General features: G+C 36.6%; 1 protein-coding gene and 2 pseudogenes across 1 annotated transcript; all 3 read right to left on the bottom strand.

Moving 5' to 3' along the window:
* Window positions 1-18,409: 18,409 nt before the first annotated feature.
* LOC143622280 (uncharacterized) lies at window positions 18,410-43,487 on the bottom strand. Its single transcript, XM_077093471.1, has 2 exons — window positions 43,219-43,487; window positions 18,410-19,769 (listed from the first exon to the last, which is right to left on the bottom strand). Exon 2 carries the CDS (start codon window positions 19,745-19,747, stop codon window positions 18,656-18,658), a length of 1,092 nt encoding a protein of 363 aa, XP_076949586.1. The 5' UTR covers window positions 19,748-19,769; window positions 43,219-43,487; the 3' UTR covers window positions 18,410-18,655.
* Window positions 43,488-45,566: 2,079 nt separating this feature from the next.
* On the bottom strand, window positions 45,567-49,864 carry LOC143622240 (UDP-glycosyltransferase 71E1 pseudogene; annotated as a pseudogene).
* A 3,084-nt stretch (window positions 49,865-52,948) lies between these two features.
* Window positions 52,949-57,601, bottom strand: LOC143622239 (UDP-glycosyltransferase 71E1 pseudogene; annotated as a pseudogene).
* Window positions 57,602-72,089: the final 14,488 nt, after the last annotated feature.

Here is a 72,089-nt window from a genome sequence, read left to right as displayed (position 1 = left end):
GAGTTGGCCACTTTATGGAACAAGATTTCTATTTACTCGTTTTCGGCAGTGAATGTGGCGTCAGATATTAGAGATCCCGTGCTTCGGTTTATCCATCGGGTTTTGGTTAACACTTTGATTGGTCGCGGTTCGGGCGACAATAAGGTGAATTGGTTGGACATTTTTTGTTTGATGGCTATGGTTGATAAGGTTCCGATAAACTACGCGAGTCTGTTGGCGTGGTCGTTTCATCGGACGAGACGTGGGGGAACAAAGAATAGGCCAAGGTTGGATATGGGCCCGTACGTTACACGGATTGTTGGATATTTGGGCGTGTTTGATAGGTTTAAACCGGAAATTTTGACAGAGGGACCCGGTAGAGAGTTTTTGGAGGTTAAGGATTTGAGGAATGCTGGGATTTTGAAAGGTACCGATCCGGTAGAATGGGAGGATGTCAAGACGGGCTCACAGATTCAAGCACCGGCGAGGACCGCGGCTGCTGCTGCTACGCGAGCCGATTTACCATCTCGTAACTAGAGGCCGCTTCATAGATCAGAGAGACCGGGTGGTCAGTTACCAGTTAGAGAGCCTCGCCCCGAAGATATTAGTATGGATTCGTTATTTGACCGGATGGAGTCCAGTTTTGATCAGATCAGGGGTTATGTGACCGAGAGCCGGGATAGTTTGATGCAGGTTATTCAAGAATAGCAGAGATTGATTGAGGCGAAACAGAGGAGACAGGATGAGCACATGAGGCATATGATGCGTGCACTGAGTATTGATTTGCCTGCTTCTCTTCGACAGCCAGACGATGCGGGTCTGAGCGGGTCAGGTGCTCCGGGTGGTTCGGGTTATGGTCATGGAGGACGTTTTTATAGGACGGGTGATCCAGAGTTGGATAATGCTGAGCCATATCGTATTCTTGAGTCGGAGTCAGAGGTGGAAGAAGACGAGGATTGATTTGACGAGCTGACATGGGAGTTTTTGTTTTGTCTTTGATTTTATTTTTTATTTTCATGATGTTTTTGCTTTTATTTGGTCTGTACTGGATTATTATTTTAGACTTTTTGGTTGGGTTCGGGTTGGACGTTGGTGGACATTTGGAACTTATAAGTAACCTTTTTTTTAGATTTTATTTTTGATGTTACTTAGGTTTATTGAGAGGAGAGGCCGTGTCCGTTCAGAAAGAGAGCATGAGTTACCATTTTATGTTGAGCGGTCGGTAAGGAGAGCACCCATGGAAATAAACTGGCACATTGATAGTCTCGCATATTACCAGCTAAGTCTTTTCCATTGTACATTTTTTTTATGTTTTCATTTTTATGTTTTTGTTTTTATCTTTTTAGGTTTTTGCCTTTTATTTTTATAATTTTTAGCTTTTGTTTTTAAGTTTTTCGAGTCGTGTTTCCCGTGCCCACATTGAGGACAATGCAAAATTTAAGTGTGGGGATGGGACACAAGTGTTTCAACTAATTTGAGTTTTTTTTCGTTTTCGTATTTATAATAAAAAAATAAATAAAAATAAAAATAAAAATGGAAATAATAAAAAAATGAGAAAAAAATTGAAAAATGTTTAAAAAAATGTCCCTTGAAGTATAGTTTTTGCGTTAAAGTGGGAGATGATGATTTTATCGGAAATTGGTTTTTCAAACTACTAATAATATGAGATAAATAAAAGAAAGCGCACTTAACTTGGGATGTGCCGGTAGGCTCAGCCTTGAAAATGAAAGGGCAAATTGATAAAATGGGTCGGAAATCTCTTGCGGGTAAAGCGTTTTGTCCGTAGAAAATAAGCAATGAAAGGTCAGCCATACTCAAGCCTCAATTCTTGGTATGAAAAATGGAAAAATCACAAAGTTTGAAAAGTTTTTAAAAAATTGAATACGTTATCGTATGATGCTTGGGTAGGTTTAACGTTAGAGTATGCCGTGTAGCCTGTGATATAAATCTTAAACTGCTAGCTTTAGTGTTTTACACCTCATTGGCGTATGGTTTTATAACCTTAAATCTTGTATTGATGGGATGCCCCGGGTCCGGAGACAATGGGTCTGTATGCCGACTATTCATCTGGGTATTCACAATTCCAAATGGGGTTGTGAATATTTAAAATAAAGCCAAAAAGAGCAAACTCGCAGTTTTCTGCCACATAAGTCTTTAAACATGATCACAAAAAGTACAAAAGTACAAATGCATTACAGACTTGATCATCCACGCTGTTAGCCATGTGGGGTCCCCTTGCTCGCGTCTCATTACCATTAAGAAACGAACCATAAGGGACACGCTACATGTAAGCCCTACAGATGAAATTTTGCATACTCACCTATGGTAATGGTTCGGTGTATTGCTTGATAATGGGGGTATGTCATGTTGTGGGGAACACTAGCTATAAAATAATTGTACCTTAAATAATATCTAATGGCTGCTTGGTAGACTTTGAGCTTAAGCTTAGGTGGATAAACAATACCCTTGATCGTCTTAACTATTCATTAAAAAATAGAGCAATAAAAAGTTTTAAATCTGCTAATTTTGAGGTTTAAGTCAAGTTGGGGTGGTTTGGTCTGGTAAAAGCTGAAAATAAGCGGGTCTTAACAGTGTAAACCACTGAGTAAAAAAATTGTCGGATCATATTTGTCCCGGTAAAGATTAAGGCATGGGTTTAGGTGGACAACAATATCGGTGATCGCGGTTTTTGCATTTTTCTGAGCTTTAAAATTAACCTATATGTTTGTTAAACTTTATTTTCCGATTCTGATCCAACTGCATCAAACTTTTTTAGGGACGAAAAAAGAATAAGTGTGGGGATATTTGATATAATGCTAAATATATATGTTTCCCTTGTATATTTTATTTAATATTTTAATCGTTTTTGTTCGTTTTTACTCGAGATTTGTATACTACTAATTTTTTTATGTTTTGTAGGTTCCGGGATTTGATCGTGATGAAAAAGGGCAAAAAACGAGCTAAAACGAGCCGAAACGGAGATCCGGAACGCATCAGGAAGGAACCGGACAGAGAACCGGTCAGATCGGGACGGTCTGACCGGCCCCATGAAGGAGCACGCCGCGCCGCGCCTAGGCAGAAGGCCAAAAGCCCTTGGCGCGGCGCCTAGGCACATCTGGGCTAGATTATTTTCGTTTTTGCTTCTTGTCGGGCCTTGTTTTGGGTATTTAAACACTTTTAACTTAATCCTGACAAAAACCTTAAGCCACCAGCCGATTTTGGGAGTTCTTGGAGCATATTTTCGAGTCTCGTGGTGATTTTGAAGGCAAGAGGACAGCCAGTGAAGACTTATACATTCACGTTTGGAGATTACGGGTTTTATCGCCTTTAATCCTTCGTTCTTTAAATTTTCACCATGTTTTCTTATTTACTTGTTTCATTTGATTTAGACTTTATGATGCTAGGCTAAACTTTATAAACTACCTAGGTCGTAATGAACCTTAGTTCGGTTTAATTTTATTTGGAGTTTCGTTTCGTTATGGATTTTATGTTCTAAGTAAACGGTTGAGTTTGATTTAATTAATGCGTATGATTGCTTGGTTTTGTTTACTTGAATTTATTGTTTCACATTGCCCTTGTTGATTGTTTCATAGGATAGGGTTTTGTTAGGTCATTTACTGTGTGTTCTTGACTAGTTTGTGATTAATATCGATTAAAATCATAGAAACAATAAAATCAAGTAAACAAATAAAAGTGAGCTGCTAGTCTAAAAAGCTGTAAAGTGATAGGCTATTAATAGATCTTTGCTTGTTGGGATTGCTAGATTTAGTTCTTCGTAAGGAGTCCGTCTAGATTTGATTGTCAGCTTAGTCTATTAAATTAATTGGGTTTGCTTTGCTATCTTTTGAATTACGCGCTGTAAGGTAGGTTTTCGTCATAAAAGATACTTAGACATAAGCGATTAAATAACCGTAAGGAAGTTTAATATAAAACTGGTGAGTCTTAAAACTTGTTAGAAATCCATAGGCGTCTTCTTGAAGTTCAAGGGTCCTGTTCGGGTTTTCTGTCAAGGGTTTATTTTATGATCCCGGTTCCATAACTTGCGTTTTTTCCATTTAAATTAATAACCGTAACTTTGGGGACTCTGACCTGGGTAATTATTTTTATCATCTGAATTAATCCAAGTTTTCTAAATTGTTTATTAGTTAATTTAAATTAGGTTTAAGTTTTATTAATTAATTAATTAATAAGTAATGATTATGTTTTATTATTATTTAAATAATTAGGGTTTGTTTTATTATTTTATTAATTAGTTTATTTATAGTTTAATTAAAGTAATCATTAGTTAATTATTATTAGCGTTTTAATTAATTAGTTTTAAAATCCCCCTCAAATATTATTAATAAATAGTCGTGTCTTGTAGCTGAGTCTAATTTGCTAGTTTCGTAATTTAAAGAGTCTCGTGGGTTCGATATCCGGACTTACTTAGCTGTACTAGAGTCGATCGGTTCACTTGTCGGTTAGTAGTTTAAGGGTCTAGAGTATTACTTAGTGTTTAGATTAGTATAATTTTAGTTATTTATTTTATAACTACTTTTAGCACATCAATGGCATACACTTGTTGGAATCTAACCAAGACCCCCACCGAGGTTCCCGCAAAATTCTTGCCACATACGTGATTAAAACCCCGGTACATGTTGATCAGTTCTTCATGTAAGCAATAGAAAACATGATAAATATTAAACCTATGAACCTGTTACATCATGGGGAGTAGTAATCGCAGCAGAGTATGATGTAGTCGACATGTTTGCCATCTTGATCGAGTTCCCCTTTAGGATGTATACTTAAGGATGGTTAGGGTTCTTGAGAGGAACCCGGTTTAGAAGAGAGAGGAGACACACGATTTACTTATATGTGTGAGATTAGGTTATGATGTTAATTCATTCTCTCTATATATATACTCAAGGGGAAACCCTTTATTAGCTATTAAGAGTAATATGGTCCATCAACAATTACCAAGCTAATATATAATAAGGTATAATTAATTATTTTGATCTATTGTTATATAAATGATAATGATGGCCATATAAATAAATATATAAAATATATTTATTCTTACATTCTCCCACTTGGCCGAGTAATCATTTATTATGAGTATCAGATAAGACTGATCAGGAGTTAACACTCGTTTTAATTTTAAACTCAAACTGGAGCAGAGAAATACAGTCATTAAATTGAACATCAGCTCAAGACCCCCATTAATCATACTGCAATCCTTATTTAAAACCTAAGTAGGTATGATCAAAATTTTCAAGTAAGCCCTTCAAACGTTTGATTTGTATAATAATTTGTCTACATGTCATTATGCATGCAGAATATATTAAGAGACATACAAATTCAAAACTGATGAGGAAAATTAATAGCTAATCATTCATAGTACGATATGCACTTGTAAGTGGTCATTAATAAACCTCTCATGATTATAAGCGCTTTGATAATACTTATGGGTAATAAACCTTTAGTTATAGAATCCTTAAGCATATCATGAATGTATCCGATATGAAAATTTAGATTCCTCAATTCGTTCATAAACGAATAATTGATTTCATATCAAAATTTAATGCAGCACCTCTCGAACTGTTACTGTTTGAGAAAACATGGTAGCTGACTTTATCACAATTAGTCTTCAATTATAACTTATCTGGAGTTTAATAAAACTTATGAGTCCCCTGATAAATTTTCAACAACATTTATTGCTGATTGCGTCGTGATTTAATCAACATATTATGTCAATATAACTTAGGTTGTTGTTATCAGTTCATTATGACTCTTCCATGAGATAGATTTATCTATTGGTATAAGAATATATCCCAATATTACATTTTGTTATATTTGAATATAACAAAGTTAAAGTAATCTACCGGTTTGAATTCTCACTTCTTCTTTTAAATTAGGTATTTCGTTTCTTTTAAAGATATCTTAGTACTCTTTTAGATGCTTCACATTAATCTAGGCATATCTAGTGTGTTGCAATTTTGAGTAATATCTGAACGAGTATAGACTTTAACTTATATAAGGCTTCTACTTAATGAAGCATAAGGAAATAATCTATGTGTTCCTATTATCCTCTAAAGTAGAGAAGTATTATTTGTTACATGTATAAGGAATATCTCTGAGATATTTCATATCAAAGTATGTGTTAACAATGCTTTGACTTATGTAACATATATTGTCAAAAGAATGTCATCCATATAAGGACAAATATGTTTTTAGTTGCTCCCACTCATCTTGAGGTAGGTACATTAATCCAATTGGTTTTTGATGATAATAATTGTATAAAGATTTTATCACATTTTGATGTTTGCATTAACCCATATATGGATTTTATTGACTTATAGACTAAATGTTCTTTGACTTTCAGTTTATAACTTTTAGGTTGTTTTATGAACATATAAATATGTAAGCCGATTGTTAGGGAAAGTTGTTTTAATGTTCATCTAATGTAGCTCTTAACTATTATAAGCTACTAGAAAAATATGATCCTTAAAGAAATCTTTTGTAATATATGTAAGAAGATTCTTTAATAATTGGTTTGTCCTTGAATATAACCTTTAACAATCAATCGTGCTTCTTAATGTCTTAACGTTTCGTATTGGAATTTAGTTTAGTTATGAACACTCTTAGGTGATTCAACCAAATCTCAAAACGTTATCCTGACTTATGGAGTCAATTATGATTGATGCTAATGGTTTAATCATAAGGGGTAGGATCATTAAACTTTTCAACATCCATTTCAACTTTAGTTTGGGAGGGTACATAATCATCAGTGTTAGTAGGTTTTAAAACCTAGATGGCCTCCTGAGTTGATTATTGGGTAATTTTAAAAGTCTCGGTTTTATGGTTTAGCTCTTGGTTAGGTTACTATCAGTTTTAGAATTCTAAGTATATAAGAGTTGGTGCAGTATGGTGTACAAGAGGTGTAATTGGAGTTTAAATATGGAGTAAAATTTAATGACTCTCTTCCCCCTCCTCTTGTACTTCTTACAAGTCATTATAAAGACTTTTACTTCTCCCACTGACCTTAAAACCTTTAGGAAATTTGCATGCTTAGGGTTAATATTTAAATACCAATAGATTCTAACAGAGAAACAAGTTAATAATATAAGTTGTTGCAGTTTCTTTTGGTGAGGATTAGTTTAGTAAGAAATCTGAATTTGCCCACGTTTAAGGAACAATGAAACTTTTGTAAAAGTAGTTATAAATTCTACAGAGATAAGTTTTGATGAAATAGTGTTGTGATGGAGCAGTGTCTTGTACAAGAGGTGTAATTAAGATAATATCAAGTTTTCACTCCTCCACCTCTTAAATATTGTAAGTTATGATTGAGACACTTAAGGCTCCCACTAATATTCGATATCTCTAGGAAAAACTACATGAGAAGTTTCAATGATGTACGTGATGTGGGAATTTGTCATAAACACGTTAGACTTAATTTGATTTCCTTTATGTGTCATAGGAAACTTAGGGACATATTTAGAAGAAATCTTATTACGTATATATGAATTGATCTCTTTAAGACCATGAATGATAGAAGACAGATTAGATACAAGTAAATAGCATTTTAAATGATAAAATAATTATGTCTGAATATTCCATATGAATAAGTTCCACTAATGTAAGTGAAATATAACTTCTGGTGGACTCATACTTATTTCTTAAGCCAAATAATGTTCAGGGCATCTAACACATGATTTAAAATCACTAAGAATGAGATTATATGAAAAATCACCCTCATCAACCGTGTCATGATTTCTCATGAAATTTTGTTTTAATGGATGAATTTTATAGGTCTCATTTGTCTTTTGTTAAATTTATATTTGCATGATAACAAAAGTTGTGAAAGTATATAGTATCATCTAGCTCTATTTATAAATGTTTTAATCCAAATATTGATAACAAATAATATGAGAGTTTAAGGTAAAAGTGACTTTATGTTGGCTATGCAAACCTCATAATTGTCATAATGTAGCTTAAGTATTGATACTAAATTCTGATTAATCTCCAAAGTATCATAAAGCGTAATTAGAAAACAGTCTATTATGGTTATAATAGCATTAACATTTATATTTTGTCACTGACACTCATGTTACTTATTTGTTGATTTTTGGGTAAACATATAGAACTAGACTCAACCAATCATGTGTTAATGAGAATATTAGGTTAGCAGGCATAAATATCATTAATATATAACTATCAATTTTAGCCAGTTGTTCTTTTGAATTATGGATAATCTTGTAATGCCTATGCCTAATCTAATGGCATATTTTTGCAATGAGACTTCTCCTTAGAGAACTTAAAGCTGGAAGTAATACTTGTATTTTGTCTATGAACCTTAGAATAATCCTCTTTTAGGTTTTAGTGGTAGTGAGTTGAATAACATCTTATTTTCCAGTACCGGATGCTTCTTTTCTTGTACATATGTTGCTTATCAACACACTCATTTTCCTTTGGTACTTCTGAGTATTATAGTTGATTTTTAAGGCACCAAATTGTACTATTGAAAATTTAAGTATGCAATGCACTAGAATATTGTACTTAATATCATGTGTGAGCCCTTTTTATGGGTCATGATTGTACATTATGATGTATTCAATAATACCATCTAACCTTATAGTTATATTTTTTTTTTACTTTTTTTAAAGGAGTGCATGAATCTTAGGAGTTATTTTGATTAGTCTTAGGAAAAACTAAATCTAGAAAACTCTAGTGATAACATTTATTTATATAAGTTATTGATTATCATTATTATAAGAGACATTATGATTGACGCATCCTATTTGTTTTGCTCTAGTTTTTAATATAATGATTGTTATTAGAAAGAGCAGTAGGATAGCCATATCATGTCTTAATAATTAAAATTGAGAAGTGCTAAATGTTATTAAAACTCTTTATGAGACAAAATTCAATTGTATTTTAAGATTAGAGTGGATGATTTGGATGAGATCGTTATTTATGGAAGAAAATATAGTGAGTAATATTATGGGATATTAAAATAATATAGATTAAAGTTTATGATCATTAAGTTAATGAAGGATCATTAATATGAGGATCACTATATTTTATTGAAGATGTGATATGTCTATTATTAACATCAAACTAATAGACTATAATTAATAGTTCTACTTAAACAAAAAATAAATCACATTTGGGCAGAATTAAAATTTATTTAAGTATATCTGCAAAACAATTGTAACACATCACATTTGGGCAGAAGTGAGACAATTATTTTAATTATGCACGGGCTAGTTTTGCTAATAAAAATGTAACAAATCACCTTTGGTCAGAAGTGAGACATTTGTATCATGTTATGCAAAACTAACAAAAGATTTTCAGTTATACTTGAATGATAGGGTAAATGTAACTCATCACCTTTGGGCAGAAGTGCTACATCAAAAGTTCATTCAAGTTAAGCCTTTATGTTTTGCAAAATTTTATACTATTTAAGGTTTACAAAACATTTAATTAGTTAATAGCGGAAAATGTTTAGAGTAAGGATTTTTAAGTTTCCGGTAGGACCTTATTTTGCGGAATTAGTTCTCGGAAATTTTGGGTTCCCGAGAATTGCTAGTTTCCGGCTTTTAGTGGGTTTTTCAGTATTTGGGTGTTTACATGATTTTATGGAAAATGTTGATTCCGGTATTAGTGAGTTTTCGGGTTTATGGGTTATGACCCCAAACCATTTTAGAAACTCATAAACTCTTAGAACACATAAGCTATTTTAAGCCCATAATACATGATTTTTAAATAGCCCGTGAACCCGTAAACTGGTTTAAGCCCTTAACCCATGATCTTTATTAACTAAATTAATAATGATAAGATTTGGTTCAAATCTTTTTAATGATTAACAATTATATTTTTTTCCTATTTTAAGGGGATTCAAATCTTTTAAGAAAATATTAAAACTTCTAAGTTATCCAAGATTTGAAAAAATATTTCCCTAAATAATCATTAACAAATTTTAATCTAGATTTTGAACCAACATATGTATAATTTTCGATAATAATGATGAACACGAAGAACGTCATCGAAAATTTTAACAATTAAACATAAAAAAAACTTGGAATCAAAATCTTTAAACATGAAATTAACAGATTTCAAAAATATTAGAGTTTACTAAATATGAATTTTAGCGATTTTAAACAGTTTCATGTATTGCTTTCGTAATAGAACATGAAAAAAAAACCTAAAAAATTAGGGTTTATCAAGTTTTAGTCCATGTCTTTTGATTCAATTCCAGATTTACGGAAAACATGAAGAACTGATTAATCAACATCACTCTGATGCCACATGTTGATCAGTTCTTCATGTAAGCAATAGAAAACATGATAAATATTAAACCTATGAACCTGTTACAGCATGGGGAGTAGTAATCGCAGCAGAGTATGATGTAGTCGACATGTTTGTCATCTTAATCGAGTTCCCCTTTAGGATGTATAGTTAAGGATGGTTAAGGTTCTTGAGAGGAACCCGATTTAGAAGAGAGAGGAGACACACGATTTACTTATGTGTGTGAGATTAGGTTATGATGCTAATTTATTCTCTCTATATATACACCTAAAGGGAAACCCTTTATTAGCTATTAAGAGTAATATGGCCCATCAACAATTACCAAGCTAATATATAATAAGATATAATTAATTATTTTGATCTATTATTATATAAATTATAATGATGGTCCCATAAATAAATATATAAAATATATTTATTTTTACAGTACATCCTTGTCTCACACTTTACTCAACTAGCTTTTGCCAACTGAGTCAAAGATTGTTGACGTAACTCTATATTGTTATACTTAACTATTCAAATGCATATAAAATTAATAAGTTTAATCCTAACACACAAGCTATTTCTTAAAACAAAAACCATGGATCGGTTTGTTATTACTTGGAAAATTCAAAATAAAAACCTAACCAAAGTACCAAAACCGTATGCATACCTAATATATATCCATGACACATGTCATAATTATGTGAGTTCAAGATTTATTTTTCTGTTTCTTTATTTACATCCATTCGTATTTTTTATAATCTATATTTATACTTTTTAATAAAAGACTACAAGTTTAGCCACTTGTCACTCTTACATTAAATCTTACACTTTTTAATAAATTATAATTGTAAAATAATAGTCTCCTGTTTTTTCAAACATTTAATATTTATAATAATTTGATATTTATAACGACTGTATTAATAGTGTTTAACGGGTTTATTGTTTCTTATATACTGATTATTTTTTTTAAATATTGTATTTTCAAGAACTACTCGTGTAATACACGAGCCTTAAACTAGTAATATATAAAGCACAACATATTAAATTAAATATGAAAAGTTATGTATGATATCTGACATCATCATCATTATCGTACTCAATAAATCCTATCAATAACAAGATATAATAGGGTCCGACTTCTAATATAGTAAATTATAACTAAGTTATATATATAATTCCAGTCATATGTTATCTCAAATATACTTCCTTCGTCCTATTATAAGCGTTCATGTTTGAAAAACACAAAGTTTAAGGTGAGTTGAATGATTACTTTTTTTCTTACCAAATGACAATAATGACCTTGAAAAGTGGGTCCATCAATATTATTTATTAATGTTAATTATTTGTTTTTAAGGATAAATTTGGAAATTGGCTAATAAATCTTGAAAGTTAACACTTATAATGGGACAAATAAAAAATGAAAATGTGGACGCTTATAATGAGACGGAGGGAGTAGTGTTTATTATAATTTATAAATATTCTTTATTAATTATCAATAATTTAGTAATTTTTTATTCAACCCGTGTAATATACAAGTTTTTAAACTAGTTAAATAATAAAAGAAAACATATAAGGGGGACGGGGCATCCGATGGTAAGCGTTGAACCCATGTGGTAACACCGCCGCCACCTATATACCCATGCAAGGCTTCAAACCCATGCGGTAAACCTTTGTCACACAAATCCATACCATCTTCCTTTTAACTTTTAACAACCTGATTAATAACAAATATTTCTAAGGTACTTATTCAGGGGCGAACCTGCCTTGAGGGTAGGGGTAGTACCCGCTACCCCTCAACTTTTATCCGCTGTGTAAATTCTGTTTTTTTTTGTTCTGCTACCCTTGAAAAAGTATTGTGTTACCCCTCCTCAATAGCCCTAAACCAAGCGAGCATATTTTTGGTTGGATTCTGGTGTACTTAGTCGGCCAGTGAAGAAAATGGCATAAGAGCATTCTCATCCCATTCCCCATATTTATGTGAGGGAAGTTTGCAAAATATAGGGTGAAGTTGTGAGTGATTGTGAGTGTAAATTATAGGGTGGAGAGAGAAATGTAGTGATTTTTTGTAAATTTGGGGAAACATTTGAGAAACATTGTTTGCCGCTATTTATTTTTTAACATTTGTTGGATTGGTTGTGAGTAGAGGAGAGAGAAAACTGTAATGATAAAGGTATAAAAAATATTATTTAATTAAAAAAGAGAGAGAAATATAGTTTTTTTAGTATAATTATAGAGTGTAACATCCCGAAATTTCTAAAGTAATATTTATTATATTATTTTGTCGGGTGAAATAAACGAGTTAGTAGAACGATAATAATAATAGCAAAATATGAAGACTTAGTAGGATATTAGATGGGATTAGATATGGACCAAAAGGAAATATGGGCCTTCGGTCCATGGGCTTAAGGGAGTATAAATACCCCATTAAACCCCAATCATTTCCATTCCATCCATTTATCCATCCTAATCTCTACACACTCCAAAACACACACAACCCAAACCAAGATCCAAAGGCGAGGACCCGAGCTCGTTGGTGCTAGATCGTCGTGACGAACCAATGCAACAAGACCAGCTCGTGTTCGTAGTTCAACTCATTTACGGTACGTTTATATCGAGAACTTGTTCGTTTAGGTTTGGATTAGTATAGAAATGATAGATCTGTGTTTGTATTGTAAAAACGAATCCAACAAAGCTAAACTTACTGAAAATGGATATGATTTGATGGGTTAATCGATTGATAAAAGAACCCGTAACCTATATGCCTAAATCGCACCCTTTAAACATCAATGTTAGGTCGATTTGATGGTTTGGGTTTGTAGGCGCTGGTCAGACGATTCCGTGGATACCTAAATCGAGTTATTTGGTTAAGAAACGAAGATGATTAAGGGATTTAAGGACGAACAGTACCTGCAGCTGGACAACTTCCCCTGCAAGCTAAGTTCCCCTGATGAACTTCGCCTGCAAAGCTAAGTTCGCCTGATGACAACTTCGCTGCAAAGCTAAGTTCGCCTGATGACAACTTCGCCTGCAAAGCTAAGTTCGCCTGATGAACTTCGCTTGCAAAGTTAAGTTCGCCTGATGACAACTTCGCCTGCAAAGCTAAGTTCGCCTAAGGTTTAACTTCGCCTAAAGCTAAGTTCGCCTAAGGTTTAACTTCGCCTAAAGCTAAGTTCGCCTAAGGTTTAACTTCGCCTAAAGTCAAGTTCGATTAGAAAATATATTAAAAACGATAAGTAAAAGTAAGCTAATACTAGGCCACCAGATTAAATCAGGCGAGTATTGATACATGTAACTTATACAGTCAGCCGAGCTCAGTTAAAGAAGGGATTTACAACTATCGGAGGAAGAAGCAGAGTTCAGGTGAGTTCTAGCCCCATTTATGTGTTATGTTTTCGGGGCTGTGTGCATACTCGATATGTTTGTTAATACGCTTATCCTAAGAGATAAGTGTATGCCTTATGTGAATGATGTGATATGTATGAATGATTGCTTGATGGTACGTGAACGATCTTCGGATATTGCATGTACTGTCAGGTTGTAACGCTATGTATAAGGTAAGTATGATATGTATGCTTATGTGTATGAACGTGATAAAGTTAATAAAAGAAGGAAATGATGGTTGTATGGTTGTATGGTTACGAAAAGGGTACCGAGCCCTAATAATACTCGAGGTATGATGTATGGTTGTATGGTAACGAAGGGGGAATCGAACCCTACTAATATTCGAGAACTAGCGAACCGAACCCTACTAATATTCGAGGAAAGAGGGTATCGAGCCCTAATAATACTCGAGGAAAGAGGGTACCGAGCCCTAATAATACTCGAGGAAGGAGGGTACCGAGCCCTAATAATACTCGAGGTATGATATATGGTTGTATGGTAACGAAGAGGGAATCGAACCCTACTAATATTCGAGAACTAGGGAACCGAACCCTACTAATATTCGAGGAAAGAGGGTACCGAGCCCTAATAATACTCGAGGAAAGAGGGTACCGAGCCCTAATAATACTCGAGGAAAGAGGGTACCGAGCCCTAATAATACTCGAGGAAGGAGGGTACCGAGCCCTAATAATACTCGAGGTATGATGTATGGTTGTATGGTAACGAAGAGGGAATCGAACTCTACTAATATTCGAGAACTAGGGAACCGAACCCTACTAATATTCGAGGAAAGAGGGTACCGAGCCCTAATAATACTCGAGGAAGGAGGGTACCGATCCCTAATAATACTCGAGGAATGTAGGGCGTAATGCTCTTTATAACGTAAGATATGAAAGTAAGTTAATACAAAAGAAAGTATGAAAGTATGAATGAAAGAATATAAGTTTATGTGTATTGTATAGTGTATGATTAACTAGAACTCACTCAGCGTAGCTGACTTTTAGTATGCACGCAGGTGAGTAGAATGAGACAGCTAGCTTGAGCGGGCACATGGTGGGCGAATAGGAGACTGGCATCTAAAGACTCAAGATGTTTTAATGTAATTGACGTTTATTTTGAAAGACAAGAATGTTTAATTGAGGCAAGTTTTGGATTGCTGTAACGTTTCATGAAAATTTTTATATTCCGCGAAAGTTTTAATGAACTCTGATTTGTACGAACTGTGTTTATGAGTAAATCCGACGCTAAAGTAGGGCTACCGGGTTCGGGGCCTTACATAGAGATATGGATGAAGAATGAGATGAAAATGCTCTAAAGAAGATGGAATAGAAAGAAGATTTAAAAAAGAAAAGACTTGATTTTGATGTATGTTGTCAAAAAGCATGGCATGTGTACTTTGTTGTTATGTGCTCACTAATAAGTCTTTCACTTTTCAAATAAGTAGGGAAAAACTTACCTCTTTAAAATAGTTTTAGCTTGGGATTGCTTCTTAAAAATGTTTTTTGTTTTTTAGAGATGCAAAATGTCTAAAATACCCTTTAGTTTAGACATTTTGCCTCTTTAAAAAGCAAAAAACTTTTTTAATTGAGTTTAATAATCATGTAATTCACTTCTAAAGTTATCATTTTAACTTTTTTTTCTGTTCATATTTTTAAAATTTGAACTTGTAATGAGACTATGATATTCTAGGACATAGCTACTAAATAACTAATATTTTGTATTTTTTTTAATAGGCTTGTTTTTTTTCTTTCTCATACCCTTTTTCTTTTTTACGCTTTACGTCTAGGCCTAGATAAGGTTTATGCACTTTGAGTGTGCCTAGCGCCTTTAATAACTATGGCCTTAAACCTATTGCTAGTTATTATCCTAATCAAACAGACAACTTAAGAAGAGTGTATATTGTTAAAAAGGTTTTTCAATCACGAGTACATGACTTTAAAAGAACAAACTATTTTAGTAGCCGGAGACGTTTCCATGTAAGATAATTTCCTACATATGATTGATTAGAGTATAGCGCTAAACAAGAAAAAACCATATTGCTTATGTTGTTACTTGTTTAATGAAAGTATTGGTAATCAAGGTGGAAGAATAGTTTTTGTGAATGGAGGTTTTTGTAAATGAAGTAAAAATGTGACAATTGAACAAAAAGCTTTCGAAAAACGAGAAATCTATTAGTCTATTAGGTATGTGCGTTTAATTTATTTATTATCGTATTTCTATTTCGGTTCCGTTTATATTGTATGAAATGCGGTAAAAAAATCGAATGTTACCCCTTAATTTTTGGTCTAGATCCGCCACTATACTTGTTCATAGGTGTTGTCCGTAATTTAGTGGATACGTAAATATAGAAATAATATGAAAACGCATGATTATCGGTGCATATATATAGTACCTGTAAGTGTCCCTTTCTCTCATAATGTTGTTTGTTGGACTTAAAGTTGAGTATTAATTACACTTGAGTAATATAAATATAATACATGCTTTATGTTTGCCGTTATACGGCGGGTGATATTCTTTTCTTCCGCAATTCTAGTTAGAAGTGAAAAGGATCATATGGATTCTTTATGTGAAGCCGAGGCATTTTTTTTTGAAAAATTGGATATTAATAATCCAAACTATCAACAATTGGTCAATAATAATCCCAACTAACAATTTGACCAGTAATAACCTCAACTATCAGTTTTGTTACCAATAACAATCCCAATTAAATAAAACAGTTAGCTCCATTAATTATTGATGACATGGTGCGTGACGGCATGTGACTGTTAAACATGGTGGTTATTGTTCAAATTGGATTGGAGCCTAAAACTTCTGGACGGGTTGCAAAATATAAACACAAATTACCGGGTTAATTTTCTTTGAGAGGATTGAAAGATACATAACGATTAGAAAAGCTGGCTGTAGAAACGAACTAGGTTAATTTTCTTTGAGAGGATATCATAACTTGATCTGTATATTTAAGATTTAAAATAAAATGAAAAGTACACCCTACCCGCCAAGTAATCACCACGTCACGCGCCATGTCATCAATAATTAACGAAGTTAACTGTTTTATTTAACTGAGATTGTTATTGGTAACAAAACTGATAGTTGGGATTATTACCGGTCACATTATTAGTTGGAATTATTATTGGTCAATAGTTGATAGTTTGAAATTATTAATATCCAATTTTCCTTTTTTGATTCCAACTTGGATGAAATATCAAATATCTGCCGTTTGTTTGTTGACGTACGTACATCTGCTACTAATATTTTAAATCAATATAATATTCACTTTTAAGAATCAAATAAAAATATCCTGAATATAATATGGAAGCAACCCAACTAATCGACCTCCTAGTGTTAAGCCTGTTTCAATATTAAATTGTTATGTCTCGTCTACGAGTATTCATACACTTGATTTTGAGCTTCTTCGGATTGGTTTTTGTTGGAAGTTTTAAGTAAAAATGTGTGTGAATAAAGTCTTATGAAGGAAGTGGTAAAATGTTTGTCCCACATCGGTTTGGGAACAAAATGAGGAGTGGTATATAAGGTAGAGCATTCACCACTCATTTGAATCTTTATGACATGTTTTACCACAAGCCTTACGCGCGTGCAGGGGGGTTGCAAATTGGGTTTCTGGATGAAAAATTCATCGAACTCGTGCGTGCCCGCACGTCCCGCGGACACGAAATTGAGACGTTTTTTTGAATTTGTTTGTGAAATTCAAAAAGCTGGTCTGGTCAATACAATTAATAATCATTATGAGAATGATTATGATTTTCAGTTTTATAATTTGTACTAATGGCCATTATTTGATATTATTATTTTTTAATGGTAATATTGATTATTGAGTATAATCTTTAAATACTATTAAAACAATACAATTTGGACACATGACCTTCATCTAGGCTGTCCACATGTGCATCCAGTCATCAAGTTACCATTCTCAGAAGGTCTAATATTGTGACACGTCTCATGTTCTCCAAACACCCAAAATAACAAAACCCGGTTTATTTTTCACAAACAATATTGATTTCCACCACTGATTCTCTCTCTAATATCCCGATGATTATACGAACCCTAATTCCGTCGGTGAGATCTACAATCAATTCCACCACTGATTTTCAGTGTAACTTCCCGATGAATATACGAATCCTACATCCGTCGTTCAGATCCACCGTTGAACCTCTACAGTGTTTACCAACAATACGAGCCCTAATTCCGCCATTCGGATTCGAACCGATTGGAGACATCAAAATCGTTGGAATTGATTCTCCGATGATTATATTCAAGGTAACTAACAATCCTTCAATTTTTTATTGTGTTTTTCTCCAATTCTCTATTTTTCCTGCTAACCTTTTTTCATAGTTATGTTTTGTAAGTATTTTTTTCTGGCCATTTTTTTTATTGTTTGTTTATTGAATTTTAAGTACTTTATATCCGACTGATTTCTGGATATATATTTCAGTTAAATTTATAATTGTTTTATTTGTCCAAGTATTAAAATTTTCCGGCTAACGTGTTCTTATAGTTTTGTTCTTCAAATTTTTATATTTTAATTTCCGACTAATTCCGTTCAATTTATTTTTCCGGCCATTTTTTTATTGTCTTTTATTGAATTTTAAGTATTTTATATCCGACCAATTTCAGGATATATTTCTGTTAAATTTATAATTGTTTTCTTTGTCCAATTATTAATTTTTTCCGGCTAACCTGGTATTATAGTTTTGTTTGGCAAATCTTTATATTTTGATTTCCGTCTAATTTCCGTTCGAATTAACCGTATACAACCAGTTCCTTGTTCGAAACACTTTCATCATCAGTTTACCCTCGCCATCGAACAAGAGTAAATAATTCTCCTTCATCCGAACATCACACCCGTTCTCGGTTGCTTGACCGAGACTAATTATATTGCTTTTTAAACTTGGTATAAAATAAACGTCGGATAAAACCCGGTGATCTCTGGTTTTTGAAGTAAACAAAATTGTTCCTTTACCGACTATATCAACACATGAACCGTCCCCGAATTTAACATTACCCATTATATTATTGTTGAGTTCGGAAAATACGACTGGTTAACTGTCATGTGGTTCGACGTTCCGTTGTCGAGATACCAAGTGCCTTCTTCAATTTTCTTGGCTTCTAAGGTTTTCGGGCTGACTCGTTCTTCGTTCAAAAAAACAATCTCGTGAAGGTTTAAATAACCAGCCGGGTCACGATCTGCTGGTTGGTTTGTTTCGGCTAGGTTTGCTTCCTGAATTGCTCGTCTTCGTTCCAGACACGAGGACGAGAAGTGTCCCATCTCGTCACAACGGAAACATTTGATCTGAGAATGGTCCTTTTTTACCTTCACCAATCCTTCGGTTTGGTTCCGACCCGTTCCTCTTCCCCCGGTTTCTCGGCTTCGTCCACGACCCCGTGAACTCGGCCCGCCTCTACCTCGCCCTCTCGGTGTATTACTCGACTGACCACGGTTCGAATACTCGGCTTTATGGAACATCAGCTTTTCTTGACCCTCGGATTGACCAATCTGGTCCTTAATCCGTTCTTCATAAGCTTTTAAGCGTCTAACCACATCATCAAAACCAACTGTCTTCAAGTTAACGAGTTGTTCGATCGAGGCTACCATATGTATAAAAGTTTTCTTTGGTAGCCCGTTAAGAAATCTCTTAACCATCTTAGATTCTTCGATTATTTCACCAAGAGAGGCTGCTTTTGAGGCTAGAGTATTTATTTGGCTTGCAAACTCATCGACAATACTCGATTCTTTCATCTTTAAACTATCGAATTCGTCCATGAGAGTTTGAAGTCGTGCTTCCCTTACCCGATCAGCTCCTAGATGCCGGGCCTTAATCGTGTCCCACATCTCCTTAGCGGTCGGTAGATTCCCCACTTGCAAGGTCATTGCCTCCGGAATCGATTGGAATAATAGAGCAATCGCCATGCTGTTGTTCTTGGCATCTGTACTCGTTCCCGGATCAATCATCTCCCATACCCCGTGAATATTAAAGATTGCCCGTAACTTCATTGCCCAAATCGTGTAATTCGTAGGGTTTAGCATCGGGCAAATTAACGATGTCGAGCTATTCTCTTTCGTGTTTCGATTACTGTTACTGTTACTTGTGTCACCCATGGTATTCGATCTTCTTTGTCTACTGTATTGTTGGAACTCGTATGATTCGTATCAATAACAATAACAACGAACAAATCTCAGATATGTGAATATACTATTAATACATTTAAGGATCTAGCTCATAATTAACATTGATTCAGTGTTATATATGTGTATCTATTATCAATAAATTATCTGTATAATATTAGGTGAAGCTTGAGAGAGAGTTTGGACGGCAATTCGTTAATTTAAACTCTCAAACTTTTTATTAAAACTTTAAAACTTACATTAAAAGTGAACAGTAGTTCACTATATATAGAAGGTGATCTGGTTCGCTAACATCCCCTAGCGAACCAGCTTCCCCTTCGTTACATAAATAACCATAACGAAGCACCCCCTGATTCGTTAACATCCCCTAACGAATCAGGAGGGAATACATTAAATATATAGTTCGCTAACATCCCCTAGCGAACTGGATTATACCTTAACGAACCAGGAAGGTATACATTACTTGGCTAGTTCGCTAACATCCCCTAGCGAACTAGCCTTTAACTTAGTGAACTGGTTAATAAATAAACTATTTATTACATTAAACATAAATAAAACGTTAACGATAAATACAAAGACTCTAGACACAAAACCGTGCACTAACAAACACCCCCTCGTCTTGAGCTCTTTGTCTTTAAATTATTTGAAGCGCTTGGACTTCTAGTCTCTGCAACTATGAATTCCATGCTCATGACACACACAAACGACTCGTTGGAATTGCATAGCCATTGTCGGTCTCTGATAAATTAACCAACCACATCGGGTCGATTATCTTGATGAGCTCGGTCTGCAGTCCTTGACCACGAACAATAACGGCCACGCCAGTACGATTGTCATAGTACCAACGGTTGAAAGACAGATAAATATCTTGAGGCATCGTCTTCACAGGAACCTTTTTCATCGTCTTTGGCGGCTTCACTTTCAAGACAAGTTTCTTCCAGCCGGTTCTTGGATCAATCTTGTCAATGCGCTTACGTCTTGGGACCTGGGGCTTGAAGAATTTGAAGCCATGATTGACCTCGAACAGTAAGTGTTGGTAAAACCACTCAGCTGTTCGGTAACCCCCACGATTGATAAATGGACGTCTCGCGAGGGTACGAACATCCCACCGCGGTAATGTCAGAACGTCCATTATTTTCTCGTAATACTGGACACCCTTTTCCCACTTGACTATACATACTTTAAGGTCCGAATCATAAGCCCATGAAACAATGTCACCGTGTACCTTTGAAACGGTCTTGAAGGTAGTCACCTGATTAGCCTTAACCCAAGCAGCGGAAGTATCTTTTCTTTCTTGATCTACATAACGATAAGCACTGATAATTTTACCCACTTTATGACGTTTGAACCATCTTTCTACGTCCTCATCAGTCACTTCTTTGAGTGAGGGTACTGTTCGCTGCACAACCTTTTCCAATTCATCCTCAGTCTCTTTAAACACCTCTTCTTGAAATACCGGAGCACCTTGATCAACGTTCGTGTGTTGATACAAGTCCGGGTACTCATCAGCAGTCACATCCTCCATCTCAATGTCCTCATTCTCATAAATAAAATCCGTATTCATAAACAACCGATCCTCATCCAACCCTTCTTCATTCACAACCTCAACATCGGGCTCAGTCTCTAAAGCAGTCAACTGATCGTCATTCAGCCCAAGCTGAATCGAAATCTGCGTCCGTGTCAACGATCTTTCTACAAACTCCCCAACCTCTAACTCATCTCTATTCACCACACTCTTAACCACCCCTGATCCATCAACAAATGTCACTGTGTTAGCTGCAATCATTTCAATTGGCTTGGCAGCTGTTGGATCTTGATAAATAATAATTTGTTTGCTCGAATCATCACCGCCACTAACACCAGCACCAGAGGATGTACCATGCGATTGTTTAGGCTCACCTCCTGCACCAGATTCGTTAGGATCATCTCGTCATTCTTGAGTTTCTTGAGGGCATCTTCTTTACAAGTTAATTGTAAAATCAACTCTTCTTGTTCCTTAATTTCACCCCCTGAGACTCAACAATCGTACGCAACGACTTAGTCTCCTTCTGACAGAAAGAAATATAACTCATCATTCGTCGTTGATTCTCCATGAGTCGTTCTTAATTTTGACGGTCAGCTGCCTTTGATTTTCATAAAGATGGAGAAGATTCAACAACATTTCAGTTTGATGACCTGGTGGTATCAACATATCTATAGATGGTGTATATATATATATATTTAAAAGATATGTGTAATTAATCTATTTACGCGTATTAGACGATTTAAATCTTTTAATTAAATTAAATGAATATAGAAATTAAGTTAATTAATAAATGTCATTCGTTGGGAATCACACTGATTCGTTACAATAAGATAACGAATCAGGCGATTTGCTATCAAGTAAATACTTTAACGAACTGAACATAGCGAATTACTATTTAATTTTGACGAACTAAACTCTAGTTCGTTATATTTTAAGCGAATCCATATCTGATTCGTGTAACATCTTATTCGCTTAGTTAGTTCGTATACGATCTTAACGAATTGGACACGAAACAGTCCAAATTCGCTAAGATTAACGAATGGTCAAGATAATTAAGACTTGTTCTTTGACCACCTTGGTCAAAGTCAAAATTAAGATGAACAACAATAGTCAACAGTATAATTACAGATCCAATTAGGCCATAACTATCGTTGAATCATCAAAATAACGAGCTCATTGAACTCGGAATTCTACTCGTAAACTAAGATGGATGAGATTGAGACTCAGCATCACGAGATACTTAGGTTAAACTAACTAAACATAAACACCGAGACTAGGAACACATAATTAACCCAGCAAACAATAATCAAATGTTGATTAGAGTCCACCAAGGGTATCGAAATCACATTCAGATCACAATGACATTTAAATCATCAAGTTATTAACATAAATTATACACAAATGGGGTTTATAAACTCGGAAACCCTTAAACCCTTAAAAGTTCATAATTTAAGTTATCGAGAATCCTTTTATCCCGACAACCAAATACCTTAAAAACGTTTCAGTTTTACGAAACATAACTTAAATTAATATGTACAAAGAAAAAAGAAAATATTTTTGGTATTTTGAAAAAAAAAATGTATTTACAAAAGAATATCCGAACAATTAAAAATAGACAATCTTTTTGTGTTTTCATTAATTTTTCAAAAACAGAACATATTTTTGTCTTTTTGTCGAGTTTGAGCAGAGAATCATATTGACCAACTTGCCCTTCCATCACAGTTTTATATTTCAGCGATATTATGACTGACGATAAGTCGGTCATTGGTATTGTAATCCACATAAATATAATAACACACATTCAAGTATTTTTGTGATATGATTAATTTGTTCAATTAAAGCACAGAATATCAGAAACTATCAGCCTCTAATCTCGGTTCAAGCTTAATTTGATTTTTGCCAAATCACCCCAACTTGACTTAAACCATTATATTGTTGATCAATTTTTTTTTTATACCAATATTGAAATTTTGAGCAATGCATCAAGTTTCCTTTACTGTGAGTGAGTATGCACGAGTCCATCTGTCGGCTTACATACATTGTATCCCCTGGGGTCCGTTTCTTAATGGTATTAAGACGCGCGCAAGGGAGGAACAAATGTATGACTAACAGCGGATTTCGATCAAGTCAGTAATTTGGAAGTTTGTACTAAGTACAGCAGTGATCAAGTTTAATGACTTTGGGTTTGCTCTAGAAAGCGAGTGAAATATTCATGCTTATGAATACCCAGATGATTAAGCCGCATAAAGACTCACAGTGTCCAGAATCCTAACGCTTGTTATTTGCTTTATTTTATTTTTGGATGATCAACAAATAAAAGGCTTGAGTATGACTGGTTATTACATTTCTGCCATCCTCACCGAGACTTTTGCTAAAGACTAACACCCCTTTCAATTTGGCGTTTCTTTATGTTTATATCACATACTTTACTCTACTGGGTTGTTTTAAGACCTACCAATGCACCAATGCAATTAAGCACATAGTCTTTTAAGCTTACTTTTTGCTGGATTTGGAGTCAAGATAATAAATGTACTATCATGTTCTCTTTTTGCTTCAAAAACTCAAAATTTTGAGGAGCATAAAATAAAATAAAAGATAAATTTAATCGCCCCAGTTAACTTAAGTTCACAAATTAATGGCTATCATATTCATCTAGAAAATAATCTAAAAACGCCTGCAAAAATCTTTCTGGTTTTTCTCTATACAAAATTTAAAAACACAATATTTTTGTCTTTTTCAATTTTCTTATAAACAAAATAAACTTCACAATTTTTATGGATCTTCAAACATAAATCACATACTTTTTGTTTTTTCGGATTTTTCTGTACAAACATAAATCACATTCTTTTTGGTTTATCAAAATTTTATAATGTTTTTGGTTTTTCTAAATATTTAAAAGAAAAACATTAAAGAACAGAAATCACAATATTTTTGAATTTTGAAAATTTTAATGTTTTTGGATTTTATATACAAACGAAAAACACAATCTTTTTTGTATTTTCTAGATTTTCACCCTCTAAAACCAAAATAAATTTTAAAAGAAAAATATGACAGAAAATAAAGATAGTCATCCTTGTTTAAGGATATCAGCGAGGGTCTTCAATCCGTTTAAATCAAGCAAAAATTTAAAACGCGTTTTGTCAAAAGCTTTAGTAAACAGATCGGCTTTCTGAAAGTCAGTATGTACTTTCTCAAGGTCAATCAACTTCTTCTAAAAGCAATCCCGTATAAAGTGATATCGAATTTCGATATGTTTTGTTTTCGAATGTTGTACGGGATTCTTTGTGATAGAAATTGCAGCAGAATTATCAATCAAAATAGGAGTAGTAAGAAACTTCAAACCGTAGTCGTGAAGATGTTGTTGTATCCACAAAACCTGGGAACAGCAACTCGAGGCTGCAACATACTCAGCTTCGGCGATTGAAGTGGAGACCGTTGTCTGGATTTTACGAGGTTTTTGACGGTGCAAAGGCTTGAATACGATGGTAGGAGGTAAGATTGACTCAAAAACACTGAAAACACGTCCCGCAAATAGTCGAAACGGGACGATTTCTACACCCGCGTGAATATCCAGAACCACACAATCGAGCAAATGCTCTGATACCAATTGTAGGTTCCCTGGACGGATCGCACGAGATATCTCGATCAACTCAGTTGCGGAATCCCTGCGTAGATCGTTACGAGTATAGAACACGAATCACACGAACACACGAAACGAACACACGTTATATAATAACTCAAACACGTGATACGATATCACTATTACAGACACACGTTACAGCTCTCGTAACAACTCGAACAAACTAACACGAACAACTAACTTGATCTCTAACCTAAACCAACCGTAACCTAGGTATATAAATACACGACAACTTCGCCTGGCATATTCAGGCGAAGTTGTCCATTACTTCGCTTGACTAACAAGTTCGCCTGTTAAGCGAACTTGTCAGTAACTTCGCTTAAACATACAAAACATAATTAAACATTACAGACTCGATTACAGACACTAGACTATGAACTACTGACATTATGCACCAACAGACTCCCCCTTGGCAGTAGCTTCATATCTTGATCTTTAAGCACTTGTCTTGTAATCTTCAACCTTGTATCTTCACGCATGCACTCCTTCTCTAACACAAACTGACACAACTCTTTGATACTTCTCGCTTCGTCCTTCCAAGCAGGAATATAAAAGATTTTCTTCTCATTGAGCACCTGCAGATCAGCTTGCGATAAGTTTACCAAATGCATCGGATCGTAAACTCTTAGGAGCTCTTGTTCATCCTCGTCTTCCATCACTGCCTCTGCTGTCTCACATTCCACAAACCACCACTTTAGGTCTTTAAGCACATCCTTGGGCATAAGCTTCATCGGTACTTCTTTCAAACACCGGATCGGTTTATACTTCATGACCATCCAAGGTTTTCCATCAGCTCTCAAACCTCTATCCTTGTCTTCAACAAGTTTTCCCTTCTGCGGTTTCAACAGCTCAAACTTCTTCTCTTTTATACTCTCTCTCCATACAATTTTCCCAATAACTCTAGCCATATTATCGTCACTCCGATTGATTAATCCCAATCTGGCTAAGTCTTTCACTTCACATTCCGGCAGTGTATTCAATGACCTTAACATTCTTTTAAAATACTGAACGCCGTCATACCGTTTAATCACAAAGAGCTTCAACTGCTCATCATAGATCCAGCAAATAATCCCTTTCTTCGCTTCAGCATAGCCTTTAATATTGTAACTCTTCTTAAACATTGTAGGGACCGCCGGTTTCTTCGTTTTGACGAACCACTGAGCATAGCCTTCCTTCCACCTAGGCTGCTCCTCCCATTCAGTCTCATCATTTGCCATCTCATTACCCATATCGGCTTTCTCAACATCTGGGATCTCGTGTTCAACATTTTCCTCAATTATCTCACCCTCTTCAACATCTTCTTCAATCACAATCTGTGCGCCAATCTTCTCAATCTCCTCAATTGGCAGCACTTCATCATCAAACAACACATCATCACTAAACATATCATCATCTAATTCTTTCAAAGCATCAATCACATCATCTTCATCATCAACCATCACCACCTCATCACCACCAACTGCACCTGCAGACTCCCCCTGAGCTGTGGAAGTCCCAAGAGCTTGAGTAGTTCTTGGCAACTCACCACCTGCACCTTTTGATGCATTGGGATCATCGTCTCTATCATTTCTCTTCTTTGTCCTTAACTCGTCGCCTTTACAGCCTGTCTCCCCCCTGAGATGCCAAGAACTCCTTCATAGCATCTATAATTCTCCCATGTTCAACCAGGAGGGACGACTGTAGTTGATTTTCTGCTACTAGGCGTTGAATAGCCTGGGTCTGGACAAGATTCACCTGCAAACAGGTCGAAACGACCTTTGATAAGCATTGACAACACGATGTACCGACACCACGAACCTTGAAATCAAAACGAAATCTGGAAAAAAGAACAAGGAATTGGAAAAACAAAAAGTTCGCTGAAAACTGGTTAAGTTCGCCGGAATAAGTTCGCTTAGATATGTGAATAATGAATCGTTTGACCTTTGAAAATCCTTATATAGGGGCGGAGTTATACAGGCGAAGTTACGGTTAACTTCGCCTAGGCGAAGTTATTCACAAGTTCGCCTGTTTAACAACTTTGCCTATATTTACAAAATCAACCCTTATAATTTGAACATTTTGCAATTAACTTTTAAAATTTCCCTTTAAGAATTAAATAACACGATCAAGTCCAAGTAACCAGTTATAAAATCATAAACTACCTAAGTACGAAAAACTTTTAAAAAATTAAAGTACAAGGGATCAAATTTCAGTCTCGATAGGGACTACTACGTTTTAGAAAAGATCCGAACAGGAATCATACTAATTACGTGACTGTCACATAGATCCGTGTTTAGCTGTATTATGACATAAGGAAACAGGTTGTAAGCAGGTAAATAACTTAAGATGGTTTTCATCGTTTCAGTGATACGAGTTAAGTTCAAAATTTAAGTGGGCAACAACTCAGAGATTATGATGCCTCCTATCTATTCTCAAAGCGTATTTGGCTTTCCCCAAGTCACCCCGAATTGACTTCGACCCGTAGTGTCTGATTAAGTTTGTAAGTACTCTTCATCTGCTTCCCGTTCTCTTTCTTACTCCATGATTGAGAAGTCTTAACATTTTCAGCTCTTAGAGTGTTTCAATAACTCATATATTATTTTTTTTTTATTATTTTTTTTTAATAAACATTTGCATAGACTTCAGAGTAGTAATCAAATGCAAGTCCCGAATCTGGATCACTGCAGTTTCTTCACACACTATCTTTACAGGAATCAGAACACTAACAGGCTCGTGTATGACTGGGTAATCGCTTTTCTGCCTATCATTCGGAAAGATATATATGAAGACAAGCAAAAACTCTTAAGGAGTTTCCACGTAAAATCGAGTAGTTTTAGTTTGTATCACATCTACTTTTACGCACCATAAAAAGCTACCATGACATACAATGACTGTTCTAAAGCCTTTTAAGCCTAATAACTTCACTAGTTAAGCACACAAAAGCAGTATATCTATCATTTTCCAAGGTTGGATCAATTTTCTGTTAAACATAGTAAAGTAACTTCTTACGAAGTAGTAGACTTGAAAAATAATTTCATTTCCCTCAAAAAATTTATGACTTCAAACGCCCCGATCAAGTCAAGTTTTCAGGTCAACGGCTATCCCGAAGATCCAATGGATCAGCTGGACCGACCACATACTAGTATGTGTCCTTCTAACTAAGTAATCTTGATTTGTCAAACGCTTTAGTATATAAATCAGCGAAATTATCAAGCGTATCCACCTTTTCAAGCATAATCAGTTTCTTCTCAGCACAATCCCGTATAAAATGATGACGTATGTCAATATGTTTAGTTTTACTGTGCTTCACGGGATTGTTAGTTACTGAGATAGCAGCTGTGTTATCAATGCAATTAGGAGTAAGTAAGAAATTCAGACCATAGTCGCGCAACTGTTGTTGAATCCAAAGAACCTGGGAGCAACAGTTGGATGCTGCCATGTATTCTGCTTCACAGGTTGAAATTGCGACTGAAGTCTGCTTCTTGCATTGCCACGACACCAATCTGCCACCAAGAAACTGACATCCTCCAGTTGTTGACTTCCGACTCTGATTGCACCCTCCATAATCAGAATCTGTGTAAGCGACTAGCTCCAAGTCTCCTCCTCTCGGGTACCACAACCCCAGCTTCGGCTTGCCCTTGAGATACCGCAGTATCCTCTTCGCACCCTTCAAATGAGATTCTTTTGGGTTTGCCTGAAAGCGTGCACAAAGACAAACAGCAAACATTATATCAGGCCTAGAAGCAGTTAAGTACATTAAAGAACCTATAATAGCCCGATATTGAGTTGGGTCCACATCTGCATCGTTGTCTGAATCAGCACCCAATTTATGGTTGACGCAGATTGGAGTATCGAATGGAGTGCTGTCCTCCATCTTGAAGCGTTTGAGCACATCATGGACATACTTGGTCTGATGAATGAACATCCCTTCCTTCTTCTGATCAACCTGCAATCCTAAAAAGAAAGTTAGTTCACCCATAGCACTCATTTCAAACCTTTTCTTCATGACGGCCTCAAAATCTTGACACATGGAGACTTTTGATGCAGCAAAAATAATGTCATCCACGTAGACTTGCACTAGCAGGAAGTCGCTTCCTTGTCTCTTCACAAACAGTGTGCTATCAATCTGACCTCTTTCAAACCCATTTTCAAGCAAGTAATCTGATAAAGTTGTTTACCAGGCACGAGGTGCCTGATGTAGTCCATACAACGCCTTGCTTAATTTGTACACATGGTCTGGAAAGTCTGGGTCAGGAAAACCCGGAGGTTGCTCAACATACACAACCTCATCAACTTTCCCATTTAGGAATGCACTCTTTACGTCCCACTGAAAAACCTTCATCTTTTTATAAGCAGCAAATGCCAAAAACAATCTAATGGCTTCCAATCTTGCCACAGGAGCGAACACTTCATTATAATCAATCCCCTCTTGTTGATTAAAACCTTTAATGACTAGCCTCGCCTTGTTTCTTATAATAATCCCTTTCTCATCTCTCTTGCACTTAAACACCCATTTTGTGCCTATCGCATGCACATTCTTTGGTTTTTCAACCAAAGTCCAAACTTCCATTTTTTTGAACTGAGCCAACTCTTCTTGCATGGCTTCGACCCACGAGCTGTCCTTGAGAGCCATTTGATAATTCTTCGGTTCAATCTGGCTGATAAAGCAGGTGTACAAGCATTCGTTGATTATGCCTGTCTCCTTAATGCTTGTGTAAACACAGGTGTGCTCATTCAAGCTACGTCTTGTTTGTACACCGGAGGACACATCACCAATCACATTCTCCAAAGGGTGATCTTTATGAATTCTCGTGGTCGGAACAGAACCGTCAAGCAAATTGTCTTCCAAGTTAGAAGAGAGCTCGTCAATGATTGTTTCTTGCTGAGAGTGAAATGGATTGAAAAATTCTTCTTCAGTCGAGGCAGCAGGGGTATCGATAGCATTTGATGAGGAAGGTTGACATTTATCAAACAGCTGTCTTTGGACTAGATTTTCTTCCTCATCAAGGATCATCTTCGTAGCAACTCTTTCTTCTTCTTCTGCACTATCCAAAAACGGTATGTTAAAAGACTTAAAAAGTTTAACATAGTCGAAAAACTCAGCAGGTCCGTTGCTTGGTTTTGGCGGTTGGTAACTTGTGATATCGATGTTACACACCACCTCAACCTTGCTGGTCGATGTATTAAAGACACGTCTGTTGGGTGTCCCAACAACATAACCAACTAAGATTCCTTCATCGGCTACTTCACCAAATTTAGAATTTGTCTTTAAAATCAAACAAGGGGACCCGAATGGTTCAAGACCACTCAAGTTGGGCTTCCTCCCATGCATAAGCTCATAACACGTTTTATTAAGTCGTTTAACCGTCAAGACTCTATTGAGGATATAGCAGGCTGTAGCAACAGCTTCAGCCCAGAACACCACAGGAAGCTTTGAATCAGCCAGCATAGTTCTGGCTCCTTCAATTAATGTTCTATTCTTCCTTTCAGCCACTCCATTCTGTTGCGGTGTATACGGAGCGCTGTACTGGTGTTCAATCCCTTTCTGAAGGCAGAAGATCTCCATTTCAAAATTCTTGAACTCCGTTCCATTGTCACTTCTGATGAACTTAACCCTTTTATCCATAACGTTCTCAACTTTGGTAATCAAATTCTTCACCATCTGAGCCGTTTCATCTTTTGATTTCAGGAAATATACCCACGAATATCTTGAGTAGTCATCAGTGATCACCAAGCAGTATGAAGTACCTCATAGACTTTTTGCATTCACGGGACCGAAGAGATCCATGTGAAGCAATTCTAGGGTAATGGCAATTGAATTGACCTTCTTGGTGTGATGGGATTTCTTGTGCTGCTTTCCCTTCTTGCACGGTAGACATTTGTCTTCAAAATTGAAACTTTTCAAGGGAACGCCCAGCACAAGTCCATTCTTGACAATGTGGTTCATCTTCCGAAGATGAATGTGCCCCATTCTCCTATGCCACAATTCTGACTCCGATTCGCTCGCTTTTGTCATAAGGCATGATTCTTTCGTGGCCATTTCAGTCGACCTCATATCCATAATGTACGTATTCCTATCACGTGGAGCCTTCATCACAATCCACTCCTCTGGTATCTGAAAACCAGGTTGCAACACAATCGCCTCATTCTTTGTAAAATGAACGGTGTACTCCTTATCACAGATCTGCGACACACTCAGCAGATTGTGCTTCAATTATTCCACAAAGTTAACTTTCTCCAATGGCATCTTTCCGTTCGACACCGTTCCCATTCCTGTAATCTTGCCTCCACTTTCACCGGCAAAGCTCACTCTCCCTCCTTGAACAGGTTTCAAATCGTGTAACAAGTATTTGTTACCCGTCATGTGCCGGGAACAGCCGCTATCCACAACCCAAAGATTGTTGGCAGCCCTGTTCAACTGTTCCTGCACAATAAAGCAAAAGATTAGAATTTAGGGACCCAAGACCAATTGGTCTTGGATCTATACATCCCGAACTTCGGCTTTTCAAAGTTAGTACTTTGATAATTCCTGTAAGTCCTACTAGGATACCTCCTTGTAGATTGATTGTGAGGCCTTCCAAACCTTAGTGAATTGAAAGAATTATAGTTTGTAGTTTGGTTATTAGTAGTGTAAAACTGAGATTTGTTTCTATGAAAACCTGAAATAGTCACATATTTGAATTTTGAATGGTTTTCATTTTTAGCAGTATGATAATTACTATTAGGCTTATTCTCAGTTTTAGTAGGTCTCACACCTCTGAATCGCTGCTTCAGAGGGCAATCTGCAACAAGATGTCCTAATTGATTACACCTAAAACAACACCTATGCTCAACTTTTTTATCAACCGGTGTTTTAGATGTCGAGGCTTTATTACAGCCCGTTCATCTCACATATGGTGGGACATACGGGTTTAGTGGAGTACTCTTTTTATTCGTTTTATCTTTCTCTCCACCATTGGGTAATACCACCTCCTCTTTTGCCTTACCAGACTCGGATGACTTATCCGAATCCGATGAGACTGGACTTGGATCAGAAATTATGACACTTGAAACAGGCGAACTTGTTTCGGCTCCACTAACATTTGGTTCTTTACAAGTTACTTTAACTGGTACTGTCTGAGCAACCTCAAAGTCAACAGATTTCTGAACACTAGGGTTAAAAGTGTAATTGTGATTATACGGTGGTGGAACTCATGATAACCAATTCCTCCTCTCTTAACAGAGGAACCTTGATCACTAACAAGGTGATCAAGAATAGCAGAGGAATTTCTGAACTGCTCTAGTTTTCTATTCAGTTCCACCACTTTTACCTGGTGATCAGCAATCTGTTTTTCTCTATCAGCAATTAGTTTGGTTTTTTCTTCCAAAACTTCATAGCTTAAATCAATCACTTCAATTTTTTCAGCAAGTTTTGTTTTTAGACTTTTAACATCTTTTTCACAAGCTTTTATTTTGACTTTATAGCTATTTTCTCTTGCTTTTGTAAAATGATGATCTTCTTTTAGGGTTTTAAATTCAGCATCCAACCTAACATACTAATCGGTTATAGTTGCTAATTGCTCAGACAAGTTTTCACATTTAGAACATGTAGGTTTAGAACATACCTCGGAGAGCTGGTCTTTAACATCTGCCATAAAAGCTTTTTCTTCTCCGGTAACCTTCTCACTTTCTTCAGTTTCAACCTTCGCCAAATTTGCCTGCTCAAAAGTTTCTTTAGAATGCAAGATCCAGTTGTATTCACCATCTCCTCTGGAAATCATTGCACTATAATCTTTAGAACCTCCACTTTGCTGTGTAGACCTGCCCTGACTTCGTTCTACACGCTCATTTCTGCATTCCTTTGCAAAGTGACCGTTTTGCTGACAATTGTAGCATCTTACCTTCGTCTTGTCGAACCCTGGCCTTCCACCGACAAACTTTCTTCAGGTCTTATTCATAAACCTTTTCACTCTTCTCACGATCATGGCCATCTGCCATTGTAGATCCATTTCTTCCATATCATCAGCATCAATCTGGTCATAGTCTTCATCCAACATAGCTGGATCAACAATCTTCCCTTGAATGTAGTTCTCATAGGAAGCAATAAAAGAAGCATAGAGACCAAACTGCTCTTTAGCAGACTTGACACTCATAGGCATCTTGGAGTAGTTGTGGCTGGGAATACTTGGAGAGCAACTACTCTTGCTTACCTGGGGTTGAGAACCACTCGATCCACCTGCTACATAGCAAACATCACCATTTGTGTTGACTGAAACATGCCCCTCATGTGATGAGTTGGCGCTCGACTCTCCCTTCGAGTAGTAGGCAGCAGATTCAGTCTTCGATCCTGAGCTAGTGTTGACTTTAGCTCCATACATACCTGGATCTTGAACCTGATCCGTAGGTGTCTCCTTTCTAACCATGTTAAGCTCAAAGGTTCTGAGCTTGTTGACTGCCATTTCTAGATCATATGTGGGAAAGTCTTTGTCTTCCCTCATCAGCACAGTGTACATCTCCGATTTTGGTGGGAGAGCATCTAGAAGTTTCTCAACTATTTCTTCTTCTCGGTAGGAAATTGAATAGTTGCTCAATTCAGTCATCAGATGGTAATATCGAGTGATAATATCATCTAAAGATTCATTCTTCAAATACTTGAAGACTGAGAACTGGGTTTTGAGCAATTTTATCTTTGAAGCACGGATTCCTACATTCCCTTCAAATCTGTTCTCAAGAGCTTCCCAAAGCTCTCTTGCTGACGTATACTTTCTAAACGTATGAAGGATCTCTTGTGGAAGAGCCATAGTAATAGCAGCATGAGCCTTGCTCTCGGCCTCATACATCTTTTTCTCTTCTTCTTCCATTTTGCTATACTTTTTGATTTGATCACGACCTTCATACTCCATAACTGGTGGAATATAACCATCCTGGATGCATACCCACATCTTCGCATCCTGGTATTTGACGTATTGTATGAACCGATCCTTCCATGCAACGAAATCGGTTCCCTTCAGCAATCTTGGGGCCTTAGTAGCTGACCCTGCTTCAATTTCCATCTTTACTAACTCAGAGATGTTAATCGACGACATCTTTCTCGAAAAGTAAGAAACCCGAAAAAAATCAAAAAATTTCTGAAAAGTACTGTAGGCGAAGTTACGGATAACTTCGCTTAAGCCTTAACTTCGCCGTTGATTAACTTCGCTGAAGAACTTCGCTGATGATTAACTTCGCTTAAGGTAAGCGAACTTAGGAGGTATGCGGAGTTGTAGAGAACTTCGCTGAGTTAGGTGAACTTGAGAAGGTAGGCGAAGTTGTGGATAACTTCGCTTAACCTTATATCTTCGCTGAAACCCTACGTATCCTGACGGCAACTTCGCCTGATGAACACGGACGTTTTTGCAGATCTGAAATCTGGATTTTACGAGGTTTTTGACGGTGCAAAGGCTTGAATACGATGGTAGGAGGTAAGATTGACTCAAAAACACAGAAAACACGTCCCGTGAATAGTCGAAACGGGACGATTTCTACACCCGCGTGAATATCCCGAACCACACAATCGAGCAAATGCTCTGATACCAATTGTAGGTTCCCTGGACGGATCGCACGAGATATCTCGATCAACTCAGGTGCGGAATCCCTGCGTAGATCGTTACGAGTATAGAACACGAATCACACGAACACACGAAACGAACACACGTTATATAATAACTCAAACACGTGATACGATATAACTATTACAGACACACGTTACAGCTCTCGTAACAACTCGAACAAACTAACACGAACAACTAACTTGATCTCTAACCTAAACCAAGCCGTAACCTAGGTATATAAATACACGACAACTTCGCCTGGCATATTCAGGCGAAGTTGTCCATAACTTCGCTTGACTAACAAGTTCGCCTGTTAAGCGAACTTGTCAGTAACTTCGCTTAAACATACAAAACATAATTAAACATTACAGACTCGATTACAGACACTAGACTATGAACTACTGACATTATGCACCAACATAAGACCTACCAATGCACCAATGCAACTAAGCACATAGTCTTTTAAGCTTACTTTTTGCTGGATTTGGAGTCAAGATAATAAATGTACTATCATGTTCTCTTTTTGCTTCAAAAACTCAAAATTTTGAGGAGCATAAAATAAAATAAAAGATAAATTTAATCGCCCCAGTTAACTTAAGTTCACAAATTAATGGCTATCCTATTCATCTACAAGTAGATAACAGGACCAAGACATGCAAGCATGCTTTACAAACTTAAATAACCGACATAATTTTCAGCGAGAAAATAATTTAAAAACGCCTGCAAAAATCTTTTTGGTTTTTCTCTATACAAAATTTAAAAACACAATATTTTTGTCTTTTTCAATTTTTTATAAACAAAATAAACTTCACAATTTTTTGGATTTTCAAACATAAATCACATACTTTTTGTTTTTTCGGATTTTTCTGTACAAACATAAATCACATTCTTTTTAGTTTTTCAAAATTTTAAAATGTTTTTGGTTTTTCTAAATATTTAAAAGAAAAACATTAAAGAACAGAAATCACAATATTTTTGAATTTTGAAATTTTTAATGTTTTTGGATTTTATATACAAACGAAAAACACAATCTTTTTTGTATTTTCTAGATTTTCACCCCCTAAAACCAAAATAAATTTTAAAAGAAAAATATGACAGAAAATAAAGATAGTCATCCTTGTTTAAGGATATCAGCGAGGGTCTTCAATCCGTTTAAATCAAGCAAAAATTTAAAACGCGTTTTGTCAACAGCTTTAGTAAGCAGATCGGCTTTCTGAAAGTCAGTATGTACTTTCTCAAGGTCAATCAACTTCTTCTAAAAACAATCCCGTATAAAGTGATATCGAATTTCGATATGTTTTGTTTTCGAATGTTGTACGGGATTCTTTGTGATAGAAATTGCAGCAGAATTATCAATCAAAATAGGAGTAGTAAGAAACTTCAAACCGTAGTCGCGAAGATGTTGTTGTATCCACAAAACCTGGGAACAGCAACTCGAGGCTGCAACATACTCAGGTTCGGCGGTTGAAGTGGAGACCGTTGTCTGCTTCTTACACTGCCAGGAAACAAGCCAGTTTCCTAAAAATTGACATCCTGCAGTCGTTGATTTGAAGTTGATCTTGCATCCTCCATAATCTGAGTCTGAATAGGCAGTAAGATCAAAAGTATCATCCTTGGGGTACCACAACCCGATGTCTGGATTTCCCCTCAAATACTGAAGAATTCTCTTGACTGCAGCTAGGTGAGTCACTCGTGGACTTGCTTGATACCTAGCACAAAGACAAACAACAAACATAATATCAGGGAGAGAAGCCGTTTAATACATTAAAGAACCGATCATGGCACGATAGAGGGTAGGATCAACGGAATCCTCCAATTCATCCGGTGATAAATTGTGCCCTACTGGAAGAGGAGTAGAAGGGATTTTTCCGGCAGAAATCTTGAATCGGCTCAAGACGTCGTTCACATACTTAGTCTGGTGAATAAAAATTCCGTGAGCAGACTGGTGAACCCGCAACCCTAAAAAGAAATTCATCTCTCCCATCGAGCTCATCTCGAACTTTGTTTGCATGGACCTTTTGAACTCCTTACACAATGTTTCGTTTGTAGACCCAAAAATAATATCGTCGACATAAATCTGGACTAGGAGAAGATCGTCACCAACAGTTTTATGAAATAAAGTGCAGTCGACAGTCCCTCGTTTGAAGCTATTATCAGTCAGATGGTCGGCGAGCGTGCCATACCAAGCTCTCGGGGCTTGATGTAGACCATACAGGGCCTTGTTTAATCGGTAAACACGGTCCGGATACTCAGGATCTTCAAAACCCAGAGGCTGTAAAACAAGCACTTCCTCATGTAATTCACCATTGAGAAAAGCACTTTTAACATCCATTTGATAGACTTTGATATTCTTATAAGCAGCATAAGCTAGGAAGATTCGAATCGACTCTAATCTTGCAACTGGAGCATATACCTCTGTGTAATCAATACCCTCTTGCTGATGAAAACCTTGCACCACTAGACGTGCTTTGTTTCTGACAATCACCCCTCGATCGTCTTTCTTACACTTAAATACCCACTTAATCGAAATAGCTTTCTTGACTCTAGCAGGTTTGTCAATTAAGTCCAAACACCCAAACGTGCAAATTGCTGTAATTCTTCTTGCATAGCTTCTACCCAAGAAGGATCTTCAAGTGCCTTACGAGTTGTCGTTGGCTCAACTTGAGATAGAAAGCAAGAGAATTTAGCAAGATTTACAATTCCCGAAGAATGTAAGTTAGTGTAAGCACACAATATGTTATTATCACTTGACGAAGCAACTTGATGACGTGTACGAACGCCCACATCATGTTCTCCAATGATGTGTTCCTGTGGATGATATCCATGAATCCGAATAGTGGGATTCTCAGGAACAACAACATTATCAAATAAGTTAGTGTAATGTTCACCTAACTCGGGAGATGAAACATTATCACTGTCAAGGTCAATAACTTGATCTTCAGCTTGATCATCATCAGAAGAAGTAGAAACGTTATCAATAACAACTGGAGAAACAACTGGAGGTTCTTCAGTTGGAGCATCTGGTTGAGCTTCAACATCATTAGAACTTGAAAATCTTGGAATGGTCAAATGATCTTCAAAGTATGCTCGAACCAGATCTTCGTCGATGTGTTTAGTCGAAGGAGTAAATGAATTAAATAAACTATCGTAGTCAAACATCCAGTCTGGACCTTTCCCTTGAGGAGGAGTTGTGTACTTTTGACAGTCCACATGGTACCATTCTTCAACACAACCAGATGTGAAATTAAAAACCCTTTTCTTTGGAGATGCATATCCCAAAAAATACCCTTCAATAGCTTTTTCTTCAAATTTACCCGAATCCTTCTTCAACATTGTACACGGACACCCAAATGGTTCCAGGTACTTTAAATTAGGTTTTCTATTATTTAAGAGCTCGTAGCTTGTCTTCTTGAGTCGTTTCACAGTTAGAACTCGATTAAGCGTATAACAAACTATATTCACTGCCTCATTCTAGAAGTGGACAGGAAGCTTAGAATCAGCGAGCATTGTGCGTGCAGCTTCAATCAGAGTTCTATTTTTCCGTTCAGCAACACCGTTTTGTTGAGGTACATAAGGTGCACTATATTCTCGGTGAATTCCCTTTTTAATACAAAAGAAATCTAATATAGTGTTTTTGAATTCAGTACCATTATCACTTCGGATTCTCCTCACCTTTTGTTTATACAGTGATTCGATCTTAGTAATAAGATTTTGTACCAAAACCGGTGTTTGATCCTTCGAACTCATAAATAACACCCAAGAGTATCTTGATTAATCATCAGTCACGACAAGACAATACCAGTCTCCAGAAATACTCGCACGATTCACTGGACCAAACAAATCCATATGAAGTCGTTCAAGAGGAGTATCAATGGAATTCAATAACTTATAGGGATGTGTCTTCTTCTTCTGCTTGCCCTTTTTGCATGCAACGCAGTGATCAGATAACTTAAAATTCTTTAACGAGACACCCTCAACTAAGTCATTTGCCATTAAATAATTCATCTTTCTGACATGTATGTGACCCATTCTACAATGCCATAGAATCGAGTCTTTCTCGGTTGCTTTCGAGACAAAACATGTTTCGATCGATGTGGATACCTTAGAACTCATATTTAAGACATAAATATCATTTGATCGTGGTGATCGCATGACAACCATGTCCTCGGGAATAACATAACCCGGTTTCAAGATAAGACATTCTTTGTCAGTAAATATCGTAGTGTACTTTTTATCACAAATCTGTGACACACTCAATAAGTTATGATCAACTTTGTCGCAATAATTTACTTTCTCAAACGTAATGTGACCATTTGAAACTTCACCTTCTTGTGTGATCATACCCCCAGAATTCCCAGCAAACGCCACATAACCCCCTTGAATATTTCTCACGTTTGATAAGAGGTTGAGATTTCCAGTAATAGGACGAGAACATCCGCTATCCATAATCCAGTTTTCACCAGAAATGGTCTTGGATGATCCCAATACACAAAAGAAAATGATTAGTTCAAAAAGGCAGCCCAGGCCTCAGTCTTGGGCACCTTTTGGTTTTCTTGGGAAAAATTAACATTACTTGCATTCATTTGTTATTCAACAACTTGTGAATAAGTTGCAGGTTTCTTTGACTTTCGTCTTAGATACGCTGCCTAAACCACATTTGAATTTTCATTCTTGCACAAAGGAGCAGTTGAGGTTTTTCCGACTTCTTTGCCTTCACAGAGTTCACTTTCATCGGATTTTCCTTTTTCACTTGAGGTTTGTGTAAACCATACACTGCTTCCTCAAATTCGTGAGGCTCGCACAGAATGTGATTAGAACTAGAATGTTCTTATTCTTGTGTATAATTTCAGGTTCAAACACATCTTCAATAATTACTTTGTCAACATTTTCAACAAAGACCTTTTTACTTTCCACATGAGGTTTTTGAGGAGCAACTTGGGGTTTGACAATTTCAGGTTTAACCAATTTAGGTTTTTCAGAAATCACAGATTCTTTTTGAATCAAATCCTCTTCTTTTCTTGCAAAAGGATTAATTTTATAATCATTATGGAAAGGTGGTGGGATTTCAACAAAACCAATACCTTTCTTGGAATCTTTTTTTTTTCAGATACCTCAATGATTTCATTCAACAGAAAAGATGAATTTCTAAATTCAACTTGTTCTTCAACTCAAGAACCTCATTCTCAAGTTCAGTTATCTTAGAACGATGTTTCAAGATTTCCTGAAACTTTTGGTCATTAATGGTCATTTTCACAGATAATTCGGCTTTGAGATCATGGTTACTTGTCGACAATGCTTCAATCTTTTCTCGAGATCTCATTTGAGATTCAAGAGATTGTCGATAAGTATCTTTCAGGGAAGCAATTTCTTGTATAAGACTATCATTTTGGTTTTTCAAAGCTTCTAACTTAGATTTGTTAGATTCACAGTCAACACATGATGCTTTAATAGATGAAGTAATATAAATAGAATTACTAACCTCGTTAATCTTGGCCATGCAAGCAAACATTGATTCGGAAGGCTTGTCGCAAGAGTCGTCAGAATCAGATCCAGAATCATTATCAGAAGACATCTCACTAGCATTTGCATCTTGAAAATCATTGTGTAATCCAAACATAGCCAAATTTGCTTGAACATCATTGCATAGTAACCGTTGTGACCAGTCAGTTCCATCTGCTAACAATGCTTGTGTAGTAGAAGAAGATGGTTTCTTTTCAACATCACTTCCTCGTGGTGTAGAAGCACTTTGACTTTGACCACGAGGACCGGTGTATTCTTTCCTTGGTTTGTCACATTCCTTCGCGAAATGCCCAAATTCTTGAGAATTATAACACTTTACTTTTAATTTGTCAAAACCCAACTTCTTGTTTAAAGCTGGAAGATCTTTTCCAGTTTTCTGCATGAATCTTTTAACTTTACGGACGATCATAGCCATGTTCCATTTTAAATCCATGATTTCTAGATCATCTGGATCTATCTGATCATAGTCCTCATCTGTTAAATCACTTGTGGCAATCTTACTACTCACTAAGTTTTCATATGAAGACATAAAAGCTGTCAAAAAAGCAAAGTTTTGCTCAGCTTCCTTCATATTAACACTAGGTGGTGTAGCAAATGGATTTGTATTTGTTGAACTTCCAGACCCACCTGATTTACCAGCAGAGTAGAAACAAACTTTTGGATCATTAAACATAGTTGATTCTTGTTCACTTGCAGCATGAGTAAGAAAAGCAGTGATTGGAGAGATCGTTGAACTAAGAGGCATACTTCCACCATAGAAAGCTGGATCTTGATTTTCTTTGGAGGATTTTTGACACCTAAGATCGTATTCTCTAGCTTCGATCTTTTGTAGAAATTCAAGTGCCGTCAAGTCTTCATTCACAAAATAGTCATTCTCTTTCAAAACCATTAAAAATGTTGAATAATAACTTGGAAGCACACTTTTAATAGTGTCAATTTTATCCCTTTCAGAAATTTCCATTTTCATCTTGCCCATTTCAGCAATTAAATGACTAAATCTTGTAGTCATCTCTTCAACTGTTTCTTCCTTCAATAGATTAAAGTTTCGAAACTGAAACTTGAGCATCACTTTCTTACTCTCAGCAGTGTTTCCCATGCTTCTCATACGCAGATGTTGAAATAAAGAAGCACATCTCTTTATACTACCCACTTGATGAAAGATATTCTCGGGTAAAGCCATGGTAGGAGTAGAATAGGCTTTTATCTCGATTTCTAAAGCTTTCTTCTCTTCTTGTGAGTATTGAGAAACAGCTTTAGGAGTATACCCAATAGTATCATCACCAATCATTGGTGCCACATAAACTTCATCAAGACAATATGAGCAGTCAGGATGAACAGATCCCAAATGAGCACGAAACCGAGGTTCCCACTTGGCAAAGTCACTGAACTTCATCAATCTTGGACATTTAGAATGCGAACCTATCTCGGTATCAAGTTGCAACATCTGTTGCATCAACATGTTTTGAGATGCTAATGCATACATACCGGCCATCTTTGAAAAGTTTCAAAAATTTAAAGGGTGTAACAAATAAAATTTAACAATCTGTGAACAGTTATAGTGAACTGTGAACAGTTATAGCGAACTGTGAACAGTGTTTAACGAATCAACTCTTAACAAGGTTAAGATTGACCAAATGGCGAAACAGATAACGAACTAGATGAAGGTTTAGCGAATCACAAGTCAACTTAGCGAATCACAAGTCAACTTAGCGAATCACAAGTCAACTTAACGAATTGACCAAACGAATCACAAATGATTAGTTTAGCGAATCACAAAGGATTAGTTTAGCGAATCAGATGATAATCGGTAACGAATCGCCAAAATAAACTTAGCGAATCACTAAGGAATGCTTAGCGAATCAGCTACAGTGGATTAGCGAATCACACTATAGCGAATCAGGTTGTTACAACCGTTTGTAACAAACTCTGACACCTTATGCCACGTGGCAAAGGTTGTTAGGACACAAATTCCAAGAAGAACACGTGTCACACGAATCGGTTAATCTAGATAGCGAACTAGATTACACGAATCAATAACTCACACGAACTGGCTAACGAACAAGGTAACGAAGTAACAAATTTGATAACGAATCACGACAAAACATATAGCGAATCACCAGGTTGATGATAACGAATCAGATTCATCTTTGAATCTTCAAATCTTCAAACATTCAAAGTGAATTTCCAGAAAATTATGAACATCAACCAGAAACTCAGAATTGTTAAATCCGTAATACTATCTCGTTACTCAACCAAAACGCACAATCAACCTACCAAAATCCTCGTAAACCAATTCCGAATCCAGTACACTATACCACTAAGCCAATTAACATCGATTACCAATCCAATTTGACCAATAACAATTCCCTGTTTCGGACTTAAACCGAAACCAAAACTAAATCACACAAATCCAATCCAAACCTCAATTCCACTTAATCCGAACCTAGTCAATACCTTAACCAACACAAACTCAATCCAATCAGTCCATAATTCAACCAATTTAACTACCAATTGATTCAAAACCAAACAAAACCGAAAACTAAAAAAAACGATACCAATAAAACACCAAATCAAGTGTAAATTGAGCACCAACAGCTTTGATACCACTTGTTGGAACTCGTATGATTTGTATCAATACCAATAACAACGAACAGATCTCAGATCTGTGAATATACTATTAATACGTTTAAGGATCTAGCTCATAATTAACATTGATTCAGTGTTATATATGTGTATCTATTATCAATAAATTATCTGTATAATATTAGGTGAAGCTTGAGAGAGAGTTTGGACGGCAATTCGTTAATTTAAACTCTCAAACTTTTTATTAAAACTTTAAAACTTACATTAAAAGTGAACAGTAGTTCACTATATATAGAAGGTGATCTGGTTCGCTAACATCCCCTAGCGAACCAGCTTCCCCTTCGTTACATAAATAACCATAACGAAGCACCTCCTGATTCGTTAACAACCCCTAACGAATCAGGAAGGAATACATTAAATATCTAGTTCGCTAACATCCCCTAGCGAACTAGATTATACCTTAACGAACCAGGAAGGTATACATTACTTGGCTAGTTCGCTAACATCCCATAGCGAACTAGCCTTTAACTTAGCGAACTGGTTAATAAATAAACTATTTATTACATTAAACATAAATAAAACGTTAATGATAAATACAAAGACTCTAGACGCAAAAATGTGCACTAACATGTATTTGACTAGAAACCTTGAATATTGTTCCAGCCCTATACAACTCGTTGACCAAATAGCAAAAAGTCAACCAGACCTTTGCCAATAATCAATTGGAGATACTGCTGCAAATTATCGAACCCCTCTGTATTAACAGAGTCAGATATTTCTGGGCAGAGATCGATCAGTCCTTTGATCGAGTTGATTTGAATCTTTTATCAGAATCTTGAACAGCTCGTCAACCTTCTTGAACTGCTCCTGCTGATCTTTGATTCCAGCCCCTCGAACAAATTCCTCCTGGTTCATGAGGCTTGCTCTTCTAAGATGATGGATAGACTGGATGCTCTGATAACAATTCACCAATTCACGTGGTGAATTGATAATCAGATTATTAACGATTGAACTTTTGGAATAACTCTCCTGCTTTTATTAATCCAAGATAAATAACTCAAAAACTTAGATTACAATCCATACCATAACTCGGTATTTATAACCTAACCAATACGTGTTAGACTATAACTAGGATTGCTAAAAACAATTAATTCAGATAATTAATCCAAACTTAATAATTATCTCTTATCCTTAACTAACTTTACTTGCACTCAAAGACCTCTTCCTTGTACCGCAAGCCACATATAATTAAGGACGGTTCGGTAATTAATTCCAACAAATTCATCTTCACACTTCTTGTCTTGTCTTTGCAACAAATAGAACTAATGTTAACTTCAACAAATGATAGACCAACACATATCCAACATGTTTCTTTGTTTCCGCCATCTTTTTTTTAAGATTAGATATACCATTCACGTTGGCAAACATTTCATTTCCTCTAGTATTAACATAATAATATTGTTTTCGAGCTCATTCATAAGATCTTATCTTACTTCATCACCAAAATTATACGGATACAGCTCGGCCAACCTTAATTTTAAACACCAAATGCACTAATTGTATAATCCAGGCTCAGGCTAACAATACACATAAGCAATTCGGTGGTTACCTTATTAAAATGGTTGCAACGTTCTTGTATATGCGTATCTAACACCATGTTGAGATTTTCAACCTCATAATAATGAAAATTGGTGATGTTTACTCTTTTTTTTCTCTATTTGGGGTCAACGTGTTCTTCAATGTCAACAAATTCAAAAGTGAATCAAATCCTTCAAGCAAAACGTTTGCAGTCGTTGCTTCGTTGCATTAATCAACTGAACAACATTCACTATATCTTGATCCTTTCTTTGAAATGTTTGAGACTATATTAGTAATCCCCGAGATGTGCTTCATCAGATGTAAATAATATGCAAAATTGTATGTCTTCATGTATCTCGAAGTTCCATTTGTTTATCTTTGGTGAACATTATTATATCAAGAATTTCAAACATATTCAAGCACTTCAATAATAGATTGAACAACTGTAGAGCGCCACTCGCCATAGGTAGGATGTCGGGGAGGGGGGGGGGATGTGGAGTATGCTGGTGTGATGTGTGAATAAACTTTTTGAAGATTTTAAACCCTAACTAATATCACAAGTTACACAACTATGTTTACTTAAAAAAAACAAAAACCAGGTTTCGAAAGAATCGAACTCAAGACTTTACAAGTTGAAGGTTTAAGGAAAAATGAATTTACCGCTATACCTTGAATTGTTTGTCACGGGTTCACTTTTAAAAATCTTATCTGCTCAGTCAAAAATTTTTATATATCACTTCTACGTAAAGTTTTAAAATCGATGGGTTCACGTAAACATGGTTATACAATTTGGCCAACACTTTTTAGCTTTAAAGACCAACTACACTATTTATTTTGGATTGAGTCTTGTAAAAAGGGTGGTTTCGGTTTGTGTTAGCTAAGGTACAATATCACATTTCTAGGGTTGAAGAAATGTTTAGGAGCAGAATGATGTTACGCAACGTGAAGAAGAAAGAGCGTTAGGGATGGTTAGAGATGGGATGACAGCTCTTACCACTCTATAAATCAGTCATGCCACCCTTTTTCATCAAAACAAACTCCAATCAGCTCATATTATTTGAGAAATTACTTAAAATATATTCTTTTATTAACTTTATAAACACAAATAATTAACTATAGTCATCTAATTGATAACTTATATCTCTTACTACTAGTATATCGGTTATATGAGCCTTATTGGATAATCTAAGTAGGACATGATAAGAAGAGTAACACGTAGTTAAGGTTTCTTCATTAGAATTGTGCATACCCACTCTATTACAGATTTACAACATATATTTGTATGTGCCGCTTTGTTACTAATATCACATATTATTTTTGTATTTTAATAACAAAGGTAAGATAGAAGACCATATTGAAAAAGATAAAAAAAACCTTAGTAACAAATTCAAAACCCAAACATTTATTAAGAAAACACAAAGCATACAATGGTCTTAAATACTATTGAGTAGATGATCGATTAAGTTTCCAACAGACACATAAGAAGATCCGCCCTCAACAACCGCAACTCTACACTTCTCTTTCATGTCCTTCACCTTCTTTCTTATCTCGACATCACTCATCAGCTTCCTGATCCCCTCTTCAATCTCCTCCGCAGTCACAGTACGTGTACTCGTATCCTGCATCTTAATCTCCGTCGCCAATCCCAGTTCCACCCCTAGTAGAAAAGCATTCACCTGTTCTTTTAAGTACACCGGCCATGTTGCCATTGGCACCCCACACCATATACTCTCCAACGTCGAGTTCCATCCACAATGTGACACAAACCCACCAACCGATGGGTGGGACAACACCGCCATCTGCAGGACCCACCCGACCACCTTCCCCACACTCGATGTGCGTTCAAGGAAGCCTCGGGAAGGACCTCTTCCAAGTTTTCATATGGTTTCGGATACTCCATCTTTCCTTTTGGCGGTGGACGACGGGAAACCTGTGGGCACTCCGCTCAATGCCAACCGCCATCTCCTTCACTTGCTTCTCGTTAAGAGTCCCCATGGTTCCAAAACATAAGAACACCACCGAGCTCTCCAGTTGCTCGTTTAGCCACCTCATAATATCCTCATCCTCGTCACTAATTGTCTTCGTCTTCTTATTCACCAAGTCTAGTATCAGTCCCACCGAAAACACCGGTGGGCTAATGCTGCTGCGAAGGGACTCCAATCCATAGCTTTCCAGATCATGAAATGTATTTACTATTATACCATTCGACTCGCGGTACTTTTTCGCAAGGTCGAGATACAGTTTTGACCAACCTTCTTTCTTATGAAAAGCTATATCGGGTAAGACCTTATTAACCATCACAGGGTTGGCTAAACCCGCAACGGTCAACGGTTCAGCCGAGTTTTCCAACTGGATTAAAGCATCATAGCCCTCACTGTCTCGTTTATCCTGAAGGTAAAACATGAGCCCAAGCACGGCTGCGGGTGACAGGAAATAAGTGTACGTTGGTACCCCAAACTCCTTGGCCACGTCAATTACGTCAATGCAATGCATTTCCGCAACGAAGGCAGCAAGTCGAACGGACTCAGACTCGGCGATGATGCCTTGGACAATGTCTCTAATACGAGGCTTGTGGTGTTGGAAGATGTCCCATGTGAAGGTTCGGGGCGTGATGAGAGCCGTAGTGGCGTCATCGCCACTATTTGTTTGATTTTCAGCCTTCACATTAGCCTTTTAAATCACCAATATTTTGATTTTCAAAGTAAAATAGTAAAGTTAAGTTTTTTAATGATGGTTTATATTTATCATTTATGATTTAGGTGTGATTGTAATATGTTTTAGCTTGATTCGAATTATATGTTTATGTTTAGAATTATGTTTAAATTTGTGCATTTAAGGGGTTATTGACAATCTATAAAATACTCGAACCCGACGCAACCCGAAAATTTGTCACCGGATAGTAAAAGAAAAGCATGGCTCCGCCAATTACGTCTATTAAGAGATTAAGTTAACTGAATAATAAAGTGTCCAGAAAACAAGTTATGAGGACATATTTAGAAATTAAATCTTAGTCTAAGCTATCACATATATTAGATGCACAACCTAAGTTCAAAAGAAAAAAACTACTTAATATTGCTTAAAGGTTTATTTGAATACATAACGAACAGTGACGGATACATAAATTTTTTCCAGTGGGTTCACTGATTTTAGAAACTCTAATTTTGTACATTTAGAGACAAAATTTCCGGGTCGGTTTGATGGTTCGGATCGGATAAGGTTCATTATATAATGAAAATACAATATAATAACAAAGAACAAACGTTGTCATAAGCTAATTGTATAATTCAATTCAATAAATTTCAACATGATCAGTCATACAATCTAGTTACGGTGGACTCAACCGTTTTGGAGGCCTATAGCAAAATTTGGGGCTTTTATCGAAACTTCATTAGTTTAAATGTTATTCGACTTGTTTATAAGACTTTAAATTTCTGACTAAAGCATTCAGTTTAATTCCATAGAGATTAAGACCAGAATTTTAAAAGCATTTTAATAAAAAAGAATAAGTTAAGAAACATTACTAAAGAAAGATTATGCTAGCAATTCTTAAACAACATACTTGTGTAGTTGTATGTAACTAAAAGCATGTCAATGAATGTTGTATTTAATTGGCTGCAGCAGGCAGTAAGTTGAAATTGAAATCCCAAGACGCACAGGAGGTTTGTCAACTGTCAATTTAGTGGCAGTGTGTCTGAAAAAAAATATAAAATTCAAGCATTAGATGGGACTCGAACCTTACCACTATATGAAGGAGGATACTTTACCACCACACCAAAATTCAATTTGTTTATGGGTTCACTTAACATTTTATGTGTGGGTTCACTCTCATATTTTATTTAGACATTATACTAAAATTTCGAAACTCAGTGAGTTCCCGTGAACCTGTACCTAACATGCTAGGTCCGCCCCTGATAACGCAGGTTAACTGGTATATTATGAAATCATAACAAAGAAATATGATAATTAGAAAACACATAATAAAATTACGAGGTCAATAGAAATAAAGAAAAAAACACATTGTTCTTTACGAATTTTCATATTTTGAAAACTGATTCATGACAACTTCAACCGAAACATTAGCAAGAAGCTATCTATTGATGTAACAAATGCAATGATTGTTCATGTAATAGTCAAATATCTAATCACGCATGCAAATTCGTCTTCATACGTCTTGTCTTTGCAACAAATAGAATTAATGTTAATGTAAGGCCCCGTTACCGGTGCCTCTCATTTGGACGTTGGATTTACTCATTCACATAGTTCTAATCATCAGAGTTATTAAAACATTCGCGGAACATAAAAGCTTTCATGAATCATTTCATAACAATCCAAAACTTGTCTTAAACTAACAACTTGTCTTTCAAAAACTAAGTAATTAAAACATAACACGTCTTGAGTTTTCCGATGCCTGCCTCTTATTCAATGCCACGTGTTCCCCTCAAGCGATCTGTCTCATTCTACTCACCTGCGTGCATACTAAAAGTCAGTTACGCTGAGTGAGTTCTAGTTAATAACATAACATACCTTATATACGTACGTACTTTCATTCATACTTTCATAATTCAAATTCTATTTTACTTTATTCTATTCTGCCTCGGATATTATTAGGGTCCGGTCCCTTTTTCTGCCTTGGATATTATTAGGGTCCCGTCCCTTTTTCTGCCTTAGATATTATTAGGGTCCAGTCCCTTTTCTGCCTCGAGATTATTAAAGGCCTCGGTCCCTTTTTCTGCCTTGGATATTATTAGGGTCCAGTCCCTTTTCTACCTTTCTATCTCATACATTCATTCATAGCATACATACATACCATTCATAATTCATACATAACTTTATAACTTGACAGTGCGTGCAATATCCGAAGATCGTTCACGTGCCGCAAGCAATCATTCTTACCTTTCACATAATCACATAAGACATACACTTATCACTTAGGATAAATGTATTAACAATCACATCAAGTATGCACACAGCCCCGAAAACATAATCACAGAAATGGGGCTAGAAACTCACCTGAACACGGTTACATTCACCGTTAATGGTTATTCCTTTCTTGAGCTGTGTACGGCTAATTGTATAACAATTACACGTATCAATAAACTATCGCTATCTATATTGTGTTTCTAGTTCAATTACAACCCACAACGAACGGGGGTACGGAGGCAGCGCCCCTGGCAGCGGGGTTCTAGGGGCGGAAGCCCCTAGCGGGGTCCAAGAGGCAGAGCCCCTGGCTGGGGTTAAGCTAGAATTTTATTTCCATTAACTGCCTTAACACATTTTTTACTAGAATTTTAAATTATTTTTCTAATTCGTTAACTCATTCTTCATAACGAATTAAGTCGGATTCGCTATTTGATTCGTTACCTTGTATTTATGAGCGGACATAAATGTAAGCGAACATACATGTTAAGCGAACTTAGCTGTATGCGAACTTAGCATTAAGCGAACATGGTAGCAGGTGAACTTGAATGAGGCGAACTTAACATTAGCGAACTTAGCATTAAACGAACTTATCATCAGGCGAAATTTGTATGAGGCGAACTTATATACGTGCGAACTTATCATGCACGCGAACTTATTGGTAAGCGAAGTTATCTACAGTAGCGACGGGTTTTGATTTTAACCCCATAAACATCTCTGTTCAACCCGTAACCCTTCGATATGATGTTAATCAATCCCGTGAACATTCCCATGGTCATTTTTGGATAAGATTCGGCCCGAAAACGTTTAAAGTTTGGACCTTTAAGCTCAAAAACGTTCAATACTAGATCGAAGGTTTTCTTTGAACGAACCGTACATGTTTATGGGTTCATTAGGTTCGTTCTAACATCAAGTTCGTTACTTTACGTTCCGTTTGGACCCGATCTATTATAGTTTCAAGTTTCATGGCTAACTGTTTATAAAAACGTAAACTTTAAGATCAAGAACGTACCTTTTCGTGTTCGTTTGGTCTCGGATAGCTAGGTTATGAACTTGAGTCTTGTATCTATCTATATTGGGCTCGGTTTTGGTCACGGATCTCGCTCCTCCCTCTCACGGCCGTATATATATATATGGAGGTGTGTGTTCTTGAGTGTGTAGAGAATAAGATGGAAAGAAATGAGGGTTTAGGGTTTCAGGGTGGTTTAAGGGAGTATTTATACTCCTAACGCCCATGGACCCTAAGCCCATCTTATCCATAATCCCATCTTAATTAATCTAAGTCCATATTTCTTTCTTTATTTAATACTAATTAAATATTAACACATGATAATTGAACACGACTTCTTTATTCAACATTAAAATATTTAGGATGCTACAGTTAACTTCAACAAATCATAGACCAACATATATCCAACATGTTTCTTTTGTTTCTGCCATCTTTGTTTTTAAGATTAGATATATCATTCACGTTGGCAAACATTTCGTCTCCTCTAGTCCTCACATAATAATATAGTTTCGAGCTCATTCATAAGATCTTATCTTTCTTCATCACCAATATAATTTTTGAAGAAATTAGGGATTAAAATTTGGGGAAGACAAATCGTCACTCTGTGTGTGTGTAAGATACATAGAGATATTAAGATGATAATAATTAAGATCTGGGATGATAATGACTTGATATGATGATGAAAATCGGGAGATGATGATGATGATGATGACGAGGAAAGTTAAACTAACTGGATTTTGGGGAAGATGAAATAATAAAAGTGGTAATATATATTTCATAATCTGCAACCATAACAAATAGCAGCTCATTTCACTTGGTAGGCTTTGTACGTTGATAAACCGGAGGTCTGGGGTTCGAATCCCAGCCCCCATATTACTTAACGGGTCAAAGGACGTTTGACTAGCGGTAGGGGTCATACTGAGCTCACCGGAAAACTAGAATGATTCAATACGCGCAATTTAAAAATCAGTGGTTCATACTGTGCCCGCTTATATTACACAGGGAGGCAAATCATATTTATCTCTTTAAACTAAATTGCAACGTACGTGGAAAAAATGATTAAATAATTGTCATGAACAACTTCTTCTTAGTTTGAACGGAGGGTATATTTTAATAGTTCACATTAATACTCAAGTCTTACATAGATTTGTGAATACGTTGTCACATACTCACATGGTTAAGGAATCATTCAGTCGTCAATACGGTGGGCATATATTCTTGTTGTAAGGTGGGACGGAGTGGTCACCCCAAAGGCACTAGGGTGTCTCGGCCTAAAAAAAATCATCCCCGCCACAGGGAGCACATGCTGCTTCTCCCGTTCCCCTCTCTCCCTCTTTGTTTCTTTCTATCTCTCTCTCTCTACAATTTAATGGTTGAAAGATGGATTGAGGTGATAAATGACCTTTCTTGGGTTGAAGAATGGTTTCGGAGCATAATGACGTTGCGCAACGTGAAGAAGAAAGAGCGTTAGGGATAGTTAGATATAGGATGACCGCTCCTACCACTCTAAAATATCATTTAAGCAACCCTTTTTTTTCCAAAACAAACTACAATCAACTCATATTATTTGAGAAATTACTTAAAATATATTCTTTTATTAACTTTATAAACACAAATAATTAACTATAGTCATCTAATTGATAACTTATCTCTCTTACTACTAGTATATCGATTATATGAGCCTTATTGGCCGATAATCTAAGTAGTATATTATAAGAAGAGCAACACGGAGTTAAGGTTTCTTCATTAGAGTTGTGCATACCACTCTCTATTACAGATTTACAACATATATTTGTATGCGCCGCTTCGCTTGTTTCTTCTAATTATCTATTGTTTTTGTATTTTAACTAGGAAGATCCAGGCGCGTTGCGCCGGGTTGATGTTATTGACAGTCGTACTCGTACAACTTATCAAGTTGTGCAATGCGTCCTCGAGTCGAAGTGAATTCGATCGGTGTCAGGTTACAAAACCAGTAATTACCCTCTCCCCTCCAAAAAAAAACATTTGTTAACGCCAAAATACAACAAATTAACAAAAAAAAAATGCGTGTCGCGGTTACGAACCGACGGCACTTCGATTGGTATCTGGTTACGACCCAAAAAATAAAGTAAACCATAAATTTGTCCACTCTTAAATATACAACAATTGAACATATTTAAAAATTATAAAAAATGTGGCGAACTAAAAAAATATGTGCGTTGGAGTTGTGAACTGATACGAATTTGTTGATTATGGAATAGAGGGATAACCAAAGTTATAATAAAACCCCACGCATTTCATTTGCGAACTAACGTTAATTCAGTCGGAATCGACATTGTCGAGACTAAATCGTACATAGAAAACCATGTGTTGTGGTGGTGAACCGACACGGGTTCGGTTGGTATCAGGTTCCGACTCCGAAATTAAAATAATAAGTTAATTCGTCCACACTCAAAATACAACAAATTAACATTTTTACATAAAAAGACCATGGTGAAACCAAAAGTATAGGTGCATTGTGGCCTTGACCTGACGCAGATACGTCCAGAATCGATGGACTAAAAATAACTCATGAGAAAAAAATCTTGGGTTGCGACCACGAGCTGACGTGAATTTAATTGGAATTATTTGACGGTATCAACGATAATGAAAAACCCCACATTTTTCTGTAGCGAACCGACACGGATTTGAAAATGTAAAATAAACTAAAAGAAAATAAGAAGTTTCGCAACCAATCACTTGATTGCGTCAACAAACTTCTTAATTATATATAATAATAACAAAGGTAAGAAGACCATTTTGGAAAAAGGAAAAAAAAACCTTAGTAACAAACTCAAAAACATTTATTAAAGAAAACACAAAGCATACAATGTTCTCAAATACTATTAAGTAGATGATCGATTAAGTTTCCAACAGATGCATAAGAAGATCCACCCTCAACAACTGCAACTCTACACTTCTATTTCATGTCCTTTACCTTCTTTCTCATCTCACCATCACTCATCAGCTTCCTAATCCCCTCTTCAATCTCTTCTGCCGTCACAGTACGTGTACTCGTATCCTGCATCTTAATCTCCGTCGCCAATCCCAGTTCCACCCCTAGTAGAAAACCATTCACCTTTTCTTTTAAGTATACCGGCCATGTTGCCATTGGCACCCCACACCATATACTCTCCAACGTCGAGTTCCATCCACAATGTGACACAAACCCACCAACCGATGGGTGGGACAACACCGCCATCTGGGGACCCACCCGACCACCTTCCCCAAACTCGATGTGCGTTCAAGGAAGCCCTCGGGAAGGACCTCTTCCAAGTTTTCATATGGTTTCGGATACTCCATCTTTCCTTTTGGCGGTGGACGACGGAGTGCCCGCAGAAACCTGTGGGCACTTCGCTCAATGCCAACCGCCATCTCCTTCACTTGCTTCTCGTTAAGAGTCCCCATGGTTCCAAAACATAGGAACACCACCGAGATCTCCTGTTGCTCGTTTAGCCACCTCATAATCTCTTCATCCTCATCACTAATTGTCTTCGTCTTTTTATTCACCAAGTCTAGTATCGGTCCCACCGAAAACACCGGTGGGCTAATGCTGCTGCGAAGGGACTCCAATCCATAGCTTTCCAGATCATGAAATGTATTTACTATTATTCCATTCGACTCGCGGTACTTTTTCGCAAGGTCGAGATACAGTTTCGACCAACCTTCTTTCTTATGAAAAGCTATATCGGGTAAGACCTTATTAACCATCACAGGGGTGACTAAACCCGGAACGGTCAACGGTTGAGCCGAGTTAATTTCCAACTGCATCAAAGCATCATAGCCCTCATTGTCTCGTTTGTCCTGAAGGTAAAACTGAAGTTTGGTGACCAGGATCGATAAACAAAAAACGAAATTTTAGATCATAAGCTCGATCTTTGTAATTCTCATTAGCTCGAAAAATTACAATACTCAAAAAAACTCCTAATGATATAACCCACAAGCTCAGGTATGTATACTAATTTAGATTTCAAAACCCAACTAGACTAGAATAGAGATACCATAATCATATTCAAATACTAATTGGTAAAAACAAATCTAAATAATAATTAATAAATAAATTCCTTGTTGTCCAAGTCATTGGCTCGACTTGTTCACCAAGTAATTTATTCCATGTAAATCAAGTCACGTGCTCAACTTGATAAACACGATACGAACTCATCATTGGCTCGATGAGTCGGCCCAACCCGCCTCATTTACTCGAGGACGGAAATTAAGTCCAACAATCACCCCCCTAATTTCATACTCGAAAATTGGTGGATTTTTAACTTCGAGCATCTCTCTTTTGTCTCGATTCTCCCATTCTTTTACTCCGGATGTCTCGACATAACTCGCCGGTTCACCATCTTGAGTTAAAAGTAATTTCGGGTCATCAATATCGTTGTCTCTTCCTCGCTCGAAACGAACATTTCTTTCCAACATAAAATCATTAATATTCTTTGGAAAAATGTTGGTTCGAGTCAACCGTCTCACGGTGGATGGACCCGGATCAGTTTGCATACCAGACAAAGAAATTACCGAACCTTCAACTTGGGCTGTAAAATTCTAAGTAGCACAAATAGGCTGCTGAATTTTGGAATTGTGCTGCAGATTCCCAGCAACTATGCTATCAGTAAATTGGGCCGACTGGCCAACTGTTTCGGTTGCTGAAAACAAGGACTTTGCAGCCTTACTCGGGCTTCTCTGAAGCGAATTAACTCGGTTTTTAGGAATTTTATCAACCCGGTTCCACCCTCTTTTCTCATAAAAAATTACATCTCGAGAAACATGTATTTGGTTCTGAACCGGCTCGTACTTCCGGTATCCCTTTATACCGGGCTCGGTACCGAGTTTAACCATAGGGATACTTCGGTCATCAAACTTTTTAACCGAAGTAATTGATAGCAAACACATTGATGCTTCAACTCGAATAGGTGTTTCAACCCGAAGCCTAACCTTGTACAACCGATTTCTTGATCTAACCGACTTCATAATCACCTTTCTCGATTTATCAAGAAGTAAAAGTTGATCATCCTCCATAATCACTTTGCACCCATGTTCGGTTGCTTGTCCCAAACTTAAAATATTGCTCGTTAAGTTCGGGATAAAATAAACGTTTGAGATAATTCTCTCAATGCCATCATCACAAGTAATTGTAATGGAACCTTTTCCCTTGATGTCGATACACGAACTATCACCAAAACGAACTTTCCCAACAACAGTTTCATCTAATTCAGAAAAGTAAGATTTCATACCCGTCATATGATTGCTCGCCCCGTTATCGAGGTACCAAAAACCATCCTCCGTCGGTTCTGACTCGTACCGCTTAGGATGCACGTTTTCTTCACTCAACAAGACTTGATCATTAATACTAATCTTCATCAAAACTTCCTTTGTTGTTGTTGGCTCGTTTGCTTCGGTTAGGTTAGCTTTGGCACGTTTTCCTCTTCTCTCCGGGCATACCGAGGCGAAGTGACCCATCTCGTCATAACGAAAACATTGAACCCCTGAATAATCCCTTTTCTTCCACGAATTACCTTCTTTGTTTTGGTCACCTTTTGAGTAATCACGGGATTTTTCATATTCTGCTTTGCCCTTCCCTTTAAACTTTCTAGCCTTAGCCCTATTGAACAGTAACTTCCCATTATTCTCGGGTTCGTCATCAACACTGTTCACACGATCTTCAAAAGCTTTAAAACCGCCAACTATTTCTTCAAACTTAAGTGTCTTGAGATCTACCATCTGCTCGATAGACGCTACAATATTTATGCATCTTTTAGGCATGCCGGTTAAAAACTTTCTCACCAATCTTGTTTCATCTAGGGCGGAACCAAGTGCTGCAAATTTAGTTGCTAAACCGGATAATCTACCAGAATAATCGTCTATGGACTCGGAATCCTTCATCTTCGTTCCTTCGAATTCAGTTATAAGGGTATGTAGACGTGCTTCTATAACCCTCTCCGCTCCGACATACCGGGCTTTTATGGCATTCCAAACCTCTTTAGCCGACTGTATTGGGCTACTTGCATGACTTGATCTTCCGGTTTGGATTGAAAGAAAAGAGCGATGGCGGCACCATTCTTCTTCTCGTCCGTACTTCCCGGCTCAATTACATCCCATATTCCGTGGTACCGGAACACCGCTTAAATCCGGACAGCCCACATGGTGTAATTCGTTTTGGTAAGCATCGGACATTGAAGAGAAATAGAGGTTTGATTACTAGGGTTAGGTTGGCTTGTCATGGTTCGTCTTCGACTGTAGGTTTGCCGAAATCTTGAATCGATCTTGAAACAGAAAACAGATTAAAGAATAGTGCTCGTTCGATCGAAACCACACCAAGATTGTTTCTTGAATAGAAATTCGTGCAATAGAAAAACCAATCGTACACCTTCTTTTGATAATGTAAAAGTCTTTTAATAATAATAAGATATGCCTTCCACCGCCAATTAATGCAAACTGTTGTTGAATAATTAGTTGGCGTTAAGTTGGTTAGCAAAGAAGATATGCCACCACCAAGAACAGCCAATTGGAATTAATTCCAAACTCTTGAATCAATTTGCTTTACGTTATTCTTCAAACAACATGTAAAAATCTTCCGTCGATCTTGAACATATACCAATGAACTCGTGGTCGGTAAACCGTAAACCGAGCTCTGATACCAATTGAAGTTTGGTGACTAGGATCGATAAACAAAAAACGAAATTTTAGATCATAAGCTCGATCTTTGTAATTCTCATTAGCTCGAAAAATGACAATACTCAAAAAAACTCCTAATTATATAACCCACAAGCTCGGGTATATATACTAATTTAGATTTCAAAACCCAACTAGACTAGAATACAGATACCATAATCATATTCAAATACTAATTGGTAAAAACAAATCTAAATAATAATTAATAAATAAATTCCTTGTTGTCCAAGTCATTGGCTCGACTTGTTCACCAAGTAATTTATTCCATGTAAATCAAGTCACGTGCTCAACTTGATAAACACGATACGAACTCATAATTGGCTCGATGAGTCGGCCCAACCCGCCTCATTTACTCGAGGACGGAAATTAAGTCCAACAATCATGAGCCCAAGCACGGCTGCGGATGACAGGAAATAAGTGTACGTTGGTACACCAAACTCCTTGGCCACGTCATTTACGTCAATGCAAGACATTTCCGCAACAAAGCCAGCGAGTCGAAGGGAGTCAGACTCAGCGATGATGACTCGGACAATGTCTCTGATACGAGGCTTGTGGTGTTGGAGGATGTCCCATGTGAAGGTTCGGGGCGTGATGAGAGCCGTAGTGGCGTCGTCGCAGGGGATGTGGGCGAAGCGGAGACGGGGATCGGTAGACGACATGTTGTAGTCTGATCCGATGCATTCGGGGAGTTGCATTATGATGATTGTTGCGGAGAGTCGTTGGTCGCGCTGGAGGAGAACTTTTGCAAGCTCCACGAAGTGAGGTAGGTGTGGAACTTGGGGAGATGGGATGAAAACAAGCTCTGAGGTGATCATCGTATTGTGTTTGGAATGCACTAATTTGGTTTGTTGTAGACTTGTATGCATGTATATGCATGTATTTGTAGAGTGAGAGTTAATGTGACTTCGATCAATGTTAAAATCAGAATGGACATGCAGAGGCATTAATGAATTTGTTGACTTATTGTAAATGAAAACAACTAAACAACTGTGATATTAACATTGTAGAATTGAATGGATATACGTGGGGTTTTAACTTTTGTTTATAAAAAGGGAAAAGTTTCAAGAAAATTTATCATCATGTTTCAACTTCAGTCATAATTTTGAAAAATTGTCTAAAATAGTAAAATTTTCGGTCGGATCAAAAGGAATTTCATCAATCATCGACAAAAAATCGTTAACCTGTAAAATCTCTTCATGTGTTAACGTATCAATGGATACGACAAAATTCGTTAAAGAATTGTCGGATCCAACAGAATTTGATAGGTTTGAGATGAAAAATTCTGTTGGATTCACTGAAAGTTCCATCGGTTCCAGTGGTTTTTTAATGAATTTCGTCAGATCCATTAATATGTTGACACGTGACGAGAATTTACAAGTCAACGAGTTTTTTAACGAATTTCGTCGGATCCATTAAAAATTCCGTCGGATGACAGTTTTAGAGTGACTATTTTAGGTATTTTTTTAAAGCCATGATTAATAAAGTTGAAAAATAATGATAAAAAAAAGATTATTTTAAGGATATTCTTTTATATAAATCCATTTATGTTTTAATGAATCAATCAAGGCATCAAGCTACCCTTTTTCACCAAAACAAACTCCCATCACTTTTCATTTTGTTTGAAGACACAGTTTGAACTCCACACAACAATATAATACATACGTGTTCTAATTTAAGTATAAGAAATGAAATATCAATTCTCAAAGTAGCGACTTTGATATCCAACAATTTAGAAGACAGTCGGCCACTCGATCTCTTCACACTAATGTCTTCGGATCAACTTTGTTAACTTTCTTATTTAGTTTTAATTGTTTGCTTGATGATGTCATTGTTTCCTTTCTTTTTCTAAACGATTGACTTCTTGCGACTCGCAAGTTGTTCCTCACTTTTTGTTTTTAACTAGCAAAGCTTTAACACTTATGGCCTAATTATAATATGTAATGGGTTTTTTGTTTAATATTCTTCTCATATTATCTGCTATTATTTGTCATTAGTGTACCATGTATTTGGAGTTAGCCGTCTCTGTTAGGGTACCGACACTGTACCACTGATCCAACCACCAGTGATTCATCATGAGGTAATAAGTTCTAATGCTGATATATAAATATTTGGTGATCCAACTTTTTTATGGTCTTAGTTTTTTTATGTTTTAGTATGATGATAGATTTAAGTTTTATAATTCAACTATAATTTAAGTTTTATTATACATGCTAAATATAACTTAAGAAATAATGGTTTCAAAATTATAATATAAAATTCTTAGACATATACTTATCTCAACTAACGATAACACTAATTTAAATTATCTCAGTTTTCTTGTCTTAATACGTAATTTTAATGAGATGTTATCATAATTCATAACATACAATCCAGTTTTTTAAGTTTAACATTCATTACTTAAAATTGGAACACAAATTTGAGAAATTTGCCTTTTACATATAAGTCAAAGGGGCGGTGAAGGGCAGTGTAGAAGTCAGTTCGATCGAAGCAAGATTTACTAGTTACACAAATCAGGTTCAACACTAGAAAATGGTTCTAGGATCCGAGAGATCACCTAGGATCCGAACCGATTATAAGCATTATGGTTGGTCCACAGGTCTAATTTTTTTCCATCAATTGGGTCTGGGTTGGTTTTAGCATGTAAGACCCGTTTTATCACCCCTAATGATTTGAATGAGTACTTTGAATATAATAAAAAGCCTGACTTGACTCTTGATTTCTTTGACCTAGCTCTATACATTGGTTGTTTTGTAGATTGAAAAGTAAACATTGTTATGAAGGAACTCGTCAAGGAAAAGAAAGATTGGAAACAAAAATGTTAAATGAAATTATTGAGGAGTTGCGAGCGAAAAAAAAAAGATAAGCCGGAGAAAGATGCCATGTACAATAGGATGACAAATATTGAAGTTATGTTAGTAATATGGTTAAAATATATACTATAACACTTAAATTTGAATGTTTGGATGTTTAATATTTTAATTTGACATTTTAATTTGTAATTTTAAGTGGAATGTTTTTATTTAATTTTGAAAGTTGAATAAATGCTTAATTAAAAAAATATGAACATTATTAGTAGATGAAAGGGAAAAAATATATATTAAAAAATCATTTTGACCAGAAATTTGCGACCGCTTTTACGGTAGCAAGATTTGCGACTGCTTTTAAGGTAGCAATTTTTGTGACCTCTTTTGTAGTAGAAATATTGCGATAGTTTTTACAGTGGCTATGCGACCGCATTTCTGGTGGCAACTTTTGCGACAGCTCTCATGGTTGCAAAATCCGACTGATTTTTGCGACCGTTTTTAATGTAGCAAAGTATTGTCGCAAACTGTAGAATCTGTCGCAGGTTGGTTGCAATAGGCCATTAGCGATGCGCGTTTTTGCGACTGAAAATGCCGTCACAAAAGCTTATTTTTCTAGTAGTGTGATTAAACAATAGACCAAATAGCCTGATTTATAGGTAACAATCAACATTTGGGTCGAACCGCTTCAATTGACCGGATGCTCCAAAAATCATTGACCAACTGAATCATTAGTTCATTCTATTGGGGGTTTATTATTGTAATTGTTTGTTGGGTTTAGATCTCGTTAAAGGTCATCGAGTCTATATATTCTTTTATGCAAAAGTGATTAGAAAATCCTCTCTCTCTCTCTCTCTCTCTCTCTAGCTTCTTCTTTCTACTCGTTTACATCTCTATCATCAGCCCGACTTATATAATGTATGTACATTAAGAACAGATAACCAAAAACATAATAAAAGTACGAAATTTGATATGATCCAACCAAACCTTTTATCATGACGAACAAATGAAGTCATTCGAAAACCAAAACTTTAACTTATGATTGATAAAATTAAAAGTTAATCTGATTATCTTCAAACATGGCCCTTCACTTTGTCACTTTCCTTAAAATTAGTTTAGCCAAAACTTTTATAATCTCATTATCTTCAAACATTGACACGGGAACAATACTATATCAGTACGCGATCTCTAAGGCATACATCACTTATAGGCGCGTCATTGCATAGTAGTCATCATATGCATAAGATATAGCTGTAGGTCTAAGAAGAAAAATTAAACACATTTGCCCTTAATAAGATTGAATACATGCTATGGAGATAAAAGAATCACGTACATGCTAAATAAGACATCATACAAGACTCATGCTATGCTATATTGTCCTTGATAAGATTGAAAGAAAATAACAATCGGATCAAAAGGGATAACTCCATGTATCAATTTATTATTATTTCAAAACATACACCAAAATATTGAACAACTATAATCTTAACTAATTTAAATCCTCTCACAATAAGAAACAAGGATCCATAAAAACCCAATGCTAGTCAATGCTATTCGTTCACTAAACAACTAATTTACGCTGCTGGAGCATAATCATAATCTCCATCATCGTCATCACCGTCTCCCTCTAAGCGAGCCAGTGTAGGTGCATAGTCGTAACCATGATCATGACCATCAATGTCTCCATTAGCATGACCACTGCTATCTATACACCACCATGGTCCAATTGTCTTTCTAATGTGAGCCATTTGTAGGAGTGGGCTTTTGATGTAATTTAGAGTTGTGGTTAATTTTGAGTATGAAAATCAGAAACTTAGAAGCCATATTTATGGGTAAGGAGATCCACGCATCGGATTCCTTGAGAAGACGCCTGTGTATACATCAATGAGTAAATATGTGTAACAAAAGGAGATCCACACACCGGATTCCTTGAGAAGACGCCTATATATATGTATCCATGATTATAAGTGTGGAGTTGTAAGTAAAGTGTGTGTGTAACATGTGAAAAACAATTTAAGAGACAAGTCAGCAGATTAAGCACACTCAGAACAAGTGCCAGTATTAGTGGTGAAACATGAGCATGTGTCTACTTTGTGCATGAGTGGGTCATAAGAGGAAACCTTAGTGCTGAAAAGGAACACTTATAAAAGGTGAATGAGCATCTCTTTTTGGGAAAGGAATACAAATTTGTTTATTGCAACTGAAAATAAACGAAACCTCCCGGCTCCTTTTATTCATGGTTTCAGTCGGGTACATGACACAGTTTTATAATCGGGTATGGACTAGATTACCAAAACCCGTCCCATACCCAACATATTACGTATTGTGTATTCTTTTCTAGACCCACCAAGCGAGTAGGACCATCCATCTGGTCTCTGTCATTACTCCGAGAAAGAGCCAATTATTTGGTGATTAAGAACTAAAAAAAGACAGATAACGAGTTTCAGACAGGTTAGGTAACGCATTGACGTCCCACTATAGATTAAAGCATGACTTAAATCGACCCATTTGTATTTAATTGGTCAAAAATGTACCAAAACAAGTTTTAGCGCATGGGACAAAATGTGCCATTTTAGAGAAACAATTGACTACGACCATAATCTAGTCTTTTTGTCACTGTGTATGCTGTGGCGGATCCATGAAATTTTCTCACAGGGGGTCGGAAATCATAGTTAACCATCGCTATATAAAATTTTTTTTGTTCCGGTTCGACCATCGGGCCGAGTCGAATTGCGTCGGTCATATATATAGAAAAAATGATAATCAAACAAAGCATTATATAACAAAAAAAGTGCGAGAAACTTCATTATGAATGCATAATTATTGAACAATATATCTAGCTTTGTTCTATACGGGCTTCTATTTTCTGAAATCTAACCAAAACATCATCTTGTTTGACATTTATAAGCAGGTTTTTTCTTAATGTTATAAATAAAATCATCGTTTAAACTCTCATCACCCATATGATTATGCAAATTGGACTTCACGTACTCCATCGCTGAAAAACAAATTTCAACGCATACGGTTGCAATGAGTAATAATGATACGAGAGCTAACTTCAATTAACGAATAAACAATACACCAATGCAAATGAAGTAAATGAGCAAAATAATGTATAGCCGAAACATTTTGTTTAGATTAAAACATTTAATCCATTAAATTTACCTGACCTAATTACTTCCACCATCATACTCCTTTTTTTTAATTAGCTTAAATGTAGATTAAGTTGAGAGTTTGTGACTTGTGCTTTAAAATTGAGCATTTAAGCTTAAACTTGTATTTAAATTGTTTTCTATTAAACTCAAATTTAGTTGGTATATTATTTATATACATTTATATAATTAAAGTTGTAAATATGTAAAAAAAATTATTAGGGCCGGTCTCAAATTTCATAAGGTTGTTCTCGAAATTCCAAAGGGTCGTGCCGTTCTCGAAATCACACAGGGTCAGGGTCAAAATTATACAGGGGTCGGTCGGGATTTTAACACATATATACTAGTAAATTTTTTTTTCACAGGGATCGCCCGATCCCCTACTCAAAGGGTGGCTATGCCATTGTGTGTATGTACGGGGAAGATCGACCATCCACAAAGTCAAGGCTAACATCCTCCCACGGGCCTTGATCCGGAACCGGAAATGGCGAATAAAGACCCACATTCTAGTGATAAGTTTTAGCAACATAGTTGTGATAACGAGGGTTTTAGCTACACATGCTTAGTAGAAATTATGATATGTTGCTATTTTGGGTAGAAATTATGAAGAAATTGAAGTTTGGAGACCTTGTCACTCGATCCCCTCCCAGGGCCGGCCCATATGCTATGCTAAGAGAAGTTAGCGCTTTAGGCCCATCAATTTTTTAAGGTCTTAATTTTAAAGAATAGTTAATATGTATAATATGTATAGGATTTTGTTTGACATTCATGCCAATTAATCTCAACTTGTGTGTTGGTAAATTGACAGACTTGTTTTGCTCTAACCAGGGTTTGATTCCCATTTCTCATACTGATTTTATTTATTTATTTATTTATTTTTTTATTAGATCCTAACAAAAATTCAACTCTAACATCTCTAAATTGATAAGAAATTCAATTTTTTTAGCTTTAAGTATAATTTATTTTTTTCATGTAGCCTCGAGACTTTACATTTCTCAATATAAAAGTTAAATCAATAATTTTTTAGTACTTCAAGTATATTTCAATTTTTTTATAAAAACACTACTTAATTTATAACTTAAACATATGCATATGCATTAGTTTTTAAAGGGTGTTTGGGATTCCTTATTTTCATAAACTTATAACTTATAAACTTTTTGAAAAGTTAATAAGATGTATAAGGTGTTTGGCAAACTGTCACACCCCAACCTACGGCGGAAATGCCGGGGTGTGAACTGATTGTCACAGCTCACAAGGTTACTATCATGCAAATTGATAAATGACAATATCTATTTAATTTATTTAAATAAAACAATTACAGTTAAGTACATCAAGTATAACGAAATTACAACAATGATTAATTAAGTTTGTATCCTAAAAGCATCTCTACGTGATCTTCATCTTGCTAAACAACCAAGCTGATATCATGCAAATACGTATAAAATATATGTTTGTCAACAACACATGTTGAGTGAGTAAAACACAAGTTTAAGACACAACAGTAATAATATATATAATATATAAAGAAAGATGCAAACTGTTCCCATGAGAATAAACAATTAAACCATAGCACATACACAAACAATCAACCATAAAGAAAGGGCTAAACCGTTGCCATGCGAATGGACATTGGTTACCAAAAATGAGGTGTCGGTGAAACCATTGTCAATGCGTTGGATGCCGGCCACTACGACGGTAGTATGATCATACTAGTGTTAGGGCCCAAATTTTACAGTCGGATCTGTGGTCAGCTCAGGATCCTAAATATGCTCGGGATCCCGAATATGTTCAGGATTCTCAGATAAGTTTAGTATCCTGAGTATTATTGCTAATAAATAGATATTTCTCTCTTGGTGTTGATTTATAATTGCAGATATTACTCCATGCGAAATACACGGTTGGTGGTTACATAAAACGTGTGGAATGAGTTATAACCACTAGCATTAAGGGCCAAGTAATGGTTAATGATTAACCATTGACTATTATCCTGAAATCTCGCAATTAGTTAATATTAGCACGTGTGGGACCATGTTTGGTGAGTAACTCCCAAAAGAATCAGTCAAAGATATGAGAGACCAAGTCCAACATATAACTTCGCATTTAAAGCCATTAAACCACGTAATTAAAGCATGAAACATTTTTCATTAAGGACAAGGGCGGATTTCCCGGGATAACAGTTGTAATCTTTTCTTATATATACGAGCTGATAATATCGTTAGAACACACACATTCACTTACTTAGCTACTAGCATACTCTGTAACACTTAGCATTCGATCACTTATCAGCTCCACCACTTGTAATCACCTATTTTCATTATTAATAAAGTCGACGGTGATAGTTTTCACCGTCCGGGGGTTTTTTGTGCCGGAGATTACCATAATCATATACGTATCCAACCAAAAATTACGTTCTTAATCTTTGACCGAAGTAATTCGACCAAAGATTACGTTGTTAATTCTTGACCTATGTAAGATTATCGTGGTCAAGGGTTTTTTCCCTCGTAATCATATCATTGTGTTCGATCTTATTATCAACAAGCACTTTACCTCACACACTAATTTGATCAAAAGTTGTTTTTCCAATTTTTGACCGAAACAATTTGTCGCCAACCGTGGGGCAAACGGTGCTTTGATCATTATTCCCTCTCAAACTAAACCCTACTCTCAATATCCACAACATGTCTTCCCAACCCAAAATTGTTTCCTCTTCTGCCGCAGCCTCAGAATCCTCAGTGAAGCCGCCTATGCCTCTCCCCCTGCTGGTGGTATCCCGAAGAAGCCTGACAATGCTCAGAAGAAACCTGCTACTCCTGTGTTCTCATGTTCGAGGCCATCTCCCCAGGATCCCGTCATGGTGTCCAACAACGACCTTCTGTCTCTGTACAGACGGCTACAGGAACAGATGGATCGCCAGAACAAGACCAACTAGATGCTCGTTAGGGAACTGGAAGATTTCAAGAAAGCCAAGAAGCAGGCGGAAGAATTCACACCACTAATCCCGAGATCTCTGGATTTCACTCCTCCAGGATCCTCAAGATTGGTGCATCCAGAGCCGACCATGGCGTACAACTCTGGACCCCCATCTTTCTAGCATTTGGGGTCTGCGGGATTGCACTTATCTTGATCTCAAGGATACCCGTATGCGTCATCTGCTGGGCCTTTTCAATATGCAGGATCTTCAGGATTGTCACAGCCGGGAGGAACCTCAGGATTGTTCCAACAGTCCGAATCCTCAGGATTGTTCCAACAGTCCGGATCCTCAGGATTGTTCCATCAGGCTGGTCCTTATCAGCATGGGGTATCTTCAGGAATAGCTCAAGCTTAGCAGCCCTCAGGATCCTCCGATGTGCAACCGGGAGACTATATCCCGATGCAGGCTAACACTCCAACTGCTCCGTTTACCAACCATGGAAATACTATGTTTGGGAATACGAGCTACAATGCCCAGACTGTTCCTTAGAATGTTAATCAGGGTAACTCTTTCATTATGATTCCATTTAATGCTAATCAAGGATTTTTGCAGGATGCAGGCATAAGTTCGAGTTTAGCCCGAGAATTACATAAGCTTAAGGACATGATATCGAATGTCCCCGGCGTAATCCGTCCCATAGCTGAAGTTCACACTGATAGTCACAAAATATCCCGGTTTGTGCCATCGATTAGCAATGTACAGATCCCAAAACGGTTTCAAACTCCAAATATAAAACTATATGATGGCTCAACGGATCCTGAGGAACACGTCGCACAATATAGAGAACGTATGGATATCAATTCAATCCCTATGGAAATCAAAGAGGCATGTCTTTGCAAAGGGTTTGGATCTACCTTGACCGGAGCAGCCATGAAATGGCTACTGAGTATTCCTCCTAACACTATCAACTCTTTTTCTCATTTAGTTAACATGTTCAATAACCAGTTTTCTTGTAGTAGAACTTTTGAGAAAATGACAGGTGATCATTATAGGGTTACCCAGAATCCTGGGGAATCCTTGAGAGATTTTATTACCAGGTTTAGTAAGGAGTCGCTGAAAATTCCGAATCTAAACCCAGCTTCAGCAGTGGAAGCTCTCAAGTTGGGGTTAGAAAAAGGCTCATCCTTCTATGATGATCTCGTTATGACTCCGTGCAGGTCATTAGACGAAGCAAGAAGCAGAGCTCTGAGGTTTATCAGGCTAGAAGACGACAAGAAAAACTCTAAGCTCGATATCCCGAAGTATGATAAGACGAACAAGAAATCTGAATCCCCGGGAAAATCATATCGAGCAAAACCTTACTACAAGCCTGATAACCCCAGAATTAACGCAGTAGATGAGGAAAATGATGAAGAATATCCTAAGATCTTTGAATATTGTTTTTCTGTTGATATTGGTGGATTAATGTGTGCCATGCAGGATTTAGGTGAGAAAGCCAGGTGGCCAAGGAAAACAGAGAGACCAGGAGCCTGGAAAGACAAATCAAAATGGTGTGCTTTCCACGAAGACTTTGGGCACTTGACTGATGATTGCATTGCACTCAGAAGGGAGATCATTTATCTTCTCAGCAAGGGCCACTTGAAAGAGTTACTTGGCAAAGAGAAGGGAAGAGAGCAGGATCCCGAGAAAATTCCTGAAAAGCCGACTCCTCCACCAACGGATGCAAGAACAATCATGTTCATATCCGGAGGGTCCGACATCTGTGGAACCTCTTATTCTACTGCAAAGAGAAATGCTGACCAAAGAAAGTTAGAAGTGGCTGATAGGCCAACAAAGACATCTGTTCTCACTCAGGAGAGGATTATATCATTCGATGAAAGCGATAGAGTCGATGTTCAGGATCCTAATCATGAGAGTTTGGTAATAACTTTATATGTGGCTAACCATTATGTACGCAGGATCCTCATAGATGGCGGAAGCTCTGTCAACATATTCCTGATAATGGAGGCCAGGGAAAAAGAAATTAAAGAAGTACCTCTTTATCCGGAGGATCCTGAAGTCAAAGTGCTGATAGGAACGAGTATTCCTGAGGATATTGAGTCAAATCTGCTCGATTTCCTCAAGACAAGGCTGTCAACATTCGCATGGAAACATGAAGATATGACAGGTATTTCCAAAAATATTGTAACACATAAACTTGGAATTGATAACTATTCAGGCCAATCCATCAAAAAAGAAGAAAGTTTGCACCTGAAAGAAACATAATCATTCAAGAGGAAGTAGAAAGAGTCTTGAAGGCAAAAATGATTAGGGAAGTTCAATATCCCAGATGGTTAGCAAATGTGGTGGTTGTACAGACATAAAATGGCAAATGGAGAGTTTGTGTAGATTTCACAGACTTGAATAAGGCTTGTCCTAAAGATCCATTCCCTCTACCACAAATCGACTCGATGGTAGACGCTACAGCCGGCCATGAGATGCTGACATTTATGGACGCATCCTCAGGATTTCAGCAAATCCAGATGGAGCCCTCAGATCAAGAAGATACGGCCTTCATGACTCCCACAGGTATTTATTGTTATATTGCTATGCCCTTTGGACTTAGAAATGCAGGTGCGACCTATCAGAAGTTAGTAAACATGATGTTCAAAGAGAAACTGGGGGACACGATGGAAGTCTATATTGATGATATGGTGGTGAAGTCCAAGAAAGCTGAGGTTCACCTCCAAGATCTCAAGACCGCATTTGATATCCTCGACAAATATAACATGAAGCTGAATCCTTCAAAGTGCCATTTCGAAGTGAAGGCTGGCAAATTCTTGGGATACATGGCCACCAAAAGGGGGATAGAGGCGAGTCCGGAGCAGATACAAGCTATCCTGAATCTGAAATCCCCAGCATCAGTCAAGGATTTTCAAAGGCTAACTGGCAGGATAGCGGCACTCAACAGATTCATATCCAAATCCTCGGAAAAATGTAAAGAATTTTATGATATCCTGAGGAAAAACAAAAGGTTCGAGTGGACCAGTAAGCATGAGGAAGCTTTAGCATCCTTAAAAACTTATCTTTCTTCTTCTTCTCTACTGGTAAAACCGGAGGAAGGTGAATCCCTATCTCTATATCTAGCTGTATCAAATAATGCCATAAGTGCTGTTTTGGCTAAGGATCTCGAAGGTCAACAACATCCCATATATTATGTAAGTAAAAGTCTTTTGGATGCTGAAATTAGGTATTCTTATCTTGAAATATTAATTTTAGCACTTATCATGGCATCTACTAAACTTAGACACTATTTTGAAACTCACCGTATATGTGTTAAAACTAATTATCCTATTAAGTCTGTTTAGAGAAAACCAGAAATGTCAGGTAGAATGGCAAAATGGGCAGTAAAGCTAAGTGCATATGATATAACATATGAACCTAGGACTGTCATCAAATCCCAGGCATTAGTAGACTTTGTGACTGATTTCACCAGTGAACTTAAAGAAAAAGCAGACTTGGAAGTCCAACAACTTGAAGAAACCAAAAATAAGTGAACTCTATGCACTGATGGTGCTTCAAATGTTAGAGGAACAGGTCTCGAGATTCTGCTGAAATCGCCACAGGGGGACATTATACCTCAATCCATATCCTGTGGATTTCAAGCCACAAATAATGAGGCAGAATATGAAGCTTTGATAACAGGATTACAACTAGCAATCGACATGAAAATAAGGTTTATTCAAGTACATGTTGATTCATTATTAACTAATTATTTTAATGGTTCATACACTGTTAGAGGAGAAAGACTAATGAAATATCTAGAGCTAGTCAAAAAACTAGCAAAGTGTTTCGAAATGTTTGATATTTCATAGGTACCTAGAGAAGAGAATGTTGAAGCAGATGCCCTAGCATATTTAGCTTCATCCTTCAGGATACCGGAAGGTGTCAAGATCCCTATCATACATATCCTGAGCCCAGCAATAGAAGACCAAGGTGTCAATGAAATATTGGAAGATGGTTGAGATATAGGAGTCACGAATCCTGAGGATAATGAAGATTCTTGGATTATCCCGATCAGGAGATATATTAAGGATGGAATTATCCCCAAGGATGAAAACCCAAGAGCTTTTCGCACAAAGGTAATCCCATATACTATAATGAATGATATATTATACGGAAAATCTCTTGCAGGACCATATCGTAGGTGCTTGGAGAAGGCAGAAGCTCAAGAAGTTTTTCAGGATATCCATGATGGAGATTGTGGGAATCACACTGGGGCAGAGAACTATTCTCCAAGATCCTGTGAACGGGGTATTTTTGGCCAACGATGAATAGGGATGCTATGGATTATTCTCATAAATGTGATGCATGCCAGAGACACAGCAACATTTTGCACCAGCCAGAAGAACCATTATATCCTATTATATCCCCTTGGCCTTTCATGAAGTGGGGAATGGATATTGTGGGGAAACTACCAAGAGCCCCAGGAGGAAAAGTCTTTATGTTGGCTATGACGGATTATTTCTCGAAGTGGATCGAAGCGGCCTTTGTTCAAGTCAGAGAGAAAGAAGTTATCTCATTCATCAAGCGCAATATCCCGACAAGATTTGGGATTACAGCAGAGATAGTGTGTGACAATGGCTCGCAATTAATCGGCAAGAGAACAACTAACTTCTGTGCCAGTTGGGGAATCAAAATGATCACATCAACACCTGTCCACCCTCAGGCTAATGGACAGGCTGAATCAAGAGCAACAAAATCATTATCAATAACCTGAAGAAAAAGTTGGGGTCTAAGAAATGAAAGTGGTCCGAGGAACTACCTTTTGTTCTTTGGGCAGATAGGACCACTTCAAAGAATGCTAGTCAGACTCCTTTCTCATTAGTATTTGGAGCTGAATCAGTTATCCCCACAGAGATGGTTATCCCGACGGCCAGAGTCAGTCATCAAAATCCCGAAGATAATACTCGAAGTCTACTTGAAGATCTAGATGCGGTAGAAGAACTTCGGGATTTGGCAAAGATCAGAATGGCTTCTTATCAACAGAAGATAGCAAAGTCCTACAACAAGAATATCAGAGTTCGAAGGTTTCAAGAAGGGGATTTGGTTCTCCGAAAAGCTTTTCAAAATACTACCAATCCTACAGATGGTAATCTCGCACCAAAGTGGGAAGGTCTTTACTTGATCGTTTCGGAAGCAGGAAAGGGGGCATACAAATTGTCTACTTTGGATGGTGACTTACTACCAAGGGCTTGGAATGCTATACACCTCAAAAAATATTTCATGTAAGACTTCAATCCCGAGGATAACTGTTATACTAAACAGTCAAGGTATGTACTCGAACTTATACTTTTATTTATTTTTAATATTATTATTCTTCAAACAAGGAACTGACTTAAGCATCGGAGGGGTGTTAGCAAGGCTAACACCCACCCCTCACTTAGAGTTAACTGTTTTGTAGATATGAGGAAATGAAGTTAACTTGGGCATTCGTCGCCAGTTTCTAAAGGCCTCGTCGCCACCTTATTCCTAAGGTATAAGGGGTTTTCACCTCTTCTAAGGCATGAGGGATTTTCATCTCTTCTTAAGGCGCCCATAGCGCATGTTTATTCAACCTTAGTTCGAGAGGCGGGTCCAGCACATGAAATATAGCGACTTGTTACCTCTTTATCCTCGGCTATTGGTTTGAATCTCGAGGTTTAAGGGATTTTCATCTCTTCTTAAAGTCGCCTGTAGCGCATGATTTATTCAGCCTTAGTTCGAGAGGCGGGGTCAGCACATGAAATATAGTGACTTGTTACCTTGTTATCCTCGGCTATTGGTTTGATTCTCAAGTTTATGGTAGACGTACCATAATCTAAGGTTTAGGAGATTTTCATCTCTTTTAAAGGGCCTCGTCGCCAGTTCATTCCTAAGGTTTAAGAGATTTTCATGTCTTCTAAAAGGCATTGTCGCAAGTTCGTTTCTAATGGTTTAAGAGATTTTTCATCTCTTCTAAAGGGCCTTGTCGCCAGTTTATTTAGGCCTTGTCGCCAGAATTTCTAAAATTATTTTCAGGATAATGCTAATATTACAATTTCATCGCTATATCCCCAGGATTAGAGAAGCATCCTAAACAATGGTATTGTTGCAAAAATAAGATGGTCTAGACATTATCCAGGTTAATTGATATGTGGTTCTGGTATAATTTACTATTTGTGAATATTCTATCTTTTGTATTAATTACAAGATAAAGTTTATGACTTTGTATTGGTTTATTGGCTAAAACTTAAGTTATTACTAAGAAATTTTTTAACAAACTTAAACTTTTCTCTAATAACGGAAATAGGAATTTCGAAAGACTAATATATTTTCGTAATAATGTCAACTTTAGTCGGTGCTAAATCATAAAATGTTGGTGCTACATGGAAAACAGTTTATCATTAGAAAATTTAACAGCTGAAATTGGTAAAAACAGCT

Source organism: Bidens hawaiensis, unplaced genomic scaffold (genome assembly GCF_021521415.1).
Source record: "Bidens hawaiensis isolate Kalapana, Puna unplaced genomic scaffold, B.hawaiensis_p1.1 tig00003115_1, whole genome shotgun sequence".
Taxonomy (NCBI): domain Eukaryota; kingdom Viridiplantae; phylum Streptophyta; class Magnoliopsida; order Asterales; family Asteraceae; genus Bidens; species Bidens hawaiensis.
Note: the sequence above shows the minus strand (reverse complement) of the source record. Positions and strands in the feature narration are given on the sequence as shown.

Bases quoted from the DNA above. Each gene is read 5' to 3' on its own strand.
- LOC143622280 (XM_077093471.1), bottom strand. From the start codon at position 19,747: ATGGGTGACACAAGTAACAGTAACAGTAATCGAAACACGAAAGAGAAT.